At 35.8% G+C, this 72,089-nt stretch overlaps 1 protein-coding gene across 1 annotated transcript; it reads right to left on the reverse strand.

The window, feature by feature from the left end:
- Positions 1–6,762: 6,762 nt before the first annotated feature.
- Positions 6,763–33,884, reverse strand: LOC149220539 (tubby-like F-box protein 8). The gene is made up of 5 exons (XM_089384796.1): positions 33,367–33,884; positions 31,667–32,729; positions 31,219–31,306; positions 7,922–8,054; positions 6,763–7,754 (listed from the first exon to the last, which is right to left on the reverse strand). The coding sequence occupies exons 2-5, from the start codon at positions 32,012–32,014 to the stop codon at positions 7,085–7,087; spliced, it is 1,239 nt and encodes a 412-aa protein (XP_089240922.1). The 5' UTR covers positions 32,015–32,729; positions 33,367–33,884; the 3' UTR covers positions 6,763–7,084.
- Between the last annotated feature and the right edge of the window lie 38,205 nt (positions 33,885–72,089).

Below are 72,089 nucleotides of genomic sequence, written 5' to 3' on the forward strand. Positions count from 1 at the left end.
GAACTTGAGCAACTTATTGAAGATACCTTGAACTATCAGCTGCTAAATTTCTTGAAGTAATTTGTTGGTTGTTTTTTCCCTTTAAGCTACAGGACTTTCTGGTGTAACTTGAAGATATTTAGCAGTTGACATTTTTTTTTTTTGTGTGGGAATTTGGAGATTTTTAAGGTGTAGAAAAATGGCTAAGCTTGAAAGAATATTAGAATTATTGAGAACTCTAATCATGTCCACTGCTCACAGCACAGTCAAAATTAACAAAGCCTCTCTTTCAGACATTCAAACATGTCTGCAATATGCACAAGAAAAGATAGAGTTTTTGCAGCTTGAATCACAACTGCAGCAGGAAGAATTACAGCAGTGGAGTCATCATTCTGAACCTGTTTCTGTTCAGAACAATGAAGCAGACTCCCATAAACAGCAAGTCAATATTGTTCAAGCTCATTCAGATTCAGTACCCAATAAAGCAGCAGTTGTACATGCAGATGCAGAAACTCAGTCTGCACTTCCCAAGCCCATCATCAGACCTTGGGAACAGCTTGTCCACAACAAGCACAGAATTGGTCTTGGATATGACAAGGACTTGTCCTTTCATATTCCAGACTATGCCAAGCCCATTCAGTTTCAGAGTGCTGGATTCATTTATGACAGTTCACCTGCTCCTCATGATAGTTCAGCTTCAGTTGTTCCAGATTCTGCCCCTCTTCCACAGCAACAACAACAACAACAAAAACAACAGATCGTGAAATGCCAACACTGTGACCGAGTTGGCCATCTGAAAGATCACTGTTTTGATCTTCATCCATGTAAGCACTGTCATAAAACCAGTCATTCTTCACACAGATGCTTCAGAAACAAACGTCCTGCAAGAACAAAGATTCATCTTGGATGGATCGCTTCTTGGCAATGGGCATCAACAGCCAAGAAGATATTCCAAACGCATGTCAGAACTTGTTCTAGAGTATTGAACAGTCTTGCAGTTGAGTTTTCTCCATCTTCTCACCTTGTACCTGACAGGGGGGAAATGATGGTCATCTACAAGCTTCAAAGTCACATCAAGCGAGCCTGAGCCACAACCTGCCACACCAGTTTCAGAGTTGTAGCCAGCGACAAAGATGCCTGAACATGCCTTCAGTTGGCAATCTGGGACACTTCCTCTAGCAGAAGACTTCAGCGTCTCGCCAGTTTCGGAAGCATTCCAGGAACAAAATTGAGAACACTTCCTCTAGCAGAAGACTCCAGCTTCTTGCCAGTTTTGGAAGAGTTCCAGGAATTGCATTAAGCATTCCAGAGTTGTTGGTCATCCTTAAACCATCACAGGTTGAGACTTCCCTTTTCAGGTTGAAGTTTTACCTTTTATGCGAGGTGAGGCCTCCCTTTTATGGTTGAAGGTTTCCCTCTTTAAAACAATAGGATCACTTCCTCTAGCAGAAAACTTCAGTTTCTTGCAAGTTTTGGAAGAGTTCCGGGAACTGCACTAAGCGTTCCAGTGTTGGTGGTCATCCTTAAACCACCGCCCTTTTTTACCAACATTTCATAGAGCACATTCAGCCTAGTGCTGCCATGCATTTTTGCACATTTTGTATTACAGCTCTCTTCTTGGACTCATACATAACCCTTCGGATTAAGGGGGGGAATGTTGGACACCTAATCCTAAAGGGTTAGTGTGGAAGCCGAAAAGACTAAGCAGTCCAAGAGACCTTGGGATCTGAAACCCAAGAGTCACAACATTGTATTATAAATGTACATCTCATGTTAATAAAAAAATGTACTCACTGATTTATCTTTCCTAGTCTTTGTTGTCCATGTGTGTTTAACAGGTACTTAGCAGCAAATACACCAAGCATGCAATGTTACAGCTAGCATGCAAGGGACAGCTAGCATGCAACATCAAGCATGCAAAGGACAACAAGCATGCTAGGGACAACAAGCACATAGATCAGTATGGCAACATGGTGTAGCAATGGCACATAATGCAGTACAGTAATGGGTACAGTCATGATTAATGAAGCATGATGACATGCAACATAGTGATGATGGGTGCAACATAGTGCAGCGCAGTGAGGTGCAGCATGATGACGAAATGTAGCACAACGATAGGTGAAGGAGCCACCTTGGAGAATTAGTTGAAGCAACGTGTCTTCAACAAATCTCATGTATCATCTTCTTAGAGATGATCTATGCTCTTATCTAGATAAGTCAAAGTGTTGACTTATGTTGTAACCGTACTATCTCTCTCTCTCCGCTGAACTATTGAAGAACATATAAGAATAATTGATCAAGGGTTTCCCCACATTGGGGTTTGTCCTTGGCTAGCGCCACATCTTGTTTTCTCTTGTCTTGGCTTGTCTTCTGCGATTTATGTTTATTTTCTATATGCAATTTACTTTAATGCCGATGTGATTACTAATCTGGAAAAGATATTGAGCTAAGTATGAAAATTGAAATAAATTGCTCTAAGCATAGAACATACCTAAAATTAACAAATTCCAATAAGAAAACTTACATCACACAAAAACACATCATCATAATGACTAACACAAGAATTCTTGCAACAAGTCACTTCGACCTTCTTCTATTCACTGAAAATCTTTAAAAAATACAAAATACAAGTTGCTTGCTTCACACACAGACCAACTGAACCATTTTGTCATGTTTGATTCTTCTTAAATACATTTAGTTACATGAAAACTAAAGGACCAGATACAATGTATATGTTATCGACTAAAAGATCAAGATAAACTAAATCATGGAAACATCATTGACTTAAAGCTTGATAAACTTTAGCAACATCAAGTTTCAAAAATCAGACTTATCCACATCCCTATGCCTATCCTGATCCCTAACATCATTCTAGAAGTTCCAAAAATAATCAAAACACAAAACATGCCTGAGTGATGAATTGCGCAACAATTGCACAACAATGTGTAGTAGACTTCCAGCTCAGCATGGTTATGAGTTGTACTAGATGAAACAAAGTTGATGGGTACATTGGAGATGATGTCATGTCGGTGTAGTACCCACTGCATGCTCCTTTCCACGCGTTCAAACCCCAGAAAAGACTAGTCACCACTTGTGCAGTAATTGCGCAACAAACTTCAAATTCTAAGTCTAATTGTCATTTCCGACTCCAAAAACAATGCAACGTCCAACAATTCATTACATATATCTTATGACTCCCAGCATGTTTCTAACCTACCAAAATTTGAATTTACAAATCGAATTTCAAAAAAAATCAGAACTCTGTGAACAAAAAATTGTGGAAAATGGGTCTCCAAGTGACACCCATAATTCCCCAACCGTGATACATGTGCACAAACTCAGAGGTTTTTGTTATTTGGCCTATGCTCGACAAAAACCTCTTTTAGTTTTGAAAGATTCACTTCTTTCTGTTAGAAAAACGTGCCGAAAACAATGGCTAAAATAAAAGGAAAATGTAGAATTTGATTTTTTGAAAAATAGGCCTCCAACAGTGTTTCATATCTCCAAAACCATAACAATTGTGCAGAAACAAAAGGAGGCTTTTGTTATTTGGCCCATGCTTGGAAAATTGCTCTTTCAGTTTTTCGAAATTAATTTCCATTGGGTCAGAAACCTCTTTTGAAAATGATGACTAAAATAGTTAGTTTTGCAGCAAATTCATAACAGAGTGTGATAGACCTCCATGGTTGATATGGTTGCAGATGGTTTTGTTCAAGGTTGAGTGCATAGATGTGCTTGATATGACCTAGTGATGACGTAGCACCCTTTGAGTGCTTCCCTCCATGCTTACAGAGCTCCAAAATGGTTGTTCTCAGTTTGCGCAGCGATTGCACAACCACTGTGTGGCTTAGAGTTTTGCGCAGCAGGTGCGCGGCAACCTTCTTCCACATAGATTATGAATTATGATGATGGATTATGAATTTATGGGGGTGTAATGGCGTGATGATGAGGTGTGAACTGAAGGGTGAAATGACGATAAATGGTAAATGGAAGAAGTACATAAAGGTGAATGATAAATTGTAAATGATGGACATGGGAATGGTAACATGAGGGGGATATAATAGACACCACTAACATACCTATAAAACTTACAAATGAAACTTGACTTGTTCTATTTATGGTTATGACTTGTGATACATACCTTTTGAACCCTAAATGACTCTACATGAACAAATGACTTTATGACCTTCTCATAGACTTAGACTCACTCAAATTCAATCTTGACTGTAAGGACCCTCTATGAAAATCTTGTAGTGACCTCAAATAATGATTCTTTAGACTATGGCAACAGTAGTTCATAGGCTAAACAAATATACAAAATCCCAAAATGAATAAAAGAGGCAAAGACATTTGATCCCTATACCCTAAGAGCCCTAACATAAGGGAGACTGAAGACTCCTACAAACTTGGATCTATAAAACCCTTCAAGCCTTGGGGAGCATTAATTTCTTTCTAGCCTTGTTGGTAAAACCCTTAGGAAGTATTTCACTTCCTTCTAGTGCATCTGGTAAATTTGTATGTAACCACACAATGAAAAAACGTGTTGAGACAAATCTATTGTGCACTAACTCTATGATGTGATGATGTTTCATGTTTCTTTTGATGCTTTGAATGTTTAAAATAATAAACTAACCAATTGTGTAAAAGAAGGGAAATATTGATTCACCCCCCTCCCAATGTTTCCAACAACGTTTACATTTTCTATTGTGGTTTTATGTGTTCTCAACCATTGAAAATTGTTGTAATTTATTTCTTTGTTTACTAATTGAATATCCCTATTTTTCCCTTATTTATCATTTGATTTCAAAGATGTTTTCTTATTGTTATAAATGTTTGCATGTTGTAGTTTAGCCTTAGTTAATACAGCAACGTGTAATTTCTAAATTGTGTGTTTGGGAACCTATATGTGCCTCTTTAGGAATTACTTAGCCCGCTAGATTTAATTATAGGGTCCTTTGAACTCACCAACTTGGAATTATACCTTAATTCACTCGAAACTTGTTGAATCTTGGTTGAATCTTGTGGTAATGGCCTTGGGAGGTAAATAGCCTAAAACCATTTGAGTTTCTTAATCCCTAAGATCTATCAAGAAAGTCTCCCTTGTGGGGGTTGTATCTGACCACAAAATAGCAAGGGAATAGATGATAATGTGATGGTGGAAATTAATCATGTGGTTAACCTTAACAAACTTTTTTCTACTCTTAACAAACTCTTTTATATTGTTAAGAGTTGTTATTTATACTTTTGTCTACTATATGTTGTCCACTTCAAGATTAGAGCGAGGTTACGTACTTGAAGGTTATGCACTCACATATTACATAAAGGGATCCTCAATATGTTCATTTGGCCAACATTACTTATGCATACACTATACATTTGATAGTAACTCACCTTATAATGCAATTACTAAACTAATATTTGCATTCATGAACAAATGGCAATGATAAATGGATGCATAAATCTTGTTAATATAAATATGTCCAAATTTCAATTGAGATAACACACAGATTGATAACGACACCTTCTTGCAACTAAGCTAGCAAGGTATTGGTAGCTATGGCTATAGTTCATCCATTGTTGACATGGTGCCATTAAACAATCTTGTTGCTTTAACATGGAGGCCAAAAGGATATCTATTGTTATAATCCATGTTTTCCCAAGTATTAGCATTGAGGCTAACAAAGTCCTTCTATTGTTATAATCCATTTTTCCTAAGCGTTAGCATTGACGCTAACAAGGGCTTTGTGTTGCTTCAGTGATAGAGATTGAGTCATTACCATGCCTACTAGTGGGCGGCAAACATATCCTTCAACAATCACTTTCACAATTGACTCAATTAAAATAAAAACATATCCTTCAACAATCACTTTCACAATTGACTCAATGAATATACAAGTCCCTAATATGATTTAGGGTGGTCTTTTTATTAGAAAGAAAAGAGCTTAATGTTGAAATTAGTGTTTTTGAAATCTTACACAAGTTGGTGGGGATATAGTTGCTTACCTTGTGAATATGCGTGGTCTTTTAAAGACCCACAAAATAAAACTTTGAAGACTCACAAATGCAAGCTGCCAAAGTGAGTTGTGGAAGTGTTTGGTGCCCAAAAATATGTTTTGCAAAAGACAAGATCTACAATCATAGGCTGCAAATGCTTCCTCATAGCCTAAAAGGTAATGGACTTCCTTCAAACTTGACACTACTAGACCGAAGGAGTTGCCATTGCAATTATAGGTTCTATATATGCTCTATGCACTCTTAATACACCACAAGACCGAAGGAGTTGTCATTGCTAATATAGGTTCTATATTTGCTCTATGCACTCTTAATACACCACAATTTATAATGGTTATTTTGTGCTTACATTCAAAGATTTTCAAATTTTGTAAAGTGACACCTAAATTTCACTTATAATAGATCCATATCAGATTTGTAATATTTATGGATTTATGCAATTTCAACTATTATTTTAAAATATGACTTCCTGAGAAATATACCTGTCAAATGTTTTGTTTCTTGCCACACTATATTCAATGCACAATCACTCACCCCTTGAAACAAAACAAAACAAAATGTCATATGGGAACATTTTACAGCCAACATGAGCAAGATGAACCAGTCCATTTTGCCGAGATCAAAACTCTAGCCTCTTCAAACAGTTGTCTCAAAATAGAAAATCATAACTTGGGTATATTTGTGTTGTCCTAACATCCACTTTCTGATGAAAAGGCAATTTTACAGCTACGGATTAGAGATTATATAATATAAACAAATTAAAAGCAGATGTATATCTAATTTCTTTTCCAATTGAGGAGAGTAATTAAATTATTCGAGTTTAGGATTCTGCTAATCCTCCTAATCAGTATAACAAAGAGCATAACAGAATATGAAGCATCAGAAAACTCAGCAGAACACAATTAAGGCTTTGATCATTTCAAAGCTTAGAGCTGAAAGTTTTATCATGCTTAAAACTCCCAATGTCTTATCCAGACATCCTACCCAAGGAATGTGTTGCATTTTAAAACATTCCAGCAACCTGCACCTCAAAAATCCTAAGCAGGGGATGTGTTACAATTTCTTTTACGAAGCACCCAAATTTTACTGTGCATCATTCACAGGCCAATTTTGCATCAAAGCTGCTAAGGCATATGGCGAAAGCTTGAAATACAGAGAGTGGGTAGCAATAATCCATGGTGAAAATATCTTTTCCAATCTTCCCAAACTGAAGTATGACCTTGTCAGGATCACTCTGTGTCACTGGTGGAGATGGTTCTTTATTTGCAACAAGTTGAAAGTTTTTCACAGATGCCACTGTAACACGCCCTTTGAAATTAAGGCACCAACACTGCAATTGTTCATGCCATCTTGGGGATTTATTTCTCAAAATAAGGGGGCCACCTTTATTCTGACTGCCCACAGGAACTTCTCTTAAGCTGGAGCTACTGAACTCCACAATTTTCTCCATAGCATTTGAAAAAGATGAGGAAAAAGAGCGCTCTAATGAACGGGTTAATTCTGAAGGGGTTGGTGCACTTCCCCCATCCTCAATAGCCGAGGCTGGAATGGAGTGAATTGTGCATCGCATTCGTCTTGGTCCCCTTGTACCAAATACGTTAAGTTCATATGCAATGTGAGCTATGTTATAATTACCAGAAGGGACTCTTGGAGAGACTTTTTTAGAGTAAAACCTTCTACTGGTTCGACCAGATGTCGGTGTTGCACCACTGTATGGGGGTTGACTGTCATATATTTCAAACTTGGTACCCAAGAAGTTTGACCTATCAAGTAAAAGAAAAAGTAGCATGAGCCATAAACATAGAAAACTACAATCAATATCCTTGATTAGTTAGATATCTAGAACCTATACAAATCTGCACTTCAGAAACACGATCTTCTCTTTAAAAATTGATCCTAAACATCCAGATAAAGCAATGCAATTTCACACCTTAATTTGCCTACATAGGTACTACTTGTTCGAGAAATTTCATCTGCATCCAGAGAAATTATGTACTCCGTGCCTGTCGTACGTCTGATTTTCTTGGCAGCAAGGAGAAATTTGCCATTTTCAGCAGGCAAGGCTGCAAACACCACATCGTAGGTATTTAATAAGAAAGAATTCCATGGAAATTGTAAACAAAGATCCTTAATTGATTACACAAATAAGATCGTTTAAGTAATTAATCATTTCCACATTTGAAAAATGTAATAAATAGATAGTCATGTTCAGATTTCATTCAACTGCACCAAACTCTAGCAGCATGTATGCATCTAATTATTAAACAAGCACTGAAATGGTACACATAATGGACAGACAGATGATTCAAGTGCACAAAATAAACTCATGTCACTGACGAATGATCAAAGAGGAAGAAATAGAAAAATAGAAATTACATGATTTCCATGTATAGAGAAAATAGATAAATAAATAGATAGTCATGACTATCTATTTAAAATGTAATAAATAGATAGTCATGTTCAGATTTCATTCAACTGCACCAAACTCTAGTAGCGTGTATGCATCTAATTATTAAACAAGCACTGAAATGGTACACATAATGGACAGACAGATGATTCAAGTGCACAAAATAAACTCATGTCACTGACAAATGATCAAAGAGGAAGAAATAGAAGAACAGAAATTACATGATTTCCATGTATAGAGAAAAACTGCAAATATAAAACACTCCAAATTTGCCATTTTCAACAGGCAAGGCTGCAAAACACCATATCGTAGGTATTTAATAAGAAGAATTCCATGGAAATTGTAAAAAAAGATAAACAGCTAGTCATGTTCAGATTTAATAAATAGTTGAAAAATGTAATAAATAGTTGTAAAAAAAGATAAATAGTTGAAAAACATAATAAAATATTAAATAGCTAGTCATGTTCAGATTTCATTCAACTGCACCAAACTCTAGCAGCATGTATGCATCTAATTATTAAACAAGCACTGAAATGGTACACATAATAGACAGTCAGATGATTCAAGTGCACAAAATAAACTCGTGTCACTGACGAATGATCAAAGAGGAAGAAATAGAAGAATCGAAATTAAATGATTTCCATGTATAGAGAAAAACTGCAAAATTGCAAATATAAAACACTCCAAATTTGCCATTTTCAACAGGCAAGGCTGCAAACACCACATCGTAGGTATTTAATAAGAAAGAATTCCATTGAAATTGTAAAAAAAGATCCTTAATTGATTACACAAATAGGATTGTTAAGTAATTAATCATTTCCACATTTGAAAAATGTAATAAATAGCTAGTCACGTTCAGATTTCATTCAACTGCACCAAACTCTAGCAGCATGTATGCATCTAATTATTAGAGAAGCACTGAAATGGTACACATAATGGACAGGCAGATGATTCAAGTGCACAAAATAAACTCGTGTCACTGACGAATGATCAAAGAGGAAGAAATAGAAGAATAGAAATTGAATGATTTCCATGTATAGAGAAAAACTGCAAATATAAAACACTCCAAACTTAAAGTAATTTGATTAAAGTTGTCAAGTTTCTGCTCTCTGTAAAGGAAGGCAGCAAGTGGACAAGAAAATGTACAAATTGTACCACAACAAATCGGGTTTCTGCAGTAAGTGGTCTGAGTGGTCAATTAGGTGTAGCTCTAGTGGCTGGGAGGAAAGTTCAAATCCCGCTTTGTCACATGCTTTGCTCTCTTCGTGAGCCTTCAGCCCTAAAGAATCCGGTTTACCCAGGGTACCATCCTCAGAATAAAGGAAAGCCCCTGGTGGTTTTCACTGAGAAAAGCATTACATGGAAAGAAAAAAATAACTCTGAATGATCATAAGGTTAAACGGCAAGGACTGCAACCCAAGGTGTGGGCTGCATGCAGTGCAACTCAGATGACAAGTTGGGAGGCATAGTAATCCAAGGAAATAGAATGCAAAGTAGAATTGGTAGGCATAGTAATCCAAAGGGGGTTGCAAGTTAAACTGTGCAAACAGTACTTAATTTGATACACCTATTCCACATGTGTCAAGTGCAACTTGACACCAAATCCTAATTTCACAGCATCCAGATTCCACTTAGAAAGTGAATAAGGTATTTATTATTAATTACATACCGGTTCTGATTTGAAATTAAAACTCAAAAAGCTAAATAATTCTTAATATATGTTTTTTCCTGTAGAGGGCCTGGATCAGTGCATAGCATAGCAGTTCAGAGAGTGAATCTCGAATTGAACCCAAGTTGTTGCTGACTAAGAATGTGGAATAGGCTTACAATCACCACAAGATGTAGTTATCTTGCTGACTAAAAGAATGGAATAAGACTCATGCTCACTTCTTCCAATTTGGTCCCTGATCCAGATTAGGTGGGAGCAGTTAATAAGAGAAATAGCCATCCTGTTAAGGATTGCATGGAACATTTGGGACTCATGCTAACCATCTAAATTAGGTCTTATGTAGGAGGGTTCGGTTTATAATTTCATGGGGGAGGCATCCCCAGCATTTCCCAGACCCCCCTGAGGATGGGGGGCAAACGTCCTTTTTTTCTCGAGGATGTCCCGGGGACAACAGGTGATGTGGGCATTCTCCTCCCACACCCTCCCATTAGAGACATTTGGGGGCCATTCCCAGCATGACTAAGCAGTCCCAGGGATGTCTAAAGTTCTAAACATATGTTGAAGCTCCCAACTAATCTGGTGTCCACTGTAGCAACCTGCTCGACAAACAGATATGCCATCCATGTGAACATATCCCAGTATTCTAATAGCATAAACAGATCAGCAGCATGCAGAATATGCACCTTACATCTACCACTGGACTTATTATGTATTCTAATAGCATAAACAGATCAGCAGCATGCAGAATATGCACCTTACTTCTATCACTGGACTTATTATACAGGTACCTTCGGCCTTTTAGATCTACTCTGGTTATCCCATCCTCTGCTTTGACAACTGCTGCCTTTGCAAGGAGCCAGCAAAACATTTTTAACCAGGACGGGTAGTTTTAAACATTTTTGATGGATATTAAGAGTCTGGGAAGGAGGAACTTTAATTCATAGGAACAATACCATGAGAGCTGTGTTACATTGCTGAAGACAGCATCCAATGAAACATGACAAGGTGATATTCTCATAGATGTTGCAATTCAATTGCTCAAAGTACATAACTGTATTGTTCTTAACAACACCAGAATCTGCTTTTTCTGCTCAAACTATTGAGACAGAATCGAAACATAACAGAGATCATTAAGTCCCCAGTCCATGATTTTCTTTCCCAATTTCTGTAGTGTAGGATTCTAGGTTTGTGCCCATTAAATTCTCTGTTAAATTCTTTATTTTCATACTAATATATTAATTTTCTGCTGGTTAGCAGTTCACAACATTTATTTTTATGGTTTGTCCAGCTAGAAATGTATGTATACTAAATTTCTGTAACATCTGTCATTCTTTTAGCCGTTACCAAGTGTGGGAAGAAGGGCCTTTATGATTGCAAGTTGTGCAACAGGCATTGTCAATTGGGACAAGATCAGGTGCTTAAGAGAAGTTTTTATCCTCCCCACCGAGGTTCAAATTTCACTTACGACATGTTTTTCCTTTGTAGGCGATTGGGGCTGGCAAGGTACCAGCAAGGTCACACTCACTAAGTGACTGAGGGTGGGACAAGACGCAACTGAACATTTTGTCAATTGGGTCTAAATAGGTTGGTTAAGAGGAGAAGTTACTATCCTCCCTACCCATGCTCAAATCCCGCTTGTGACATGTTTGCTTGTCATGGGCCAATTGAGGCTGGCAAGATACCAACAATTTTACTCTCACTTAAGTTCTTGAGGGTGGGACCAAATGTCTGGAAACATTAATAAGTCAGTTCAGTCTAGCTTGGGTGGTTAAGAGGAAATTGTTGTCTTCTAGCTTGAGTGGTTAAGAGGAAATTGTTGTCTTCCCCGCCCAATTTCAAATTCCACTTGTGACATATTTGCACCTCATGGGCCAATTGGGGTTGGCAAGGTACCAGCAATCTCACTCACTTAAATGCCGAGATGTCTGTTAACATTTTCTAGCCCAGAGGGCTAGCTCAACTGGCTGTTGCCAATGTTGATGGGCATTTGGCCAGTTCCATGCCAACAAGTGCCCTGTTGGAATCCCCCTAAGTGCGGCCCACTAGTCTACACCAATGGAATAACTAGGGATACCATTCACAGATGTGGGAAAGCATCAATTGGGTTTTCCCGTGAGATTTTCTTTGGAAAATAAAAGTTGTGGAATAAGGGCTAGCTTTGGATATTCTAACATTTCTTAATGCGCAACAATATACTTTGTACGAAACCGAGGAAATATAGATATAGAATAATAAAATATAATTGGGTTTTCTAAAATTTACAACATGTAACACTATTGATAAGGGAATCTACTAACAAAAAAATTACAATACCTGCAACATATAATCTTTTGTACATTTACCTTTCTGAACTAAGTGGAGAAGAAAAAAAAATATTGCTGCAATAATGTTTTGTTCATAATAATTTATTATCATGTTACCATTGCTTCACAAGGGTGACAAATAGACAAAAGAATGGCCAAATATCCACTTTTTAGTAATACATACAAATATTTCTGTGATATTATATAATGAAAGTAGTTGGAGCCATTAGGTCTTATTCTAGCAATTTGACAAGCATTTTATAATATATTTTATTTTCTATTTGTTATTTTAAATTGTTCAATATGATCATTGACTGTGTTTATACTTTATTGTTTGTGCGTTTTAAGATTTCTTTGTTTCTGGCCTTTATATATTTAATTCCCTACTGGACTCCAGAATAACAATTAGGGAGTTTATTTTACATTAATATATTTTCTGTTGTTCATTTCCCCCGTACACTGGGAATTGTGGAGTACCGCCCAACCATCTCCAAACCTTGTCCCGTTCGCCTATCCCCAAAACTGATTGCAACATATTTTGTGGTCAAACCAGAAAAAAGTAAAGCAGGCAAACGCCTTGGGTGCAAATTTTGGGGGCACTCTAGAAATTTGTTATCCATTGGCCTCGCACAATTCTTTAAAGTCTGGTCCACTTGAATAGGACAAAAGCTTGAGACTGCAGTGATTTGAGTGAATTCAAAAAAAAAATATTACTTCTTTAGAGTACATTTGCCCTAAACTCACTGGATGAATGACAGAATATTCAGGAGAGGGCTTCCACTGTATCTCTGAATGTTTATAGACAGGATGTCAGGGTGAATTTATGCTCTATCCCCTTACAAAAATGGATAATCATTTTAATGCAGAGTTCTAACATTAAAAAAAAAATGTTTAACAATGTAACATTTAAAGTTTGATAAAATATCTAACATTAGACACTTTTCTACAACTAATGTAATATGCTAACAACAGAACTGATATAACATGATAGTATACAACAGAAGATGCTAACATTACATATAACATTAATATGCTTTATCATTTCCCCCCTACTTAAGAGGAAGTTGTTCCCAGTCTCTTTTAGACAGGGACATTGATCAAATGTCATCTAAATGCATCATTCAACCTCTGAAGCAGAAGTTCTTTCTGCCAATCAGGTATGTAATTGTCTCGTTCCTTCTAGTTATTCAGATTCTTGTACCCACAGAAACATAAGGATGAAAATCAAGAATTGCCTCTGTTGGATGGATAGAAGTACTCCTTCCTCAATATGCAAGCTATGTCAATCATAACACATCATAGATGCCCAATTGAGCTAGCAAACCAATCCAAAAGCATATGCTAATATTACACATGACATTGATATGCTTCATCAATTCCTCCCTACTTAAAAGGAAATTGACCCCAATCTCTTTTAGATAGGGACACTGATCAAATATCGTCTAGATGCACCATTCAACTTGTGAAGCTGAAATTCTTTCTGCCAGCGAGATACATAATTGTCATGTTTCTTCTAGTTAATCAAGTTCTTGTATAAAAAAGTGTACCCACACAAAGAGAAGGATGAAAATCAAGGATTGCATCTGTCGGGTGAATTAGGAGCGCTTCTTTCTCAAGGTGTTGCGGTTCAAGACAATTTGAGATAGATTGTAACACAACATTGTGGATGCCTAACTGAGCTAGAAAATCGACCCAAAAGCACATTTTCCAACAGCCTGCTTGATGGTATAAGGACAATAATCTGAAGTAGTAAGTTTATGATAATATTGTTACTTGAATCTTTGTTTATCTAAATACAACCAAACTCTATCTCCAACTTGAGATGATGGGAACCCAATGTCTGTCCTGAAGAGCTTTGTATATGGCTTATGTCTACAAAAGTATGCCTTTGATTTTGAAAACTGTGCTAAGTGATCAACAAACACAGTGAATTTACCTTGCTCTTAATGCTTACAAAGAGTCATCAATGTAACTCATAAGGTGCAAGTGGTTCGACACCATAACAGGCCTCAAAGGGTGGGTAGCCAGCAGAGCCTAGACATTCAAGGATACCTGCTGTAATTATGTTCGACCAAATGAAGATATAAATTAATCCAAAATGGTTCAAGTGCTAACTCTGGTTTCAAAAGGGGTAAGAAGGCAGAGTTGGCTAAGTTTACGGATGAACTAGAAAATAACCTACTTTAATAGTTCAAAAATCAAGAATCCAAACAGCAGCATAAATCAGAGTTATTTGTCCAATTGAATCATTAATCAGCATAACTTATTGCCCACAGAGACACTGCATGTCAAGAGCTTTCCAATGAGCTAAACAAATCTGAAAACACAGAATTTTTTTAAGAAGTTATGGCCTCCAGAAGTTATGTATATGTGTGCATGTGTGTAACATAGCAAGTTACACCAATAGGTATATTAAACAGCCTTTTGCAGGTCAGATGTGTAGTGTTCTAGTGTAACAGAACCACTGGCCCCAAGTTGAAGCTCTGTGTGGAGCAGGACCAACATTGCACCAAGTGGAAGCCACATTGGTGTTTAGTGATCAATGTTGACCTTGTCTTGAAGGGTAGCTTAAGGACATTTATATAAAGTTAATTAATGATCATAGGCTAAGTCATTAATAGCATTAACAAACAAGGTGAATGTGTTAACACCTTTGATCATATTTGACCAAGTCTTTGAACAGCTCTATAAAAAAGAGCAGAGAGACCAAACACAAAGGCAATGGACAATCCCAGCATTTCCTAAAGAGTGTTGAAGAAACTTCATCCTCATCACTGTGTCACAATCCAGGCAGAAGAGCAATTACACAGTAAGTTGAATATCCAGGAAGTTATGATAATGGATATGTTAGGCATTTTAAAGCACACAATAATCACTGTGGAGAGTATGTTCCAGAAGTGTGATCTCTTGAGATTTTTTATAGAATGTATTAGCCATGTTTGACCAATTGCCACAACAAATAGAATAAAAGGGAAAATTGTGGAAAAACAAGGTTACATGGGTATTGATACGCCCCAGTAGGTGGTTAGGGGCATTACAAAGTGGTATCAGAACCCACGTTACAACAGTCGGAGTCATATAGGTCCAATTTTGCTTATAGATGAAAATCTCGCCAGGGATGGAGATGGACAAAATTCTCAATTTAGGATGAAATCCACTGGAAATAACAAATATAAAGGTTGAATTTATGGTTACAAGCTCAAAATCCATGACATGATAGGTCAATTATAGTAGCAAAGCTGCCAATATTGTGCAAACGGAAATTCTAGAAACTAAACCTTATTGACAAAAAAAGAATTATAAAATTTCATAAACAAAAATAAAGATTTCCATATTATGACATCAACAATGAGGTGGCAGTGCCAAGTAGCGGTTGAGTTGGCATGCAGAGGACAGGTGGCAGACGAGTGGCACAACCAAATCCCATCAGAAGTCGATGGGTTGTTAAACTCCCTCATCGGATCTAATATCAATATAAGTCGTTGATCAATTCAAACACTAGCTGTTAGATCCATCGAAAAGCAGCTTGAGGTTAAATCATGTGCATATTGGGATACAATATGGATCTAGATTGTTGGATCAAGTGGATCATAGCCATTTGATCCATCAAAGGTGCAACTTACTTTCAAACTTCACGCACGTTGAAACCCGACACAAGACCTAGACCATTGGATGGAGTTGATCACAGTCGGTTGATCCATCAGAGATGCGACTTGCTTTTAACCTCCATGTATGATGAAACCCGATAAGGGATATGGGCCTTTAGATGGAGTCACTCAGTCATCCGATCTATCAAAAGTGCAACTTCCTACTAACTAGCGCACATGTTGAGATCCAGTATGGATCTGGACCATCAGATAACGGTAATCTCGACCATTGGATACTCTGGGAGTGTGGCTCACCATATACTATCATGTAGATTGCAACCCAATATGAATTATAGGTTTTTGATCTACTCAAAGACTAATCGTAGGATCTACAAGTGTGCAAATCACGTGTTCTAGGAGAAAGTGATGAATGGACCCCGAATGCAATTGCAGCCAATAAAAGAATGCAACGTGAACTATGGGGACCGGGGGGGACCAAAAGGCAAGAAAGGGAGTTGCATGTGTGCCAAGTGTCTAAGGGAGGGCATGTAAACTCAGCTTGTGTCCATTGAGAACTCAGATGTGCGTGTGTGCGTATACACATGCATACATGCAAGTACTTGCCAATAAGAGAAGACAGCACAGAGACTATCAATATAATAGTTACAGAGCAGAGTTACAAGCAGTTTTAATTGGTTTAGACTCTAGAGTAATAAAATAACAAAAAATTGGTAAATTTTCATAACTTTTTGCTGAATTTCAATTATTCAACTTGCAGGGCATTTTTGAAGCCCTAAGTGACGGTTTCGAGTAGCAAAAACCCACAACAACTATGCATATTGTTGGTACACATAGTGTTTGTAGCTTATATGAAAGAGCTCGAAGAGAGCTTTTCAATGACATATTAAAACTATGAAATAAAGCCGGTGTGAGGGAGTTATGACTCAACCAATATAGGGGGGAAATAAGATAAAAGTTCGCTTCCAGAAGGTGCAACTCCTGCAACTAGAACTCAAATTGGGCCAATAGGCAGCTCTAGGACAATAGAACAAAGCTATGGATTTGGATTTGAAATTCGGGTACATAGAATTCCAGGAAATTAGCAAAAGATGTTGTCACAGAAATGGGAAAATTGGGTCAACTTGGCTGACACTTTCACAGGCCATACCTTTCAGATGAGAACTCGGATTTGGGCAAACAAGTAGTCGATAGAAAACTATTGAAGAGGAAAATACATTTGTTAGCCCAAAATTTTGATTTGGGGCAAGAAATTTCTCGAAAAACTAAAATAAGGTCATTGGTGGCCAACAAGACTATAATTAACACGAGGACCAGAAGTATGGAAGATGCTCAGGGGTCCTACAGTCATGAAGAGGAGGCCAAAGGTATGAATGTTAGCATCAGTAATGTTGAGACAAAGTCAAAAGGACATGGAAGGGGGAGTTCAAAGAATAGAGACCTGGAGGAGACCATGAGGAGTCTCAAAATGGAGGTGCTCAACTACAAGGATGATAATTAAAGGATGGTGAAGGAACAACAGCAAATTAATACTCAGATCCTACAAGGCTTAAATAATTTACAGAGAAGAATGGACAAGAAATCTGATTCAAGGTAGGTTGATCACCAAGTTCATATTATTGAAGTCAATGGTAAAATAAATAACCATACCATTGCCATTTTAATTAATTATGGAGCTAGTTATAGTTATCTTGATCCTAAGCTTGTTGAAAGATTATTTTAAAGAGAATCGAGCATGGAAAGACTTGATTAGCTCAGTTGGCTACAGGGGCTAAGTGAAGGATAACTAAATTATTGAAGGAATGTCAAATTAACATGAATCGGTTGAGCACAATTGCAGATTTGAACATCCTACCCAGTGGGCTCATATGTTTGCCTAATTGGTATGGATTGGTTGGAAAAACAACATGCAATCCTAGAGTGTACCAGTAAGGCATTTACTTGCCTTGATGAAGACGGGCAGCAAAGACAAGTGCACGGGTTTCCAAGGTCGGTTCTGTCAAGGAGATATCAACCATGCAATTGGTCAAATTTTAGGAAAGGGTACCAAATTTATGCAGCTCACATGGAAGAGGTAGGCAAGGACAAGGCACCAAGCATTGAAGATCATTGGGTATTTAAGAAATTTGAAGATGTATTTGCTGAAATCCCAAGTTTACCACCTAAAAGGATATTGATTTTTCCAGAAATTTGGTACTTGGAGCTGCCCTTGTATCCATGACGCCATACAGAATGAACACACCAGAACTTAAAGAGTTACAAATGCAGTTCAAAGAACTTTTGAAAAAAGGCTACGTATGCCAAAGTGTGTCACGCTGGGGTGCCCCAGTACTCTGTTAAAAAAAGATGATACACTAATGTTATATATTGATTTTAGGCAACAAACAATGTAACAGAACAAGTATCCTTTACCAAGGATAGATGACTTGTTTGATCAACTAAGGGGAGCTAAAGTGTTATCCAAGATTGATCTGAGGTCAGGGTACCATCAAGTAAGAATCATGTTCTTCCATTTCATTCTCAATCTAATCCAAATCATGTATGGAAAAAGCAGTATAAAATAACCAAAGCATCCATATTCAATGGGATAGATGTATGGTTGATACAAAGCACAGAAACTATGCACTACAATATAAATTTCTTCCTATTACTAATAGAAATGGATACCACGGGCTTACAAAAGTTTGTATCAACTCCCAAAGTGCCATTGCTTTGGGCAATTACTTAAAATTGTTTTATACTCATGTATGCAAAAATATATATCCACATGAGCATTATTGTTGTGGAACCACCTCTTCCAACAATTTACTACTACATAATTGTTTCCCATATAGACATAGATTCGTTGCAAAGCCACTAAAACAAGGACATATCAAATCAGGATCCAGAAATTTCTGGATCCACTATGGGTTTAAGGGCCCCTAGGAGAGAATGAAGAAACTAGGCCTACAACAAAGTCCAAATCATGAGTTGATGAATATTTACACTCGTGATATTTTAATTTTCAAGCTCATCATATACCATTTCCACCTTGTAGTGGCACTTCACTTATGCCTTCTAAAAAGCCATTGATCGAAACCATATATTTCTTGTTAGGGTCAAGTAACAACAAGATATATCAGTTGAATTCAAACATAGTCAACCATTCAAACTTCTTTGCTCTTCCTCTACTGAGAACTTAAAAGGTAAGTGATATGGGAACAAGCCTTCTAAAAACCATCTATAATATATTAATATCCTACAAAGATAAGAAATGCTCTCACTTTCGACATGCTCATTGTTCTTAAAGGTTGGGCCAAAGGTATTGTGCTTGCTTCTAGAAACTAAGCCTACAACTAACTCCAAATCATAAGTTAGTGGTTGAACTCATGATATTTTAATTTTCAAGTTCATCATATAACATGTCTACCTTACAGCAACACTCCGCTTATTCCTTTTTAAAAGGCACCAATGCAAACCATATATTTCTTGTTAAGGTCAAGGAACAACAAGATATGAGTTGAATTCAAACACAATCAACCATTCAAACTCCTTTTTTCTTTGTTCTTCCTCTAGTGAGAACTAAAAAGGTGAGTGACTTAAGAAAAAGCCTTCTAAAAACAATATATAATATCCTCCAAGTCTAAGAAATGCTTTCATTTTGGACATGCTCCTTCTTCTTAAGGGATGTGCCAAAAGTACTATGCTTGTTTCTAATAGAAGTAGCATCCACTCAATTTGGTATAGTTGTTTCTAGAATCTACATATGTTGTAGCTCGAGCAACAAATGTTTTGCATCTTCTCTCTCATTTTTTGAATAGATTAGTCTCTCATTGAGAAATAAAAGCTTCAAGTTATCCATGTACTCGCCACTATGAACTTGTAATGTCAATACCTCATTCAAAATGCAATCTTATAATGGTTTTCCTTCTTGTTTGTATTGATGGATGCCTTTATGAAAGTTAATCTTTGAGGACACCTTAACCTTGTTTGTTTGGTTGAAGAGACTGTCTACTATCCCAAGGAAGTGGATAAGGATTCTTGATAGTATCTCCATTGAGTTGTCAATGATCAATGCACAATTGAAGGGTGCTATAATCAATGCACAATCAAAGGATATCATTTTCCTATCTAACAAAAAGTATCAATGATCATCAAACCTTTTGTCAATGAGCTATAATAGTTGTATATTCAACCCTCACATTTATGGTGTGCTTAGCTATAAAAAAACCTTTAAAAGCTGGTGTCACTCACCATGTGATTCATAGAAAATCAACCTTTCTCTTATGTGGAAAAACTGGTAGATCTTGTTAAAATGCATCCAAAAATTCTTGTAATACAAGACAGTCTTCCAACATTAGTCTTTCAATTGGTTCGAAGGCATGTGCTACAAAAATTTTACATTCCTCCTAAAGGCATCTCTCCACTTGTAGTGTCAAATTCTATCCAGGAAAATGGGCCTTGGAAATTGGAATCCTTCACATAGTCCCTCGATTTCCCACATTATCTAGCAAATTGAAACTTTTTTCTCATAACAATTGACCTTAGCCCAAGGCAATGACAATTGTTCCATCCTAATCAATGTGTTATAGGAGCCAAAAGGAAAAACATTAAGATTTCCCTGAGTGAGAAGTCCATTCACATCTAAGATGCAAGTTCATGATACACTTCCTTCACTACCTATCTCATCCACATGGCCATTTGAACTTGCCGAAACTTCTTAATTTTATTGTCCTTAAGCTTACACTTCGCTGCAATAACAAGCAATAACTAATTGGGGCTAGCACATATATCAATCAAAAATGAACTAGGAACATTCAATGTCTTATTTCGTGCTTCAATAGATGTGGATTGATAATCTACCTGTCAATCTTTTATTGCTGCATAAAACCTTGGGGTACAACACCATATATTTTATGGTTTACACTTCCTATGTGTTACATAATTTTGTAATCTAGATATATCTCTTCAAAAGATCTGTATAATAAGGCCTTTATCTAATCACTTCCTATGGGTTTCCAATGTCCTATACTCGGTCAATTGATCTCCATCCCAAGAACATCAATTTGATGGCATTCTAAAGCATTTCTAATGTTGATTGCCCTTTTCTTGACTCAATCCTTCCATTTCTTTCAATCATGGGATGTCCTATCATCCTACAAACTAGTTATCATATATCTTGCCTTCCAAATAGCTCCATTCAATGTATTTAAGTTTGTGAACCAAACCCCCCCACAAAGGATAGCAATCAATCCTAACGAGTTATGATCACCCGTACACCAATTACACTACCTCCTATGCTCATGGCTTGAAGACATTTAGTGTGCTTTAAAATTACATGTGAAAGAATGTCATTGTTCGATGGTAAGGCTCAACGCTTCAACCTCCTTGGTCACTTCCATGATTCACCCTGCGCTGGAAGATCACCTCATCTGGAATGGTTGCAGTCTTGTATTAAGGAAGAGGATCCCAAGCTACTCATGGCATGAAAATGACCAACAATTCTACAAATTATTTTCAACCTCTTCCCATAGAGACTGCTTTGGGTAAGTACCCTTGTGATTCTCTAGTTCTTCCACTTTTTCCATCTTTCATTTTACTCCTTAAGAAAGCTCTATCACCTCCCTAACAAACTCCTTCCTTTGCTATTTCCTACGAACTTACTAGTGTTTCTCTCTTGCTTCCTCTCCTCGCTTCACAGCCTCCATCAATTTTTTATCTCTAACCCTCTACCTTATCCCATTCCTATTCACTCTTAGTCTCTACATAGTAGTTGTGGAGTGTCAGCTCCTATTTGTTTAGATTGTTCGTCCTTTTGTCTCTTTCCTATCCTACTTCCTACATCTTATAATGCCTCACCGAGGACATTCTCACTCTGGCCAAGGTCGCAAATGCATAACATTCCTCCTCGAACTCATGCTTAGACCAATGCAAAGGCCTCTTCCAGCCAACATTGGGAGTTTACCCTTCAGTCTACTCACAAAGAGACAAACATGGGTATACAAGAAGCACAGGTTAAAAATGGATTCTTATCAGAGATTAAGGTGGTGGAGAATGTCAAGCAGTGGGTTCCTAACAAAGGAAACACTTGCTCCAAACATACTCAATACATGCAAATTGTAGATTTAAGTTGGCAGATAAATACCAATACCCTAACGAGAAAAGTATTTGTCAAAAGAAATGAAGCCCAAAAGGAAATTATTTTGTGCATTGATGCCTTACAGCAATAGATCAACAAGATGGGCAGTAGAGTTTTAGTGCTAGACCAGAAAATAGCCAACTTGGACTTCCACAGCAGTGAAGAAGATGATCCATCTCCATCTCGCACCCACATGGCCAATTCTCATGGTTAATTGCGAAGTCTTTATATTACTTATTCTCTTTAGGAGAATTCACAGGCTTGATAGCCTAGTAGACAAATACTACACTAGTTTCTATTCTAGTTATCTAGACAATTATAAACTTAAAGTACTTAGTCAAGCATTTTAAAACTCTTGGTGTGATAGTCATGACCTATTTCTATACTTTCGGTCTAGTTTCCCTAGTGGAAAACCCAAAGATATAGACTTGCAATGCTTCTTTTGGCCCAGTGATCCAAGTTTATCTAACTTACAAAAAAAAAATTGTGAACCAAATCCAATTTACAGAAGCATATTTAAGTCCACCAAGAAACCTATTCTTCTTCAGTGTCTTGCCTTAGATTTGCAAAACATACTTTGAGATGCACCAACCTCTAAAAAATTTCAAATTCAACCACAAATTGTTGCCCTTGCTTAATCCTATGGAGCTCATTCATGTTGGTTTTGAAGCATAATTCTAACATGTACCACTACTTAAAATACTTGAATTTTCTCCTCTTTGTCCACTTCCACTCATTTATCTTCTTTATAGTGATAATGGTGACTTGACCACAAATAAGTGTTTCCTATGAGGGTGTATATAATAACAACTAGGGCCTTCAAACTACTAGAAAAGCGATGAAGATTAAAGTACTTCTTCATTCCCCATATCTAGGCTTCAATTTCTTGGCTTCTCCTCATATCACCATCAAAGGAACTGCCTTGGTCTTTCTAAACTATTGTTCTAGCTCTTCCATCGTCTCATCTTCTTATGCTCATCACTGAAGGAGGAATGTCAACTCTAGAGACAAATCAAATGATGATAAAGAATAAGGTGAATAAGAATCATTGTTTGAGGTGCTACCCCACTCCTATTCTTTCTAGAAACACTTTGTTCCCCACAACCCCTAGTCTACACTTCCTTTCAAACGCCTACCCTTTGAATGCTTGATTTAGCTTTGACACACTTGACTATGGAACGATTGGTCATTATCTTCTTTGTAATTTTGCATTTAATATTGCAGATCTCTCAAAATTGCATCTTCTCTTTCCCTATGAAATCCTCTAGAATCTTCAAGCCTCAAAACCTCTTCAGAGTAATCATATCAAATGAGTCAAACATCTTGCCATGCTCTTGAATTGAACTTCTACTCTGATCTGACTCAATGTATCAACAGATGCTTCCAATAAGCATCTATTGAGACATTGAATTTTCCTTCATAGGTTTGAATTTTCCTTGGAGTTTACCCATGTAAAAAAAATTCAGTTGATTTCCTTTATGGATGGAGGGTTTTAGAAAAGAAATTTGTGAATTCTGAACTACTTTGCATTATTTTAACCCTCCTATTATAAATTTTGATTTTGGTGATTTTGGTCAGACTACTTGGATTGTCAACGAAGTTTGAATTTTGATAGCTGGAAATTTTTGCCTTTATTGAATTCAAGAATTCTTGGTTGAATTCTTGAGGCTTGTCATTTACTTCTTTTTAAAATTGCAGAGTAGTTGATGCCTATTTTCTTCTAGAATTTTTGGAAAAAAACAGTGTTGTGAGTTGCACTTGTTCTTTTCAGAATTGCAGATTTGTTTCATTTTTGTGGATTATTCTTGAAATGATAATTGGAAGCTAGAAATTTCTGGATTGTTAATTTATATTAGAAAAGGGTGTATGTGGATATGTGATAACCCCTCTGGACTTACAGGTCTCAATCCTTCGTCTCATGTATTGTTAACGCCTTTTCTATTGGCGCAATGAGATTTGCCTAAATCACCTTGATAATTTGATTATATCTGCTTTCAAATTTCTGTTCAGAAAAAATTGTGCTAACAGCTGCTTTTTTGGAGTTGGATGTCAACATGCACCTTAACTTCAGACTTTATTAGTTGATATTTGTTTGAAGGTTGTATTTGAAAATGTGTATTGGTACTGCTGGCAACTCATGAACCTTAGGAGACCATCATCACAGGAGTGAGTTCAGATTGAACTCTATGGTTGGGCAGAAAAGACTATGAATCTTTGGTCATCAGCAAGCTGGACTGTGCGGAATATTCAGTGCACTCCTAACCTCACCCTTGTCACTTATGTTATAGATAGTGCGAGTAGTATTTTCCAGTGTTGATAATATTGGCGATATTCGAAAATATCGCGATATTTTCGGCAAAACGATATATCGCCGAGTAAATATCAAGATATTTTCCGAGTCGAAAATATCGGCAAAATATCGCGATATTATGAAAATATCAGCAAAATATCGCCATATTTTGAAAATATCGGCTGCGTTTAAAAAGCTGAAAAAAAAAATGATTTTTTATGCTTGCCGATATTTGCTGATATATTGCCGATATTGCTGATAAGATGTTTTCTGAACCCTCGCCGATATTTTGCCGATACCGATATTATCAATACTGGTATTTTCTATTGTATGGTAATAAAGGGTTTCTAAAAAAACAAAATATAAAGATAAAAGTAAAAACTAAAAGAAGAAGAAGAAGAGAGAAAGAAAGGGATATCCACTTTGCCCATACCCTTGTGTTTGTTATTTGGTTTATATAATTACATTTTGGCAATGAAATCAAGAAAAGAAACACTTGTCGTTATGTGAGTTAAACTGTTTTTTGTGGTGACTGCACTCAATTTAGTAAATAAAATTTATTCTGAAAGTTATATTCTGGATGTGAAAAAAAATTTACCACAAACATTAAAGCTGTTAAAAGTCTTTTTTTACAATTTCTTAGTTGATTTAGAGGTTTAACTTAAACATTATCTATAATTCCATTTCCAGACTCGCAATAGGCAAATTGATTGATTAAGCAGCTATGCAGAAATTCCTCCAAACCCCAGAACCCTTGTTCTTTTCATCTGCCCAGTAACTGTGTATCAGTTGTGGTACACCACAGCTTTGTAGGTGATACCACCTGTCTAGGTAGTAAACAACAGATATCAGTTGTGCTACTGCCAATTCAGGCAGCATACCACAGGTATCAGATGCAGTACCGCTAGGCCATCCCATGATACTCTTAGATAAATTGCACATTAAACTTTGGTGCCCACGAGCTGAGTTTTTTCTTTATCAGAATGCACATGTTAGCCCAAACCAGGCATTAAACCATTAGCAGTCCTGTGGTATGATTTGTTAACTGTTTTTGCAATGGATGTGTGTGAACATAATTTATTGAATGAAAAGCAATCACCTCGAAACCGAAACCCTAATTAAGAAAACGATAGTGGAGAATAGAAACAATTAGTAATCTGATTAAGAGTTGGATTGGGCACATCCACCTTCCCACCACATAAATTCAAAACATAAGGAAGGCGAAACATTAATCTGATTAAGAGTTGGATTAGGCAGATCCACCCTTCAATCACATATATTCAAAGCGTAAGGAAGGCTAAACATTGACAAAACCCTGAGTTATCCACTCAGACAGTCACGTGTATCTTCATGACATGGTTACTTTAGCTGTACAAGTGCCAACTTATTGAGTTTACCTGAAAGCTTACACATAGTATTACTCAATTAATTCAAAAAATGTGTGGTTGAATTTGGATATCAGTAATAGTGACGCCACACTCTTATTGAGGTGTCTATTGGCTTGCTGTAGAAACTTTAATCAGCGCAATGTACCTCACCAGCAAAATTTGCTGGAGGACTAATGCTCACTATAATGCTTATCTTCAATATCGCTCCAGAGGAGAGGAGTAATTACTTTTATGGCCTGGTTATACAGCAAAAGGGTCTAGCTATTGGCTAATAACATAAAATATACATAGAACACACTATATAAGAAAGCCACATAGACATAGAATCCCAAGTCGAATATGAAAACATTATAATTATCCAAAACAATTGGTAACTTCAAACTAAGACGGTGATATGACAAGGCAAACTTGATAAGCGTAGTGCTTACTCTTGTCAGTTTTCTACTCAATCAAACAATCTCAAACACCTTATTGGCAACTATTAGCCCAAGGAGAAATGGTAATATCCACTCAAAATACTAGCCTCAAGCATAAACTTCTGCACAAAAGACTCCTTGCTCGAAACTGCAAACTAAGGGAACATCATGCAAACAAGCTCTACTCAACCTTGCCAACCTACGATAACATAAGATCAGTTACTAGACTTCACAGCACCAGAAAATGGTTGCTCAAGACTTCTGCCAAAAACTTTTGCACTCAAGGTCTTCTTGCTAGCATTTACTAGATCACAGGAATGAACAGCTAAGACCCACCATTGATAGTAGCAACAAGGCCAAGAAGAAAATATGCAAAACCTAGAATTTCATTATTACAGCAAGACTTCCAACATACATCTCTATTAGTGTAGATGATGCAGACCTTCTTGGTCACTAGAGCCTCAGCGAGCATATGCCTGCTCTATTTCAAGAAGTTCTTCATATCACACAAGCAGGGGCTTCTCGATCCAGTAACGTAATTGTAAAATTGGCAACTAGGGCCAAATTCCACCTTAGGACAACTCATATGATGGAGATGATTATTGCATTGGATTTCTCTTTTCGAGAGGTACAATTTTGATAAACAGATCATCTCATTCTGACAAGCAGAAATGGAATTTTGAATTTATTCTTTCTCGTGGACAGATTGTCAAGGTCGGCCTCAGTCAAATGTAGTCTCATGAATCCCAATGGATGTGTCTCCTCACCCTCAACGAATTGTATAAATAGGAGTGACCCTTCTCTCATTTGGACATCACATCATCTTCTCTCTCCTCTCTTGATTGGTTCGTACAACTTGGAGGCTCTCTTCTTCGCACATGTGGAAGGAAGGCAGATTTCTGGACTGGTTTTGGAGGCCGAAAATTTCAGGATTAGGGCATGTGTTGACCAGCGTTGACTTGGAGTATTTGACCAACGTTGACTTATGTTTTGGGAGCAGAATTTTGATTTTTGTCGGCCGCATTTTTGGCACAAATTTCGAGGTGATTGAGGACTGTTTGGCCAAGTTGGCTGCTGTGTTGACTTTCTGGTTTGACCACAGAATTACAGCAGACTTTGACTGGGTTGACCGAGCTAGTTTTGGGTTGACTTTGACTCCCTTGACGTATTCTTCTGCTATTGACCAAGCTGATTGGAGGACGTTTTGGGGCAACTTTGAACACTGTTGACTTTCTAGTTAGGGTTGCATTGACTGTTGATTTGGCAGATTTGTTTTGGGCATGTGTTTCTAATATTTGTACTCTCTCTCTCTCTGCTGAACTATTGAAGAATAATAAGAAGGTATGATCAAAGGGTTTCCCCACATTGGTGTTTGTCCCTGGCATCTGCCACATCTTGTGTCCTCTTGTCTTGGCTTGTCTTCTGCATATGTTTTTATGTTCTATCTGTATTTACTGTCAATGTGTATAAGTTAATGTGATTGCTACGGAAGATAATTGGAAATTGTCATTGGGCTGATAAGAAACATCAAAGTAAATTATGCTAAAACATAGAACATACCATTGTTATCTAAAATTAACAGTAATGCTAGCAAGACTCAATAAGGCATCAACCTATATATAAAAAGTAGCCAATTTATAAACATGGGCTACAATAAAGCAAAAAGGAAGGTATAGGGATTTACAACATGAATCCCAGTAATGCACCAGACAGAGATTGGACTCCATCTGTCAAGTCACAACTTTCCCATTAATTGTCCAAGACAATCTCGAGTTTTCAGTTATTAAAAATTGAGCCCACACAAAATGAAAAGCATTAAAAATTTAAGATGTGCTTGCATCCTGCAACAAATGGTGACTTTGAACTTGAACTCCCACTCTTACAATAATGCGATGTCTCTTCGATTGGGTCCTTCAAAAGCAAGGATCAAAAGATATATTTATTGACACCAGTCGAATATGAAAACGTTATAATTATCCAAAACAATTGGTAACTTCAAGCTAAGATGGTGATATGACAAGGCAAACTTAATAAGTGTAGCTCTTACTCTTGTCAGCTTTCTACTCAATCAAACAATCTCAAATACCTTATTGGCAACTATTAGCCCAAGGAGAAATGGTAATATCCACTCAAAATACGAGCCTCAAGCATAAACTTCTGCACGAAAGACTCTTTGCTCGAAACTGCAAACTAAGGGAACATCATGCAAACAAGCTCTACTCAACCTTGCCAACCTACGATAACATAAGATCAGTTACTAGACTTCACAGCACCAGAAAATGGTTGCTCAAGGCTTCTGCCAAAAACTTTTGCACTCAAGGTCTTCTTGCTAGTATTTACTAGATCACGGGAATGAACAGCTAAGACCCACCATTGCTAGTAGCAACAAGACCAAGGAGAAAATATGCAAAACCTAGAATTTCATTATTACAGCAAGACTTCCAACATACATCTCTATTAGTGTAGATAACGCAGACCTTCTTGGTCACTAGAACCTCAGCAAGAATATGCATGCTCTATTTCAAGAAGTTCTTCATATCACACAAGCAGAGGCTTCTCGATCCAGTAGAATAATGCTAGCAAGACTCAATCAGGCATCAACCTATATATAAAAAGTAGCCAATTTATAAACAGGGGCTACAACAACGGAAAGAGGAAGGCATAGGGATTTACAAAATGAATCCCAGTAATCCACCAGACAGAGATTGGATTCCATCTGTCAAGTCACAAATTTCCCATTAATTTTCCAAGACAATCTCGACTTTTCAGTTACTAAAAATTGAGCTCACACACAATGAAAAGCATTAAAAATTTAAGATGTGCTTGCATCCTGCAACAAATGGCGACTTTGAACTTGAACTCCCACTCTTACAATAATGCAATGTCTCTTTGATTGGGTCTTTCAAAAGCAAGGATCAAAAGATATATTTATTGACACCAGCCTAGATCCATCTAATTCCCAGATCTATCAAAGTTCAGGAGGGAACAAATCCCTTGAGGTGCAAATAATTTTCTCCCCCCTCTCTGCACTTGATAAATCTGGGGTTAAGTAACAAACTCACTATTATTAAAGTATTTTTTTTTTAAGTGAAAAGTTGACATGACATCAACATTACACTCATGACAAACTACATGAAGGGGATCAAGACTAATAACGGGCTATAATTTTGCCCGATGAAATTGGACTGACTGACTAGGGCTGAAAAATAGATCAGTTAGGCTGCCATAATAAGACGCTTCTACATATAGTCAAAATTTAGTATCTAACAATCTAAGCTTTAAGTTCTCTCCCAATTTTACAGGCAAGTGGTGGAAGAAGGTATTCAAATTGGTCCACGCCATTCAGAAGATTCTCACCTTCTGCACAAATGAAATAAGAAAGTAATTTCCAACTCTAAATTTGTAACCTAGTTAATCAGACTAAAGAAGATTAGGAAAGCGACTGAAGAAGATTAGGAAAGCCCCTGCCTAACCTAAGAAAACCTTCTTTGTTTGGTATCTTATTTAAAGGTTTAGCCATCAAGGCATCATTAACCAAAATTCATGTTGCACCCAGTTATTTGTCCCTTCTCTAATGATGAGGAAAATTTTATCCATCTTTTTAGGTCCTTTCTGAATGCCCAAGTGCTACGGCACTAGGTAGCAAATGAGTGTCCTAAACGTATTTCCCTAGTTAGTCCAAGACCATCTTAGGAGATGAGCATGGCAATTGTTAAGAATTGGCATTTAATGTAATTGGTTGAGTGAATTGAATCATAATATACGTGAACATTCTCAATTTGAAAGCCTATCTTTTGCTAGTCATTTCATTATTGTGTCCAATTGTGCATGCATATATGCAAAACTGCACCAACAAAGTGGCAATGTAATGTAAACTATTTAGTTTTATGCTTTTAGGTTTAAGCTTTTCACTTTTAGTTTTATACCTTTAGCTTTATTCTAACAAATTCAAAATGAATTGTCAGGCATGTACAGCATGCTCATCTTCTTACTATTTTGTACTTGTACTTTATTATATTGGCATCTAATGAAGAGTGAACAACAGATGTACAGTTGAAGCTACTTGGTGTTCCCCCTTATGCACACTGTATTTCCATGTGAGTGAACAAATTGATCGGTGATTCAGGATTAGAACCTTGTTCTGGGCTCTCTCATTGCTTCTTTTGAGTCTTGACTCGAGAGTGTAACTCAGACTCATAAGTCAAAATGACACGTGAGTTTCACTTGCAATTAAGACTCAATTGTCTGGCTATAATAGACAGAATAAAACGCTCATTCTACCTGTTTTGCTGACCCAATTTCACATCTAACAACCATTGGCTCTGTCGACCGTCCAAAATTTGGAGCATTTTGTAATATGTACTTGTAGTATAATGTGTGTACTTTGAAACATGTTACTATTAAAAAATTTCGTTGTATGAATATTGTAAATTTTAATATTTACAGAAATTTTCAGTCCAAATCAAATCTTATTCTTCAGCCTCAGCTGGCCATTCTCCAAGTCAAACCTGATAACTTTGATTATGAGTCATGACATATCAAATAACTAATAATAGTCTGCAAAAGGACACAGTTAACAACCATATAAAATAAAGCATAACATAGATGATATGAACCCAAAAGTATGTTCTCTAGACTTGCACAATTGCATGCCCGACAATTTTTTTCATAATCAGCTTAGAAAAAATTCGCAACTTAGTATTGAGCTAAAATAGAATATATGACAAAAATCAGAGACAGCAGAAAGAAAAGGCAGATAATTGAAATGAATCTGCCAAAACGGGAATTGTAGCATTTGCAATCAAAGAACAAAGCTCCTGATTTTAGAAGAAAAAACGCCTATTCAAAATGTATGGAGAACAAAGATTAGATCATAAATGGTTCATTAGATTGGGCGGTTCAATTAATTAAAAATTTTGATTGCGCAAGGGCATGCAAGTGAACACTCTCAAATCTTGAAGACAGCTTTTGCATTTCCATATAATCATTATCAATGTAAGAGCAAACATAAGTAAAAAGAACAATACTTACCAGGGGTTAAACCCATGTACAAATGGTATGTAGATTTTGCTCTATCCCGTTTAATAAAGCATTGTATGGGTACTTCTCGTGGCCCAGGCTGTCAAAGAGTGAATAAAAGCAAATAATGAAATCAGAAGTGTAAAACTAACTTTTCTGAGGCCAAACGAACAAATACTAGCAAAAGAGAGGACACCCAGATTTAACAAATAGAAGCGTAAGCTGGCATCTTGGTACCACTTGTGTAAAGATTGCTTATGCAAAAGAAGATCACCTTTATAAATTTCCCATCAAAACATAACAAATTCATCAAACCAGAGAAAAAACGATAGATCCATTACGTGAAGTGGATTCTAAAGGAATTGACAGGTCAACGCTGTTGTTAGTTAGATCTTATCTTCTTTTAAAATGTCATATCCGAAAATCTTCACGATGCAATCTAGAAGGAAGCTCATCTCACCTGTTTCAGTGATATTGGAAATGTGAGTTTTCCACACTTCTCTGGAGTTTGGACAATCTCTTTACTTATATCCCTCCAAGACCTGCAAACGGCAGCACAAGCAACAACATGTTTGCGAGCTGGCCAAGTTTCTTCACTAGCCTCTAACCTTTGAATCACATCGTGCAATAGTTCTGGAGGAAGGTTGGCCCAGCAACTCTGCTGAACAGGAGAAGCATGAATCTGCTCTTCATAAACTGCACTTTGGGATTTTGTCCTGTGAATATGTGACAAATTCACTTCAAAACTTCTCCTAGAAATGCTACCAATCCCATTTCTCATGTCACGGACAATGCTTTTGAAAGACATCTCATCTAGAAATTAAAGTGCAAAGTCGTATTCCAAGTATCAAATGAAAGCCCACCCTAACCAGGTAAAAATATCCCTTAACAAACTTGCAGTGCAAAAGCAAAGCAAGGCTCTGTCTCGCAGAAAAGAGTATGATAAATTGTACCCACAAACACCAGCTTTCAATGAAGCTATTACTAGATTCACTTGGAAACAATATTTATGGTCTGCAAATCAACTTCTGTCTATCAAAGAACACTGCTTGCCAGAAACATATTCCGTTATGAATTTGTTCCTTTTCAAAATTGCTATATAGAAGGTTGGCTGCAGCTTTCAAGAAGTCCTTTATCATCAACTTTATCTTTTAGAGAATGCTCCCAGCCGGAGATAAATCACCTTGTGACTTCTTCCTCTTCGAAGTCTCCACGCTGACCTAGAGGTGGTTGTGAGCCAGCTTATGTACAAGCTCAATGTCTAACTTGGGCTCCCTTCAATCTGCCATTTGATCTCGTCCTCGCGCAAAATAGTACCCAAGGACCTAGAGGCCAACCAATATCGAGTAACAGGAAGATTACTAATATTTGCCCTGCAGACCACCAACTCTTCCAAGTTCCTGGTAAGGGTGCGACGTCAATGACATCCTCTATCTATGAATTACTTGTATGTTAATGAATGACTTCTCCTTGTCCCTCATGACAGGTATCGCTCTAGCTTCTTTTAAATCTTAATAGCTCAGCTGCAAAATTCCCACGGGACAACCAGACAAGTGATTAAAATTTAAAAGGAACATCAACGTATTAAAATAAAAAAAACGAGAGCACACCCATGCTGGGATTCACTACATACATAAATGGTTTCACATTTTAAAATGATCACAGCTCTCTAAAACGCCCTCCTAAATATGCTTGGAAGTAGATCAAACTTTCTATATATATATCCCTGATCTCAAAATAAGGAGATCCAGAGGAAAAATGCACGCAAGATGTATCATGATTGCAGCAATATTAGACTGAAACGTGCTTCAAACTCCTACATACACTCTTTGATTGCATCCAAAAACATGGCTTACCAACAAACAAATCACACAGGGAAAACCCAGTTAAAAATTGCCCTTCAAAAATTTACTCCCACAATACCAATTGCCCTTAAACCGTTACACCCATATTCCAATTGCCCTACATCCATTATATGGAATGTCCTTAAAAAAGGACAACCGTTATGCCAATTACCCTACACCCATTGCATCAATTGCCCTCAAAAGATCATACCTATGTGCAAAATCCCCTTCAGAAAGTCCCCACCTCATCCCAATCCAAAAGTAATGCAAAGGCAAACACCCACATAAACACACAGCCATATCTATAAAAACTGACCTGTAAAAACCTCTGCAATTTCAGCTCAATAAGCCTGCCAGGTCCTCTACCTTTCCCTTGCAATGTTTCACATCCTTCAGAAATGCGAGATCCGAAATTCCTCCGACCCGCAGTTTATCCCACAGACATTTACTTTATTCACAAATCCAAATCAAATAATAAAACCCTTCTCCCCTCGTGGAATTTCCTGTACTCTGACCGCATTAAAGGGCAGATGAACGTTCATAAATTTTCATACATTGCTGATATATAAATTTACGAATATCAATGCAGACAATTTCGTCATTTATTTACAGCTCTTTTGCGTAAGCTGCTGCCAGTCAAGGGTATTTTAGTTAGGATTGTAGCAAACCCTGAAATAAAATATTGCATGGGCAGTGGGGTTCTAATTAAATTAATGCAATGCAAGCAGATCCTCACAACGACAGGCACCCAAGACGCGTAGTTCGGTCCAAACTTCAAGAGCAAGTTGCAATGAGGAAGGTGGAAGGCTCTTTCACTCACTTAAATCCTGATTTTGATTTTTTAACAAGATTGGTTTGCTTGACTTGGAAAGTTTCAAAGATTCTTTGCCCACTTGGACATGGGTGGCCACTAAGCAAAGGATCCGCAGAAAAAATTACTAAACCATTGCCCTTAATTAATTTTGATCTTGTTGATCTCTTTGTTCACCATGACCTATAAAAAAAAATTAGAAAATTCAAGGGGGCTAATAGATATAATGTGGGAATACATTTGACATTTGACTTTGTGTTTGGAGGTATTAGGTTATTAGGTGAGGGAGGTGGCTTTAGGTAAGAGTATCATGATGTGGCCTTTCACTATGCCAAAAAGTGAGGTCATGATAGCATGCTTTTGCTGCCCTGACAAGGATCATGTATGACTTAGGACCCACTTGGATCTTATTGAAAACAAATCAATAGACCTTTCCCTCTACTTTACCATATGTAATAATGTGAAACTGGAATTGTCCAGGGTAGAAAAGATGGAGGTGCCCATGATGACAATGATGTTTACTTTTGTCTTCTTACCTTTTGTGATTTCAATGTGTCCTTATCTCAAAAGCAAAAATTTTAAAATAATATTCTATAACATTTATAGAGAAATATATATATATATAAATAAAGGCATTTACAAGAATTATGGAAAAAATATTGATGAATTTTTCAAAATAATATCTAAAGGCACTTAAAGAGAACTATGTCACTCATCCTAAAGCAGATTGAGAATTGTGATAAAACAAAGATTGCAGGCTTTAAAGTATATTAAGAATTGGGATAAAATAAAAGATTTCAGATAACTATATATGTATATATATCTTTTCTTTTATGTTAAGGTATGGGCAAAAAGTCAAATATCATCAATATAGTCATGAGCACCATGTGACTAGATCTGTTCTGGGATTTTTTTAAAGATTTTGACCATAAATGACAAGTAAAGAATAATACATGGGACCACCTTTAATTCATTTAATTCATTTTAAGAGAGGCACATGAACAAACATGAAGGAGAGGAGAAATCATTATGTAATTGGTTATTGATAGAGTGGAAGGTAGCACCACGTAAGCATAGTAAAAATTGTTAATGATATAGTAAGTTTTTTTTATTGGTTGATGATTTAGTAAGCTTTTTTATTGTATAATGTTTGGGTAGGTTAAATTGGAATTTTTTAATGAAATTCTATATAAGTATATTTATATAGCGAAATTATAAATTTAAAAAATTGAAATTATTATATTAGAAGATGTTTTATATGGAGAAGATAGTTATAATTTTAAAAATTAAATTTAAAGAAAATAAATTGTATTAGAATTGGTTTATTTTAGAGAGTATATAGTAATGGTATTATAATTGTTTTAAAATATAGTATATAGTGATTGTATTATGAGTAATTTTTTAGTGTGATTTTTCGAAAATAGAAGGTTAAATTGGAATTTTTTAATGAAATTATAGTAAGTCTATTTATATAGTGAAATTATAAATTTTAAAAATTGAAATTATTATATTAGAAGATGTTTTATATGGAGAAGATAGTTTTTTTTTAAGTGGAAGGGGCTAGTTTCCTTTAGAAGCATTATGGGCCCTCTTTTTGTACATATATATTTTTTGGTACATATGTGTGTCAGAACAGGCTAACTGCCGTCACATCGAAACTTAATTTTAATGGCCATCACTGGAATGGAACAGTATACACTGCAGCATCCGTGCAGCTCCGCAGGATTCGAACATAGCCCGGGGCGTGCAAACCAACCGCCCGGACCGCTACATCATGCAATTAAAATTAAAGAAAATAAATTGCATTACAATTGGTTTATTTTAGAGAGTATATAGTAATGGTATTATAATTGTTTTAAAATATAGTATGTAGTTTTTTAGTGTGATTTTTCGAAGAAAAAAAAATTATCTAATTTGTGTAGAGAGATTTATTGAAATTATAAGTTTGAGGGTGAATTTTTCACAATCTAAGTGCTTTGGAGTTTTTTAGGGTGTTGAATCCATATATTTTGTGAAAAAACTAGTTGAAACAACACAAATCAAAATTTGACCACAAAATTTTTCACTATAAACTCCAATCAATCATACTTAAAAATTACTCCAATAATTTTAATTTAAAATTAAAATCAAAATCAAAAAAATATTATTTATTTATTAAATCAAATAAGAAACAGCTCTATTATTAGCTAATTTTAAAACCACTCTAACAAAAAGATTTACAATGATTTATAAAAATGCAATTGTGCCAAAACTTTTAGCACAAGGTAATAAAAATAAAAAAATAACAAATACACATTTATAATGATGTCAATACATTGGACTGTTTAAAAAATATTATATAATTATGTTGTAATAGAAATTAAAGACAAAGGATCTTGAAACTGTATTTAATTTATTAAGTGTGGGTGATATTAGCCGAAAAAACATTCAATAAACAATGTGTTTGGTTTGAGCGAGGATAAAAAATAGTTTTTTTTGCATAATATAATTATGTTGCTTGTTGGTTTAACATTCTCTTTTTTCAATTTAAAGTAAGTTGTATAAATTTGTGTCTCTAAAGCAATAGTTTAATAGGTTTATTTTGTAATTATTTAATAGGTTTATCTTGTAATGTTTTGAAATGTTTTTTATAATTGTAGAACATTTTTTTGGCATAATATAATTATGTTGCTTGTTGGTTTAACATTCCTTTTTTTTATTTAAAGTTAGTTGTATAAATTTGTGTCTTTAAAGCAATAGTTTAATAGGCTTATTTTGTAATTATTTAATAGGTTTATCTTGTAATGTTTTGAGATATCTTTTATAATTATTAAACATTTTTTTCCTTGTTATAAGATTTTTTTTAATTAAAAAGTTTTGTCATACGTATTGATGTATGATAAATAGTGCTAATGTATGGATAATACAGTGTTAGAAATTTATTGTTTTTTATCATAAATTTAGTGGATATTTAATATATTATTAAATTATGTTGATTTTAATTTTAGATATTAAGTGTGGAGAAAGAACTAGTCCTTTTAAATACATTTTTTATAATATAAAAATTAAAAAAAAATGTTATTGATATTTGATAAATTTGGAATTATTAAAATCGAGAATAATTATTATAAACATCTTTTTCATAATGAGTTTAAAATCCATATCAAAACAATAAAACTATATAAATTTTATATATATAATATATATATATATATATATATATATAAATAAAATAGTGGCAGATATTTTAATCTAGATATTAAGTGTGGAGAGGGAACTAGTCTTCTTAAATACATTTTTTATGATATAAAAATATGAAGAAAAAATTGTGGTTGATATTTGATAAATTTGGAATTATTAAAATCCAGAATAATTATTATAAACATCTCCTTCATTATGAGTTTAAAATCTACATCAAAACAATAAAACTGCATGAATTCTAGAGATATATATATATATATATATATATATATATATATATATATATATATATATATATATAGTGGTGGTAGATAATACTTCATTTTTACTTATAATTCATTTCCTTCATGAGTTGTAAAATTCACATCAAAACAATAAAATTATGTGAATTCTAGAGATAATATATATATATATATATATAATGGTGGTAGATGATACTTCATTTGACTAAATTATGAGATTCCATAATCAAATTGAAAAATCTTCCAATTAGTTATTTTTTTCTCTCTAATATATTGTATCATTTTAGTTATCTAAGTTCTTATTTTACTTGAAAACTTAATAAATAAAAGAGGTTGTGCAACTATAAGAGCTAGATGTTTGCTCAAATGTATATAGTTGTTATTATAATACAATGGTATACAATAATTGAACATTGCACTTATAAAGTTGTGAAGTAACTTCATGTAGATGGTCATGCCAATAAACAGTGAACAAGAGAAGAAAATGTTTCAGAGGTGTTATGATGTGTTTTGTGAATGACCAATGACACAATATTTATACATGAACAAAGATGATAATACTTGTCCAAGGCATTTTTGGGGTAACCTTAGGCACGATGCACTATTATAATTGTTGTTTTCGTACACAAAGTTAGGTTGGGTGGCGCATATGCTAACTCATTCAAGGTTGATTATCAATTTACATGTTGGTTTACTAATGACTTTGTCCACCTTTATCACACAAAGTGTTTTCTATTTTTCCCCTCTCAATTGTGACATAGCATTAACGTGGCGCTCTAAATTATTATCAAGGTTGCATAGCTTGTTAGCTACAATTGGTGTAGATGTGAGGCTCAACATGGTCCTAATGTTAACGTTGTTGGCACAAAGGTGGTCTTATCCAACTAACACAGTTGAATTAGTATTGGTATAAAAGTTGGTTCAACGTTGTGGTATAATGCTACATAGAACTACTTTGAGACAATCTCTAGGTGTTGTGTGTAAATCTTGTGTCCTCACACAATAAGCAATGATCTCTTTTGCATTAAAGGTAATCCTAAAGGACACTTTGGTTATAGTGATCGAAGTGTGTGGTACTTAGAGCAATATTTGTGTGTTGTTGTTTATTGTTGCATTAATGCAAAATTTATCATCCATTTGGATACAATGTATGCGGTTGATGATCTTGTAGCCTTTGGAAAAAGTAATAATTGTAGGTTTGGGAGGAAATTTGGGGATTTAGTAATATGTTGTCCCCATATGGTGAAGGTACCATTCCATATTCACTACTAATGGTGTCATGCCACTCCTAGGAATGGATGACTAAGAAGCATGCCACAATTGTCTAATGGTGCTACTTTGTAAAGCATCTCATCCTACAATGGTTTCATTAAACACTATCAAATCTACAATGTATGGTGTGTAACACACAAGTTCTTTATTTAACTTAGCCAAGCAATGGTGTGTGGTTGTGGATGTGTCAAAATGGTCAAGAAAAGTTGTTTAACGATCTATCTTGTAATAATATTCCTTTGGATACTATCATCATTAATGAAGTGAAGAGGTTCACCTTTGACCCCCAACTATAAATGGAAGAGGCACATTATGTAATAAGGATTACAATAATAGAGGTTTTAAACTCAGATTCAATGAATAACAACTTTAACCATGACATATTGGGTGATTCTAGAATTTGTATCATGAGGTCATTATAACCATAACAATATTCATCCAAGTGTGTAAAGGTATTCTAGAAGTTGTGCCACTTTCCAATTTGCTAATGTTTGTTCTATTTTTGTTGTGATCCTCGAGGTTGATAAGATAATTGTTGAGTTTGTCCCCAAGGGCAAAACTATGGTTTGTGAGAGGTTGGACCAATTGACAATTCATCATTAGGATTCATAAGTTTCATGTGTGGGTGTTTTTTGCTAATTTTTCTTCAATATTTGTGGTAAAGCAACAAGTATCACAAAGGTTGTTAATGCTCATGAATTCCAATCCTTTTGAACACACAATTCAATCTACTATAGTACTTGATAGTGTAGTGTTCAATTTCCTATATATTGAGGCACATCATTAGGTAATTGAACTTATAGATATAATCATAAATTGTTTGATATGAACATTGGTGTATCAGCTCCACAAAACATTGATAAATTGTCCATATCCTCCCCCTTGCCTTTGCATTTGTGGTTATGCGATTCTCACTAATTGAGGTGATTAGTGCAAGCTATGAGAAGATGATTTTGTCTTCATCACTTAAATGATTGATTATTAATTATCTATGTAATTGACATAGCCACTCATTTAATGCTTTTTGTATTGATTTTTCCTTCAAATCAAGGGATATTCATGTTTAGTTATGCGTAGAAAGGATTATGACCTCCAACGAGTTTATTTCTGATGTGTGTAGATGTAGTAGGTGTTATCAAGAGTTAAACTATACAAATGGCCTTAGTAAACTTTCGATACATCTTCTCATGTTGTTTTAAATTGCATCTTCAATTATGGATATGATAGAGTCCATATGTTTAGTGGCCACATCAAGATTGGTGCTACTCATAGTTGGAAGTTGTAGGGAGTGAGGAGGAAGGTTGGACAAAGGAGTAAGGTCAACCCTACACTTCATATATCTAGATCTCGTCCACATGGACATCCAATGCAATGAGACTAACTTTTTGTTGTTTAATTCAATAGGGTTACTCATATAAAACTTTAAGACCACTAATACAATATAGGGTGGGATTAAAAACCTTAAGTAAAGAACTAAGAAACTAACATAAATCCATTGTGTTTCTATATGTGTTATGTACATTAGTGTGAAAGATGCTTGATATAATTTAACATAAAAAAATAATAAATGAACATAATTACAATATTAGAATAACAACAACAATAATCTAATTTTATAGTCATAACTTATTTAAACACCAAATTGATATATGCGACCCTCTCGTTCATGGGATAAAGGACTCCCTTTGTGCAAGGATTTAACTTCTTAGATTATAGAGGTGTACATACCTGACTCCTTTTACATTTCAATTTATAAATTTCAAGAAAACAAAGATTCTTAATTATTAAATCTATTTCAAATTGTGTATATATATATATATAATGGAGGGAGTTGCCACCTCAACTTCTAGAGATGGAGGATAGGGTTACACCTGACACTCCATAAACAGGGACATTCTTATCCATTTCGACATTGGAAACAATTTCAACAACTCTAGAAAATTTCCCCCCCTTTTCTTCAATTGTTCATTATGATACAAATAATACTCTAACAACAGGGTTAGAAGGGTTGTCACTAGGGTTTCAGGCCCAAATCTTGCAAGAAAACATTCCTCGGTCCCATGGATGTCCATTGGAAGAGTCACTTGTGGTTTCATCTCATTTTTCTCCTAGCTTCGCAATTCAAGGCAATCGAGTAAATTGTGGGCTTTCAGAGGCGTATCATTCGAAGACTGAAGGTTTAGGGTTTTCAAATTTTTGTGGTGCAAGTGGATCTCTTGGAGTAGGTTTCTTACATGTTTTGGGTAGGAGAGGGTTTTATCGTATTGGAATAGATCCTGGTAGTGTTGGGGTTTTTTGTGGGAGCACAACGGTCGGAAGCTTTAGCTTCGGTGGTATACACAATAGTGCAAAGTTATTTAATGGTGACCTCCATGGAGGGCAGACAGGGTTTAGCATGGGATATTTACCACCCTATGGAAATGAGGCAAGGATTTTGCTAAGGAGTTTCAAGGTGAACATTCAGTAAGTGGGAGCCTCTTATGAGCTTATGGGGGTTGGGGTTGTCTTGAGGACCAAGAAAAAAGGTAAGAAAGTAAAGTGTACCAAGGCTAGAGAATATTTAGATAATTTGGTTCTTGGAGAAGGAGTGTTGTTTGAGAAAGTAATGGAGATGATTAAGCGATGTTAATGGGTCGAATCTATGGAAGGAATTACTCAGCTACAAAGTTGTGATGATGGTTAAAATCATTTGGTAGAAGGACTTGTCAAATATTTCAGTGATTCAAACACTTACACAAGGTTGGTTTGCTCTTAGGTTTAAAATGGAGGCAAATGCAAGTTGGGCTCTAAGCAGGGTTTGGTGTATAGAAACGACTTTGATTATGCTTAAGAGGTGCACTTTCCTTTTCGACGCTAACAGAGAGTAATTGAGGGTCGGACTGGTACAAGTAAGACTCTCAAGGTTACCCATGCAATTATGGTATTATGACACATTTCACTTCATAGGAGATAAGTTAGGCACCTTCCTGGAAGCTAACAGATTGTTCAAAGAAACTGGTAGTATGGCTTTTGCTCGAATTATGGTTAATTTGGACACTCGAGAGGGTTTAGTTGTTGCTTTGAATATCTCTTATCGTGGGATTTCTCACAAACAAATTTTGGATTACGAAGGTGTTCTATTCTAATTTCATAGATGTCATGAAGTGGGTCATGTGTTGAAGGATTTCCCATTGCCTTTTGTTGGTAAAAAGGGGAGGAAGTCTCAAGTTGGGGTTTTTCAAAGGGGTAAAAGGCGAACTCCACTACTAACTCGAAATTGGGGAAGTCACCGAAGAACGTTAAATCGAAATAAATTGATGTCAGCCTGATGGAGGAAGACATGAGGAAACTTAGCGTTGGGATCCATGAACCCATTCCAGCATCTCTAGTAGTGGATGTAACCTCATTAGAAGCGTTGGTGACAGATACTTGTTCATCATATCTCCCTATTTCAAGTCCCATTAATTATTTTTGTTCATTAGTTATGGATTTGATTCCCTTTTAGTCATCTTGTCCATGCTCATCTGTAGGTCATGTTCCCTTAGGTATCATCCTTGACTCGATCTCCTATTCCTTTGCAAATGTGTCTGTATGTTGTCCTCCTCCTCTCCCATCCCTTTCCTTCTCTGGTGATTCATTGATTATCTCAGATTTGAGATCTCGATATAATCTTCACTCAAAAGCAAAGTTATTGATGCCCTTGGAGGCCTGGGTGCTCCTTCTCCCTCTAAATTCCTAAGGAACCCTAAAGGTAAACAACCCCATATTGCTAAGGCTAAGATGCAAGCGAGCCAGGATATAGCAGCAAGTAAACAAAAATCTCTTAAAGGGGTTCTTAGAGTAATGCATACCTATGCTCCATGTACCTAATGATGCTTTTATCATTCAACTATTGAGGGTTGGATAACCCTTCCAAATGTCCAGCCTTTAAATGTTTGATGCAAACAAAAAATGTTTCTATCATTTATCTTTGAGAAACCATGTGGAGAAGGGATTCTAAAATCTTTGGAATATTTGATCCTAGGTTGGTCCTTTATGAGGGTGGATGCTAGAGGGAGGTTTGGTGGTCTAACCATGGGTTTCAAGAAAAAAATCTATAAAAAATTTAAGTTCGTGGGGTTTTAAAGGATCTATAGGAGTTGATATTTTTGTGGTCGAACTAGGTATTGATATCAAGTTGGTGAATATTTATGGACCATGTCAAGATAGAATGGCTTTATGGGAAAACAAGATGGATCAATCTTTTATGCATGCCAAGAACTTGATTTCTAGAGGTGATCTAAATTTATCCATGGGGTTCTATGAAATTTTGGGTGAGCATGCTCACCCTGGTCCTTTATCATATTTGTTTTCTCATTGGTTGGATTCACATAATCTGGTTGATGGAGATATGATCAAATCGAAACCTACATGGCATAATAGCTACAATATTGATCGGTTCCTAGTGATCGAATCCTTGATGGAAACAATTTCCCTCTTTCGCCAGTGGGTGGGGGTGGGGGCTACTCTGATCATCACCCCATTTTCCTCAAACTAAAAGGAGGTACTAAGAAGCTAAAATCTCCCTTTAAATTCAACTTTCTATAGATGAAGGACGAATCTTATTATAACCTTGTGAGGGAGCATTAGACTCCTTGTGATCCTCATACAGAAGATTTATCTCAAAACAATTCTTGAATAACCTTAAAATATTGAAAAGGGCTACTATTGAATGGTCAAAGGAAAAGTTTCAAAGGATGAGGAGGTTTTGAAGAAGATTGAACAAGAATTGGAGTAGTTAGAAGATCCAATAAGGGGTTTATCTATCGATGGAGTCAAAGTAGCATATTATTCAATTGGGAGTTGCTAAATGGAGAATTATGGAGCAAAGGGAGGAATCTTGGAAGTTAAAAAGTAGGGCATTGTGGCTGAAGAGTGGGGATGAGAATTCAAAGTTCTTTCAACAATTTCCAAGGGTCGTTGAGCTATTAATACTATTTTGGCATTAGAAGATCCAAATGTTGGTTAGGCTTCAACCTTCGGTGACCTTGTCAAGATGGGAATAAATCACTTCAGAACTCCTTTCAGGGCTCCGCGAGAAGCATCGCTTGCAGAAGTGATTGATATGGCTTATTATTTTCCCAGGTATTGTAGGTTTTAACCCCATACAAAAATTACCTGCATACGAATTCTTAAAACACAGAAAATAAACAATGCGAGAGCATAACACATAAAACACATATACATAAAGATTTTCCCATGGATCCCAAAACCGGGACCACTAGCTTAATTTTTCATTATGTTCCTTTCAATGTTACAATACATATATATGCATGTCGAAGCATCCAATACCATGGACCGAAAACCATCGCGTCCAAAACCATGTGCGAAAACCATGCACAAAACCATAGGTAGGTCCGCTCAACCTAATACAGGGTCCAAAAGAAAATTCCCTGTGATGTTGCCCTAGACCCCATAGAGGGGGGCTACCCACCCCCCTCAAACCCCCTGGACAAGGGGGCTGCTGCTACCCCCCGCTATGCAATCGACGCAACGAAGGGGGGGCTCTGCCCCCCCTCTAACCCCCCGATTAACTAGGGGAGCTAGTCGTGGAAAGAATATAACACAACCCAACAGGTATGTTGATGATGATGTGAATCGGTCTCTTATGGAGCACGTTTCTGAAGAGGAATTGGGAAAGGTCTTGCATGGTTTTCAAAGGGGCAAAATCCCAGGGCCTAATGGGTAGCCAGTTGAATTTTTTCAAAATTTTATGATTTATTAGGTGGCAACATTCTGAAAGTGGTAAAGGATTACAGAAGATCTGGAAGAATGTATGATGCATTCAATTCCACTTTCGTTTCTCTTATTCCAAAGACTAATTCCCTGTACTCTTTTGATGAATTTAAGCCTATCAATCTGTGCAATAGCACCTTCAAGATCATTGCAAAAATTATAGCAAACAGATTGAAACTTGTGTTGTCTCGGAATATTTCTATGGAGAAATTTTCTTTTTTGGAAGGTAGACAAATCCATGAGGCAATTGGGGTAGCACAGGAGGGGCTACACAATTTAAAAATTAAGAAGTTAAAAGATATGGTGCTTAAAATTGACCTATCCAAGGCATATAATAGGATTAGCTAGATCTCTATCAAGGTTGTTAACGCATATAGGTTTTGAAGTAAGATTCATAAAGTGGATTATGTGTTGTATTACTTCAATTTCTTTTGTTGTTTTAATAAATGGACCAACATTTGAATTCTTTCATGTTGAAAGAGGTCTTTTCCATGGTTTCCTGATGTCTCCTCTGTTATTTCTACTTGTGGCTGAAGGATTCAGTAGACTACTTACAAAGGCTAAAAGAAGAGGAGACCTCAAAGGTGCCATTGTGGCTAGATATTTGACAAATACTCACCTCCTTTTCGTTGATGATATTCTTTTGTTCAGTGATGGGTCCAAGAGGGATCTAATTTCAATCAAAGTTGCTTTGTCACTTTTTGAAAAAGAAGCAAGTATGATGATCAATATTCAGAAATCATCTTTTTCAGAAGTGGGGCTATCTAGAGAGGAGGTCATAAATGCTAAAAATAACTTTTCCTTTTAGCCATTGAGTTTTGATGAGAGGTTGAAATATTTGGCCTTTCATTTAAAGCCCAATGACTACAAAACGGCACATTAAATTTGGTTTTTATATAAGATTGAGAAAAGACTCAAGGGTTGGATCTTTCGATGTATTTCTCATGCATGTCATCAAGTTATATTCATTAAATCACTTCTAGAAACCATATCAGTTTTTTGGATGTCTTTGTCATGGATTCGTAAGGGGATCCTAAAATTTGTGCACAAAAGTTGTTGTAAATTTCTCTGCCTTGGCTCAAAGGATGGTTGTATTTTCCCATGGGTGAAATGGGATAAAGTATCTCTCCCTAAGAAATGGGGAGGATGGGGCCTAAAGAATCTAGTTAACTTCTTTAAGGCATTGGCAACTAAGGTTGGATGGAGGTTATTTCTACTGAAAGTGTATGGACAAAAGTGGTTCATAGGAAATATATTTATCCAAATTTTGTGGAGCACTAGGTCAAGACTCTAAATAAGCATAAAGGAAATGTCTTTGTGCTCTAGAAAGTAATAATTGATTCATTCAGTGTCTTATAAAAGGGATTAATGTGGAAAGTAGGATCTGAGGATCGAGTGAGAATCGATAAGGATCCATGGATTGGATGTGGAGATAATCACTTATTACCTCAGGAATTGGTGGAGTTCCTAAATGCAAGCTAGAGAAGAAGCTTGAATCAAGTGGTTGATCAGCATAATACATCAATTTGGGCTCAGGGTTGGCTAGGTGCTCAACAATTAAATTTACCAGAAGCCTAGTATAATCTGTGGCAGAACTACACCACACCTCTAAATATTTCTCACGTTCGGTTGCAGGACAGGGAGAATGCGTTGCAGTGGGTTCATTCTCCTTTTGGGGAATGCACCCCACAAATAGGTTGCATGTTTATCATAGTTGATAAAGAACCTAGTTATCCTACTTGGTGGTGGAAAATGGTATGGAAACTAAAATGCCCAGTGAAAACCACATCAGTTCAGTGGTGCATTCTAGAAAATAATCTCCCTGTGTGTGATAATTAAAAACATAGGAGCTTTGTTGGTCTAAGTTGGTGTCCCCTATGAAAAGCAGCAAAGGAATTTGTTGATCTCCTTTTCCTGTCATGCTCATATGCTAGCCATATTTGGAACTCAATTCGTAATGCCTTATCTGTTGGCTTGTTTGGCAAGGTTTATCTTGCTAGGAAGCATAAAAATGTTTGTGGGACTCAGCAAATCCAAAAAAACTAAGGAATCTCCCTCCTATTATCAGTTGGTGGATTTGGCTAGCCCAAAATAAAGTTATATTCCAAGAGAAATAATTGATCCCTAACAACATAGTTGCTTAGGTGATTTTTATCTATGAGCTCATCCGAGATGACGATTCTAGTCACAAGCCTAGAATAATCACTAATGAACATGTGGACAGGTCATGCCCCTAGGTGTATTTCGATGGTGCCTCTCAAGCTAGGGGTGAATGTGGGGGAGGAGCAACATTATTCTTAACTAAAAATCATTATTTCGAGCTTCAAAGCGGTTTGGGTCAAGGCACTAACAATTATGCAGAACTCTTAATCCTTAAGTTGTTGCTTCTTTTTTCTATTGAAAAAGGATGCATATAGTTACATATATTTGGTGATTCTCTCATTGTTTTCAATTAGTTTAATGAGAGCTCTAGATGTCACAGCACACAGTCAAGCCTATTATGGAGGAAGTGATTTGCTTACAAATAATTTTTTTATCATATTACATGTTGTCATATCTACAAGGAGAAAAATGTCATTGTTGATGAATTATCTAAGTCAAGTGTGCAACAAGCTATGGGTACATGGAAGATTTTAGACCAGATTGGCAATGAATACTATGAGTTCTACCACAAGCCATTCATAGATGGTTGGTAGGTGGGAAATGCACAAGCTTGAAGATATCCTTTTACACACAATTTTCTCTTAAACATGCTTGATGGTGTTTTCTTTTGGATATATAGTGACAACCCTCTATCATGGACAATGGTTATGTCTTTTGTTAAACTTTGGTCATGTTCTAAAATGGCTTATTAGGCCAATCTCGATTTTTGTAACTTATATGCTAAAAAGTTGTTATGTATCTACAACCTTCAATCTCATGTTGAGCTAATAGTTTTGTTTATGGATCGACCTCTACATCACTGCTTTTTTTAGTTTCTCCTCGCAATATGGTTGTCTTACAACAACCCTTTTTTGAATGCTCACAAGGGTATCTACAATATGTAATTTTCACTTTCTATCAATGGAAATTACAATTTTTCCTTGGGGAAAAAATCTGAGCCCAAGCTAGAAAACCACCAATGGTAAATTGACTATTTTTTCTCAATTTTATTTAATTGTTAGTTTTACTTTAATTAATAATTTTATTTTTATTTTTATGTAATTTGACCGAATCAAAATGCTTACATAACAGGATAGGACAAGACATTACAACATCTCTTGCATACTATGTTGGAGAGTGTCGCTCAGGACAAATATTTCAAAATATACAATTATGTTAAAAATATATATATTGTATGATTTATAAAATATTAAATATAGATTAATGTGATAAATAATTATAATGTCATTAAAATAAAAAAATGAAAATTGTTCGCAATTAACTAAATACAAACAATATTAAAGAAGTAACCTCTTGAAGATTAATCACACTTGATGGTTTAAAATGTCAGCACTAAAACTACTTAAGTGATGAATTCGAAAGAAGAAGCTCATCTTATATTCTATATATATATATATTATTTTTATTTTTTTAAATTATTGTGCCCAGAAGATGCTCTACAATGCAGAATGAGGGAGATGTTGCCACATGATGTTACATTTAAAAATAATAAATAATACTTACATTAACAAATTTAAAAATTTAATAATAAAAGAAAAAAAGTCAATGTTCGTCATAAATTAAATACTTTAATTTTACATCAAACTTTATATAGCGAGATAAAGTAATTGAAATAAAATAATAATAATAATTTAATTTTTGGTATGAAGGAGATATATAATTCCTTCACGAAGATGACAAATGATATGTAAAAATAATATTATTGGTACTACATGATGTGTAATTATGTTGACATATAGCATTTAAAATAAAAATATATTAAGAACAAATAAATATTTTATTATCAATTATAAATAACATAATTTTATATCAAGCCTCAAGGGTTAGCTCAATTAGTTGAGTCTTCATTGTTAAAGCACCTTTGTTATTAAGAGGTCATAGGTTTAATTCTCTTGACACTCTTGAGGCTAGGATTTGTGATTGAGCTAACAAGAAGTGATCCCTTCAGGTGGATCTACTTGGTACAAATATTTTGTGGGCGTAGCAATCACTATTCTCCAAGGTACTTGAACCACATAAATAATAATATTTATATCAATTTTATATAGAGAAAAATAAAGCAAGTAAAAAAAAATCCTTATTATGGAGGTATTTTTCGAGACCATTGGCACAATATCATGATCCTCTATGTTGCAGATTGTGGTTACACTAGTAATAATAAAGCAGAATTCACTGCTCTGGAAAAAGGCATAATTATCATTGCGAGAGAAGGATATAGGAAATTGGTAATAGAAGGGGATTCTCATCTTGTGATTGAGGCCCTTAGGAAACTCAATCAAGGTTCTAGCAGTAAAAAGATAAGTCACAACTGGAGAACTCGTAGACTACTCCAAAACATCAACAATCTCATCACTAAATTTGATTACATAATCCTCCCATGTTAAAAGAGAAAGTAACAAGGCAACAAATTTTTTGGCATATTGGGGATGCCAAAATGTCGGAAGGACGTTGGATCAACCTTGGCACACACTGGAAAATGGAGAAGATTTGGATCAATTAAAATAAGCCTTGATAAAAGATGCTAGTGATAGCATTCCTCAACACCAAGATTTGAATCTAAGATCCCCGATCGGGATGCAAGCTGGCAGAGTGGTCTCAGTGGGATCTGAGCCAAGGACAGTCATTATGAGGGAAAAAGCAAGGTGGTCGGATGACGACCCTCATTTAATTCTCTGCATGCGAAAGGTGGCGATGAGCATTGTTAAGAGTTTTGGGAGGTGTCGGTTTCGATTACCTAAGTTTGGCTTTGAGATCCTATTTTAGAACTGTTGTGTGGTCATCTGCGTCAAGCAAGCGGTTCTTCCAGGCTTCAAGCATGGTTGTGGACGGGTGGCTCTGGCGCTTCCTCACCTCACAGTCAACAACAGATTAGGGCGGGTATGCTCTCTTAGTTAATTCTAATTTCCTCCTCTCAGGTCTGGTTCTTTGTCATTGCTTAAACATAATGATGGTTGTTTCTAATTTAAGAAGTGTGGGAAGTATTGGGGGTTCCTGGGTTGTTATTGAAGAAAGAATTGTTATATGTGTTCTCTACCAATATTTACGTCCTCTTTAGAATTTTGCTTTCTATGATGGCTTTGTACTTTGCAATTATTTTTGGGGTCTCATACAATGGTTGAGGTTTATGAGCTTTTGAGAAATTAGTTTTATTAATGATAAACCACTTGCATCAAGTGGCTTAGGTTAATTGTATGAATATTTACCTTGCTCAACCACGACCTATGTTTTCAAAGGGATTTTGGGTTCGGAAGGAAATCAAATTGGGCCCTTTGGGTTGCGACTGGGTCAATGCCAAGGAGGATTCTAATTTTGCTATCTCAGTTGCTCACTATTGTTTTTGTATCATGTCTTCTCACATTTTCAAGGTTATTTCTCTTCTGGTTTGGTAAAGTTCTCATGCCTTCCAGCCTCTTTGCGGGTAGAGCTTCTAGAAGGTTAGGTTTTGTTTTTTTTGGTTTCGGTAGTTTTCAAGCCATTCCTATAACACGACCCTTCTCCCATAAAAGGAACAATGGTCAGGGAGACCACGCTCAGAGTCGCAACAAAGGTCGAGGGTGCGGATGTTAGGTCCTTATAATACTAGTGATTCCCCCATTACTATTGTCACTGTAGCCCTTATTGTTATTTTTGTGCCCCTATTGTCCCCATATTGTTATTATTGTGCCCTTATATTATTATTGTTATGTCGACTTTGATTATATTGTGACCCCCTAAACTCCTATATATAGAAAGGATGTTTTTTTCATTTGTATCATCCAAGAACTGTTCATTTGTGTAATGTAAAGGAGGTTTCCCCCTCGAAAAGACTGGTTTCTAAGTCGTTGATCTATCTTTTCTATCTTTTTGTGATATGGTTTCATAACATTTGGTATCGGAGGTTTGGATTCTAGGGTTTCGCTGTTCCAAAACAGGTCATCGTGGAATTTTCCCTATAACTTTTTTTTGCGACGTTTCAGAAGCTTTAAAAAAAACCCATTTCAGTCGAAATCTCAATGATCCTCGGGTCCGAATTTCAGATATTGTCTTGCTATATTTTCAGAGATATGATCCAAGAAAGTTAAGGTTTTTGTAGGCTCCCAAATTACATCCCAAACAGGTGACCTTGGGAAAATCGTCATAATTTTCTCTCTGAGTATTAGATTGAAATTTCGTAAGAAGTTACAGAAAGAGGACAGAATGTAGTTTTTTGTGAATCATTTTCAGGTCTAAAGGTTGAAACAGTGACATGTGGCACTTCGTACAAGTTCTCTCTACTGAAAAAAGTGTATAATCAGGCCATCTTGGGAGATTGGGCATAACGCTTTCTTGGAAAATCCAATTTCGATCAGACTTGTGGCATTAGAAAGAGGACTTAGAGGGCTATCATAGTTCGCAATTTCATACCTTGGAGATCTGAAATTTGAGATACGTCAGATACAATATCAAGCTCCTACAAAGTGCAAAAATGTGTGTAGTTTTTTTTTTAATTTTGCATAACTTTGGTTTGAAAAATCAGTTTGAAGAAATTAAAAGGGCATAGTGAAGCATAATTATCATTAATTGATGCCCCGAAGAAAGAAAATGGAAACACCTAGTAAGCAACCTGAAAGTTGTAGCATGACTCATGAAGAAGAGGAAGAAATGCAACATGATATATCAAAATTATGAGACCAAGTGCAACAAAATTCATCTTACAAAAAGTAAAAAAAGCTAAGATGGATGGTTTAAAAAAAGACGTGGAAGCTAAGATGGATGGTTTAAAAAAATGCGTGGAAGCTAAGATGGATGGTTTAAAGAAAGGCGTAGAGGCTAAGATGAATGACGTGGAAGCTAAGATGGATAGCATGGAAGCTAAGATGGATGGTTTAAAGAAAGGTGTGGAAGCTAAGATGGATGGTTTAGAAGAAAAAATTAAAGGCAACATGGAATAATTGAAGACAGATTTGACAAATTTTCTACAAAAAATGCTTACTGATGGCGAAAGGGTAGTAAAGGAAACTCATGATGAGAACAAAATAAATGTTAATCATGATCTCATAGACTCTAACGTTGAATTGAAGACCCACCATGTTCCAAAGATCGATATGAGGAAGTTTGATGGCAAGGATCCTGTAACATGGATACTACAAAGGGAGCAATATTTCTATCTCCATAATGTGCAAAACACACAAAAGGTACGTATTGCAACTTTATATTTGGAACCAAATCAATTTTTATGGTATCAATGGCTTTGCTCTCGTAAACAAATTGTCACTTGGAAAATTTTTACAGATGAAATGATAGCACATTATGTGGGTACAAAAAGCAACACTTTTTTTAACCAATTAATAAATCTCAAACAAAAGGGTTCAATGATGGAGCATATTGAGGACTTCCAAAAATTGAATATAAGGGTAAAATATATTACAGAGGAGCATAATATTGATGTGTTCATAGGGACTTTAAAGGATAACATCCAACATGAGGTTTGTCTTTGGGAACCTGATCCATTGGAGAAGGGATTCAGGTTCACAAGAAAAATGGAAAGAAAAATAATGGCAACAAGGAAGCCTACCACTCACGATTATAAAGATGGAAGTGTTGTTGCCCCTAACCTTCCACAACCTACAAGGTTGACACCACAACAATTGGAAGAAAAAAGAGAAAAATGGATTTGTTACAGTTGTGATAGAAAATACACTAAAGGTCATAAGTGTGTTGAGAAGAAATTATTTTACATAGATTGTGAAGAGGAGGAAGAAAAGGAATAAGAAACATCAAAAGAAGATAATATACACCAGGAACAAACCCTAGAGAAAGAAGAAATGAATCCGACCATATCTTGTAATGCATTGGACGAAATTAACACTCCTCAAACTATCAAGATAGAAGGACATATCAAAAATAAAAAGGTAATAGTGTTGATTGATTCAGGCAATACCCATAATTTTATTCATTGTTAGATAACCAAGGAATTGAATTGCTTCCTATATCCAGCACTAGAGCGTTAAGTAATGGTTGCAAGTGGAGGAACCATAAATTTCTCTAGAAAGTGCCATAATATCAAGCTATCCATGGGAGAATATGTATTGAATAGCCCAATGCTTTCCATTCCAATGGGTGGTGTTGATGTTGTACTAGGTGTCCAATGGCTACAATCCTTGGGTACAATAGCTTTTAATTTTCAAGAACTTTTCATGAAATTTTCTTCAGAAGGAAATGAAGTCGAATTAAGGGGTGTCGCAGGGAAACCAAGAAAGATAATCAACTCTAACGGAATGACAAAGCTTATAAAGAAAGAACAACGAAAAGTAATTGCACAATTATGTTCACTAGAGGTTCCCACATCGAAATCATCTATTTCTCCAGATCTCCAAAATGTCTAGGGCAACATTCCAAGGTATTTGAGACTCCCAAAGGCCTCCCACAAATTCGTGATCATGATCATGCTCTTCATTTGATTCCAGGAAGTGTTCCTCCAAACATCAGGCCTTACAGATATCCTTATGCCCAAAAGAGTGAAATTGAACGCATGGTTGCAGAAATGCTAGAGTTTGTTATAATTCAACCTAGTCAAAGTTCTTTTTCTGCTCCAGTAGTGTTGGTTCACAAGAAGGATGGATCATGGCACATGTGTCTGGATTATAGGGAGCTCAACAAGCTCACTATTAAAGATAAATTTCCCATTCTTGTCATTGATTAATTATTGGATGAATTGCATGGATTAGTTTACTTCACCAAGTTGGATCTTCATTCAGGATATCATCAGATCAAAATGAAGACTGAAGACGTTTCGAAAAAAACATTTAGAACTCATGAGGGTCATTATGAATTTTTGGGCATGCCTTTTGGCCTTACCAATGCACCTTCTACATTTCAAGGTTTGATGAATTCCATTTTCAAACCCTTCCTTAGAAAAATTGTGTGAGTATTTTTTGATGATGTACTAATATACAACAAGTATTGGAAGGATCATGTTCAACATGTTGATAGGGTGCTCAAACTATTGGAGGAGAAACAATTATATGAAAAAAGATCCAAATGTTTCTTTGAGGTACAAGAGGTGTAATATCTGGGTCATATTATATCTCATGAAGGTGTTAAGGTAGACCCTAGCAAAATTAAAACCATCAAGGAATGGAAAATACCCACATCCATAAAGCATATGCGAGGATTTCTTAGGTTGATTGGGTATTATCGCAAGTTTGTTAATAATTATGGGAGAATAACAACACCTCTAACAACATTATTGAAGAAAGATGCATTTTCATGGACTCCAGAAGTAACAAAGGCCTTTGAACATCTTGAAGAGGCAATGTACCAAGCACCGGTCTTGGCTACGTCAGACTTCACAAAAACATTTATTGTGGAATGTGATGCCTTAGGAAATGGAATTGGTGTTGTTTTAATGGAAGAAGAAATACCCATTGCCTTCGAAAGTCGTCCAATCAAAGGAAAGTATTTACACAAAGCTATTTATGAGAAGGAAATGTTGGCAATACTACATGCACTTAAGAAATGATGACCCTACCTAATGGGAAGACACTTCAAGGTAAAAAAGGATCATGATAGTATTAAATACTTTTTAGAACAAAGATTATCTCTAGAAGAACAATAAAAATGGGTCACAAAGATGTTGGGTTATGACTTTGAAATCATCTACAAAAAAAGGAAGCAAAATGTTGTGGGAGATGCACTCTCAAGAAAGGATGAGGATGTGGAAGCATTTCTTTGCGCCATTTCTATTACCCAACTAGATTGGATAAACGAAGGAAGGGATGAATGGAAGAATGACGAAGAAGTGTGGGAACTCATTCAAAAGTTACAACAAGATCCCAATACATCTAATACATTTAGTTGGAAAATTGATTCGTTATGGTACAAAGATCTCTTACACCTCTGTAAGAATTCCCAAATCAAACAAAAGATTCTTATGGAATTGCACACCTCTCCCTTAGGAGGGCACTCAGGATTTCTACAAACTTACCACGGGGTTAAGAAGGAATTTTTTTAGGATGGCCTTAAATCAGATATTCAAAAGTTTGTGGTGGAATTTTTGGTTTTCCAACAAAATAAAGTTGAAATAATTAATACCCCAGGTCTATTACAATCTTTATCCATTCCAAGCGAACGTTGGGAGGGGGTTTCAATGGATTTTATCATAGGTTTACCCAAGTCTGAAGGAAAGAGTGTTATCATGGTGGTAGTTGATAGACTTACCAAGTATGCACACTTTTGTGCATTCTCTCATCCATTTAAAGTGAGTACAATTTCTACTGCGTTTATGGAAACAATTCAAAAGCTACATGGAAACCCAAAGATTATTGTAAGCGATAGAGATCCCATTTTCACTGGAAATTTTTAGACTGAATTATTTTCTTATCTTTGTAGTCAGTTAGGTCATAGCTCATTTTATCATCCTCAATTTGATGGGCAAATTGAGATAGTAAACAAATGTTTGGAAGGATATCTTTGTTGCTTTGTATCTAATAAACAGACACAATGGGTCAAATGGTTGCCTCTGGATGAATGGTGGTATAACACTTCCTTCCATACTGTAGCAAAAATGACCCCATTTATGGCACTTTATGGATATCATCCACCGTTTATCACATCATATTTAAGAGAAAATTCTAAGGTTCAAGCAGTGGAAGATCACATAAAGCATCAACAACAAGTTCTCCAACTCTTAAAGGATAACCTCACTTTGGCGCAGAATAGAATGAAACAACAGGCATACCAACATCGCAGCGAAAAAAGTTTTGATGTAGGTGAATGGTTATTCCTACGACTACAACCATATAAATAAATGTCCCTCAAGCAAGCTAAGAAGGATAATAAATTATCACCAAAGTATTATGATACATACAATGTGTTGCAAAAGATAGGTACTATGGCATACAAATTGGAGCTTCATACAGCTTCCCGAGTGCACCCAGTTTTCCATGTTTCATGCTTAAAGAAGGTTATAGGTGACAAGCTCCTAGTTCAAACAATATTGTCAGAACTTGATGGGGAAGGAAAAATCATATTGGAACCTAAAGCAGTTACAAAAATAAGAACTCGACAGCTACGAAATCGATCAATTTCAGAGTATCTCATCAAGTGGAAGAACTTACCCGCTGAAGATTCCACATGGGAGGATGATAATTTTACACAGAATCATCCAAAACTACTCAAGCGTTGAGGACAACACTTTTTTGAAGGAGAGGGGTATGTTAGGTCCCTATAATACTAGTGATTCCCCCATTACTATTGTCATTGTAGCCCTTATTGTTATTGTTGTGCCCCTATTGTCCCCATATTATTATTATTGTGCCCCATAGAAGCCCACTATTGTTGTTTTTGTGCCTTATATTATTATTGTTATGTCAACTTTGATTATATTGTGACCCCTTAGACTCCTATATATAGAAAGGTGGTTTTGTCATTTGTATCATCCAAGAATTGTTCATTTTTGTAATGTAAAGGAGGTTGCCCCCTTGAAGATGCTGATTTCTAAGTCGTTTATCTATCTTTTCTATCTTTTTGTGAGCTGGTTTCATAACAGTGGAGGCGGGCAAGCCCAGCCTCCGCCAGCAAGGGGTAGAGGGTGTTGAGGTAATGTGGGGAAGTCCCTGAAAGCTTCTCAGGTATATTATATTAATATCCCTCCTCCTTGTTAACAACATTTTGTCACTGTCCCTGTACTCCCCGTTCCTTGATCCTGGAGGAGCTCTACAGTGAACCCCACATGCTTTCCCTTCATGAAGAAACCCCCATTGTGTCCCTCTTCATGAGCAGATCAATTCCCTTTTGCACCATTTCCCCCGAAACTTCTATTTTGTCTAGTTTACAAGACCAACGCTAATGGCCCTTGTCTTCCTCACGCTGATACACACAGATTAGCACCGACCGGAGCGACTGAGCTTTGTTCCAGTCGTGCCATTCCTGTTATGGAAATTTTTTAAATTAAGAGCCGAAGCTTCCAGATATAGAAGCTTCGTAACAGAAGTCTGGTAAATGGTTTGGTCGAATGGGGTTGAGGATGTCAGTTTGGGCTCATTTCCCCTATAATGATGGAACTACCTCAAGGGATAAGACCTTCTCCCATGAGAAGAGGATCCATCTCCCATCCATTCATCCTATATAAACCTCCCTTTTTCCCAAGCACAAGCTAGTGTTAATGTTGGTGTGCTAGTGCTATTTTGGTTTGGAGTAAACAAAAAGTTATTCATAGTTGTAGCTCTCTAGTTGTGTGAGGGAGAAGTGTGATTTGGTTTGGAGTGAAGCCTAAAGGGAAGAGCCTTAAAATTATTGTTGTTGAGGCCATCATGGAATGCTAGCAGAAGTGTGTGGGAACCTGGTCTTGTCAGAGGAGAATGGCAATGTCAAGACAATGGTTGTAATATCTTCTTGATTCAATATATATGCAACTATCGATTGATTTCCTACATGATTTTTCATCTTACATATTCATGGCTTAATGTTTCTTGACTTGTTAAGTAGGTTGAATTACAATTTGTCTATTATCATGGTTGTTGTTTGCTGTTGTTTACTTGTTTTAGGTGTTTGAAGAAGGAAGCGAGAGATAGTTGGAGCGAGCAAACAAGGACATCATCAAACGGGATAAGCGCACTAAGAGGTAGGCCCTCTTAATTGGTTATAACCTAAGGAAATCTTCCATATAATGTATCTGTTGTGGCTAGACCCATTATCGGGCTAGAGGAATTTGTTTGTGTCCGCTCTTATAATTTTACTTCACCACACTCCTATATGCCAATTGATATCTAGTTGGGAAACAGAGCTAAAACAACAAGATGAGAACTCTGATTTAGACATGGAGGAATGTAAGTCTTTAGTCCAGGACCCTGGTCACTCTCGTGGAAGATACGCTCAACTTCAATAGACAGTTTATCTATACTGGCTTATGAAGAACATCGAGGTAAAAGCTATATGGTCCAGTTTTGTAGGGCCACCTAAACCAAATTCTACTCTTCGGGAAATTCATAGAGAATTTCAATTGATCTAGCGCCAGATCCAAATCCAAAATGTTCGCCTCAGCTAGATTGAGAAGCACATCTCTTACCTTCCTCAAATAGAGTTGTTGGGTTCCAGCACCAAAGATCCAGTGCCTATTGATTCCTCTGATGAGTAACAAGATGATTAACATGGTCAAATTTTCTAAAATTTTTGTGTAGTTCATATAATAGATTTACAATCTTTCTATATCTATATGTTTTAGCTATATAGATATTAGGAGTAATAAGGATGTTCATACTTATATTGATTTACTAGACAGTTTGAGAACCTTTAAATTTTGGTTGGCTTACTATGTAGTTAAGTGGCCAACAGACTCGGTTTCCCAGTGGGCAAGTTGAGGCCATCTAACATTGTTAGATGTGCATGTAAACTTTGTGTTTTTTTTTAAAGGAATAGAAAGGATCTGCCAAGCTTACAAAAAAAATTCCTTATATTTTCACTTCTTGTTGTGACAAAGATGTGTAATTTATTCATTTTTCATATGAAGTTCAAATATAGTATTTCAAAAATATTACTAACCAAAAAAAAAGGTTTAATGTGAGCTATAAATTAAATATTTCAATATGCATGTTGAGTAAAAGATTTTAGTATCTTGCATGTGTGTGTGTGCGCGCGAAGTTATTTATAATTCACAAGATGATAGATATTTGCAATTCTTTTGATGTTTAATAAAGAGTTCACATGTAACATTTTAAAAGGTATTAATAACAACAATAATTCAATGTATAATGTTTGTGTGTAGAGAGAGAGATAGACATGTAACATTTTCTTTTCAAAGAAATGATTATGAGGATTTTATTAAAAAAGAGGGTTGGGATTCGATCCAAAACCATTACATTTCTTAAAAATTACTAGTAAACCATGCTGGATTGAGCCTCCATGCTCAATCCAGTCGCTCAAACAAAATTTCATCCCCATTCCATCAAAAAACTTTCCAGAAAACTCCCAAGGTCAAAATGCATTTACATTCCATTTTCATTATTTGATATCTACCCGAGGGGTTTAACTTGCATTAACTGGAATATGCCATCAATTTGGGATTGAATTCCCAATTTTTTATTTAATTATGGTTTTACTTCTCTAATTTCCTTCTTAGAGTATATCCCATGTCCTCTTTTGGAATTTATCGTTCTTGACTGCTTTTTTTGTCTCCCCAATTCACCACTTTCTTTTTTGCCTACCTAGTCAAACTTTCCCAATGCTTGCCTTTGATTCCTTTGGAATTGTGGGTATGCTTCCCATTTTTTGCCCCTCGCTTCTTTTCATGGATTCTCCTAGTCCTACCTCTGATACTTGATTGTCCATGATCATGTTTTTCATCCCCTGCTCCTGATTTTCAAATTCTAGTGGGTCCTGAATGTTTTGTTGAATAGGGTTGTTTCTTGTTTGTTGGATTTGCATCTCTTGTGGGGCCTACATCTTGGATTTCCTTCTCTTCTTCCTTGACCTTTTCTTCTTCATTACTTGAAGCTTCTTCCCCTTTCCTTTGGTCTTATTTCTCCATTTATTTTTAAGTTTGTAGGACCTCAAAGGGATTAGCTAAAGATGATGCAACATTTCTATTTTGCCCTGTAGGGTTTCAATTTGAGACTCCTTTTCCTCTGTTTTATCCCCTTCCTTGATTATGTCATTGCTCGTCCTAGGTTGTGGTTGCTTCATCCCCACTACCAGATTGATATTTCTTGCAAGCCATTGCAAAATGTATGTACTCATGACATATTTTGCACTTGAAAAGCAGTTGCTCATAATTAAGAACTTGGTGATGACTCCATTCCCCTTGTGTCAAGTTGATCTCCAAGGGTAATCCTTTTTCTAAGTCAACCTCTACACATATTTTTTCATCAGCGAATTGTTGACCTTTTGGTTGAGCACGATCCAAATAACGACCTAGCCCATTTCTAATTTCCTTCAAACAATCATTGCTTCAACATGTGAGCAGTAGTATCAGAAGTTTAACCCACACAGGAACTGCATTTGGAATGTCTTCATCTGGGTCAAAATATAATGACCATGCATTCAAGTACATTCCTCTAGATCTGAAAAATATGGTCCATTTCTAAAAATGACATCTTTGTCCTCTTTCTATTCAAAGAGGAATGCAGAAAAACCATTACCCAAAACATAAATACTAAGGTTTCTTTTCATCTTTGTTTTCCAAACATTTTCATACCATTTCTCTATGGCCTTCGGAGATAACTACATTCCCATAAATTTACTCTCAAGGGATATATCAGAGAATGATAATGAAGTCTTGTGAAACCCTACAGGGAGAGTGACAAAGGGGATATTTTCTAGCCTCTTAACAAAATAGGATTGTGGGTTAGTACATAGTCTTTTTCTTAAAGAGGCCACCAATGCATGGAAGGCCTCTCCTTCATCGCAAGGAGGATGGGGGGAGGCCCCTCCCAGGCTGGTTGTCATGAGAACTTAGTAGAAATCGTTGATGACAGTTACAAAGTAACTCCCAAAACCCTAGACATGTAACATTTAAAAAATTAGTAATAACAAAAATAATTCTATATAATATACAAAACAAGTGATTTTTTTAATAGTTAAAACATTTTGTTAGTGTGTTATTGAAAACTAGCATAGATCCAACTTAACTCTAGATCTGTCAAGAGCCAAGAGGAATCAAATCTCTCGAAAAAATTGTCAAAACAATATTATCTCGTGTGAGGTCAGGGGAATTATCATTATAGGAAATGTCTGAAGAATTTCAAAAGTAAGTTTGTTGAATTATTTTTATTTATTTCTATATTATAATTTTCTTTTAAATAAAACATGTTGTTCTTGGTAGTATTTGTTATACATATCATTATATTAACTTTTTGTTACTTTATCTATGCAGTCACAAAGTTTACATGAAAATTCAAGAACAAATGGTTAGATTATTGAATGAAGATAGTTGGGATGATGTTGTACACAACTATCCAGATTCAAGTTCTACATCAACATTAAAAGTTTTTTATCTTACATTTAAAAAGGTATCTCGATTTATACATTCATTTTTATTTATCTGTGTACTATTTTTAATTTAGAACTTATACATATATTTGTTTATTTTATAAAAGATGAAGAAAGATGATAATGGAGCACCAGATAGTTTCAAAACCTTTATTGAAAAAATAAAGATCGAAAGGCTAGGAAGCAATGTATTAAGAATGTTGAACTTGATCCAACTCTTACTCATTTCATTTGGAATGGGCTAGACACTATTCAATATCAAGTAATACAAGGCGACTGTGAAGACATTGCTAAACTCATGCCTAAAAGGGATTATGCCCTAGTTATTGCAGATATTCCCCATGGTTTCAATATTCCAAACATTGACTATGATAGTGACCCTTATACTTATCAAGATCTTAGTAAAGTGGTTGCGGGATTTGTAGAATCACGTCATCACCATTATGGAGATTTGTGACATTTCATTCGGACACACAATTGGCAATGATATTGTCAAGCTTCAAGAGGAAAACAAATTCAAGGATGCAGCTTACATGGTAAGACATTTAAAATGTATATTTGATTAATGTTGAAAAAATCATTTATGTACAAGGTAATTGAACTTTTACTATTTCATGTTACAGGAAAAAGTCAAATCTTCTTAACCGTTAAGATCAACAATTTATAAATGATTGTGAGTTCATTCATATTGATAGTTGGGCAAAAGATGATAGCTATATGTCTATGATTTTTAATTAGGTAGACAGAAAGAGTCATAGCCAAATACTGACTTATGATGCTGTTGTGAGAAAACTAACATATGAAGACAAAGAAGCAAAAGGAGGGATAATTAACATTTATCAAAAACCACAATTATTGTTTAACTATCGTATAGACATATGTTCAAATGAAAGAGATTGGGTTTTAGATTTATTTTATGGCTTAGGTAAGTTTTATTATATAGAATAGAATTTCAATATGTTATTTTTTTTATTAATATGTCATTGTACTAATTTACTTCATTATTTCTTTTGTGCTTGATAATTAGGTACAACATTAGCATGTTGTCTTCAAAAAAGAGGAAATTGCATTGCAATTGAAAAAGATCCAATACAGTGCAACTTCATTCAGCAAATAATTAATGCTCTTCAATTTCTTCCAGATACAATGCAAGAAATTGGGTTGAAGAAAGAGGACTTTAGTGAATCACGTGTGGAAAAAAAGGCAAAGGAACCCCAACCACCATTACATGGAATGTTTGGAAAGACATACATTGGGAGATTCGCAGACATCAAAGATCCATTAGAAGAGGAAAATGAGCAAAAGGAAGTAGAAAATATTGTGGAAGAAGACAATGATGAAACTCTAGAGGACGAATAGTTTGGATTACGTGACATTATTGATTAAATTTAAGTTATGCTTGGAAATCAAGTTCATTTTTTGTAACTATTAAGTAGTTATACTTGTAATGTTTCGACTTTGACATTTTATGAGAAGAATAAACACTCAATTAAGGTTGTTATGCATTCAATATTTGTAATATGTGATTTTTGATTAATTTTTAAGTTAATCATTATTTTTTGAAAAAAAAAGTGATTATTATTTTTTTTTGACATGAAATTCATAAAAAAAAAAACTATTATTTAACCATTTTTAGTTAAAATTTTTGTATACAAATTGTGATTTTGACATGTCAATTCTAGCAAAAAATTATCAAAACGTGTAGTTTTTTAGTTATATTTATGTTAAAAATGGTTATTTTTATGTCCATTGTTAAAAAATATTGTTTTTTAGAAACAATTATTTCATGTGGATTGAAAAAGTAATTAAGGATGTATAAATATGTAGAATATCGAAAATTCAAAATATCGACCTTCTAATTAAAAAATGCAAAACAATAAAAACCTCACTACAAAAAAATTAAAATTAAAATAAAAACAAGAAAATATGAAGAAAACTACCACTTCAAAAATTGTTAAATTTACAAAATAATTATTTACATTTCATACATCAGAAAATAAAAATAAAAATAAATAAAAAAAGCCTTTTAAAAAAAGGGCCTGATGTAGAATTACCACTTTTTAAAATTAGCATAAAAACACTACCATTCTAAAACACAATGTACATAAAAATTTTATAGTGCCAAAAACTGTGCTCTAAAAAACACGTGTGTTCTGCATCACCACTTTTCAAAATCGGGTCACTTTTTTGCTATCTCTACAAAACGGGTAACAGTATGAGTTCCTGTTTCAAAGTTTACATTGTTAATGGTCTTCGTTTTTGTTTTTATATGATTTTGGAGGCGAAAAACAAGGTGTAGACATTAACCCTAGGGTTAAAGGAACTCCATCAGCAGAAACCAACAAGTCTGTAATGTCCAGGGCAAAAAGGTATGTTAAGTTGAAACCTAGGAAGCAGGTGAAAGAGAAAGTAAGCAAAACACTAGTAGTCATTCTTGAAACTCCTAAATCTACAAATGAAAAGATATCTGAGGTTAAAGGAATGACACAAGAACAGTCAGCCAACAAACCAATTCAAAAGAGATTGACTAGAAGTCAAATTGCAAAGGAGAAAGGTAAAACAGTGATCTCGGGAGAAGGTTCAAGCTTGAAGGGTGATTTAAATGATATTTTAAAAGCCATTGATATTGCAGAATCCCCTTTGGTGCAGGCAGATGTGATAAAATTTGATCAAGGAAAGTCGAAGAAAATGAAACCCTCCAAGAAATTGGAATTTGAGGATGATGTTATAGCATTTGTTTTCAAACCCAGAAAACCCTTAACCAGGCAATCCAAGAAGATGCAAGAGTCCAATATTGAGCTGGGAAGAACAAAAGAAGCATTTGTTATTCAAGAAGAGTTGATAGACTTTCTGTCTCCAAGACCTGAAGGTGACAAAAACACAGTTCTTGCCACTCAAACAGAAAAAGTCAGTTACGAGGTTATGGAAGAAAGGTTAAAAGCTGCTAACAATGAAATTGCTAGACTAAGAGTGAGAGCAAGAGGGCATGCTGCTGAAAGGACAAATTTCAAAAGGATGAAGGCTCTCTGGGAAGCTGAAAAGGTGTCCAAACCAGAAATAGTAAACAGTGAAACTTAGTACTTTACTTGGACTGTTCTTGAAATAAAAGAAGCGAGATTTGTAAGGAGGATTAATGCTCAGCTGAGAGCTACAAACAGGGGTTTGAAGAGACAAATTGAAGACCTAGAAATACAATTAACCAAATCTGGAAAAGGGTCTACAACAATAATGAAACAGGGTGATGAAAAAGAGCAGTGAAGGATATATATTAAAACAATTTTGGCACATAAAAAGAGTTTTGGCATATAAAAGGAAGAACAACTGTGAAGAAGAACATCTTATAAGGGTAAGTGGTTTGATTTTTGGTTGATCATATCAGTTTTCATGGAATTTTGAAAAACTCCCAAACTACATATTTTTGAAGGCCGTGTTGAAAAAGAGTACACACAGCAGTTTCGTAGCGCGCTACGAAACTGCTGAAGATGATCATTTAGCACTTATGGATGCTTTCCGAAGGTAAGGTTTGATTAGTTCCAAATTTTGAAGTTGCTGGTAGACATGGGATCATATGTGAAGTGTCAGATGGCAGTGGTGTAGAAAACAAACTTCCAAGAATTATTTCGTAAGTGATGTAAACGCTGTGCTACGAAAACAAAGTATTTTTGCAGCACAGTTATGTTTCATCCATTCCTCCATATTTTCGAGTTTCCTTTTTTGCACAGGTGGAAAATGAAGTTTTTATGGATTATTAATGCATGCCACATGTACACCAGCAAAATTGTTTGAAGATAAGCATTAAGGGTTAAGGGCCTTAAAAGGAGGAACTTTGTCTCCTAGTTTTCAGGACAGTTAGGTCATGACTCAACAGGTTTTGCAACAACATTGTGGACATCATCAAGTTCGAAGACATGGTTTGGCGGTTGATTAAAGAATGTATTGAAGTCATAGATTAGGTTGTTGGAAGCATGTTTTTTTAAAACTCTATATAAAGCTTGAGAATCGAATTCCTCAGGGTTGGTAATTTCATTAGCAAAAGAAAGTTGTGTTATTGTAAGAAACTATGGTTTTCATACTTAATACAGGGATCAGCTTAACTACTCAAGATTCACAAGGAGTTTATGTGTTTGATGTTCTTATGGCCTTGTTCAATTACTTATTTGCAGCAGTATGAGCTTGTGATACTTAGAATTCATTGGAAAATGCTCTAACTTCCTTCACATGCTTGTAAACTGTGTTAATTCATTGTGTTACTATTTTATTTATAAACCCTAACTCTAAGTGCCTTGACTTCCATGTTTTGTTGATCATGTTGTTTTGTTGAAGACTGTCTTGAATCCATAGCCCAATAGATGTTTGCTAATATTTGATTCAACCAGTCAACCAGTTATACATTTGTCCATTTTATTCTTAGAGTTAGCCATCTAATCATTAATAAAAAAATCTTAAACCTATTGAGAGAGCCCTCTCAGGTTGAGGAGGCTAATCCTCAACCAAAAGATTGGTTTGAAAGAGTTACTTAGGGTCTACTTGATCAACAGCCTATCAAGGTCAGATTTTGTGATAACATTTTGGTGCGTCTGCTGGGGGACTGAAGATTACTCATTCCCGAAATCAAGAAGCTGAACTTCTGAAGGTAGCATGAGCTCAGTAAGTTTCTCGAGGCTGCAATTTACCTTGGTGACTCCATATATTTTCAAAGATTTAAAGGTGGCTTCGAGAAGGAGATACACATGGAGCAATCCTGATCCCAATCCACCTACCATTGGAGACAATCCAAACACTGCTTCAAGAGTCAGTCAAAGATTTTCAGAAATATCAGGTACTCCATCTTATTCAAAATCTTTGCTCTCTAAATTCTCAAGAAGTCCTGAAGACAAAAAAGTTGATGATAAAATTCATGAAGTGTTGTTTAGATCAGAAAATGAAGAGGAACTCATTGGTATTATCTTAGACTTGCAAAAGAGAGGAATTGACACCTCAGCCCTAGTATCACAAGAAGACAAAGAAGAGTTTTGGGAAGTTGTTACCTCTGAGCTATTGTTAGAAAAAGAGGCTTTAGATAAATTGAAAGAACTTGACCCTTTCGAAGTCCTGCTGAAATCTAAAGTTGGTTTACCTCTTCCAAATTGGAGTTCATTTGTTAGTGGTTTACAGAAGCCAAGTAGTCCTCCTCATATCAGTTCTTCATCTTCTATTTCTGCTATTCCTAGTGGTTTACAGAAACCAAGCAGTCCTCCTCATATCAGTTCTTCATCTTTTGTTCCTGTTATTCCTACAACTATTGTTCCTCCTTTAATCATGGCTGCACCTGCTAGGTATGCCCCACTCGTGCTCCCTGCTATTTTGCATGACCTTCCTAGTAAATATGCTGCTAGGATCCCTACTTGGGGTGGTGATGAAGAAATTACAACAGAAGAACATGTAGACATATTTAATGATTTTGCTGACAGAGAAGAAGTCGATGATGAGGATGTGAAGCTAAGACTATTTGCACAGACCTTTATTGGTGAAGTTAGAAAATGGATTAAATCTCTTACACCAGGAAGCATTCGAAACTGGGTTGAATTTGAAGACAATTTTCTAAGAAAATGGGGAAACAGAACTAATCCAGTTCAAGCACTTACTGAATATAACAACCTTAGAAGGGAACCTGATGAAACTGTTCAAAATTTTTCAAAAAGATTCAATAAAGTGTTTAATTCAATTCCAGCTCAGTTGAAACCTCCAGAGGCCCTTGCACAAATGAGATATGCTGAAGCATTTGATTCTGACTTTTCTCTTTTGTTAAGAGAAAGAGAATCACCTGCACTTGCTGAAATGCAGTAAAGGTAGAGGTAAACATGATAGCTGCTAAAAAGTCAAAAATGGGAAAAGCTAAATTGAAAGAAGAAGAGAAACCTTCCTCTTCAACTCCTGAAGATAAATTAGACTCAATGATGAAAACCATGGAGAAGTTGATGGATAGGTTAGCTCTTGGAAACACTTCTGCTCCTCCTGTACAACATGAACCTCAATTTAGAAACCCTCAATTCAGGAGACCTCAAAACCAACAAAGACCAAGAGAAAATAGAAATCAGCAACCTGACCCTCCAGTGAGACCTCCTTTTCAGCAGAATTTGGTTGATGAAGAAGATGATCCTGAAATTCCTAAAGAATCTATCCATTGTCTTGATGAAGAAATGTCAGGAATTTTCTTGACTAAAGAAGAGCATGATGAGTCAGATTTGGTCAATCAAGGAGAAGAACCTTCAGATTATCTAAAAGGGTATCAACATGTTATCTTTGAAATGCAAAAACAATACAATCTTAGAAACATAAATGTGCCGATTATTGCAAACATAACGTAGCCTAAGAAAGATGCTTCAAAGGTTGCTGAAGCCAAAAATGATACCCCAAAGGTTGCTAAAGGTAAGAAAGACTCTCCACTTGGTAGAAAAGACACTCAACTTCCTCCTCCTCTCAAAGAAGCTGAAAAGTTTGTTTCTGTTTTCAACCTTGAGAATGAAATTTCAAAGATTAAAATATCAGTCCCTTTTAGTGAGATCCTCAAGGTAAATCAATATAGAAGAAAGATTGTTGAGATGTTGAATTCACAACCAGGAGCTACTGATATTTTAAATATCCAAGAAGATAATCCTACTATATATTTGGGTCCAAGGTTAGAAGATGATCAAAATGAAGAGTTTCCTCTTTTCTATGTAAGCATTAGTATTCATGATATGACTTTACATAATGCTATGTTGGATTCAGGGGCTTCTCATAATCTCATGCCCAAAGTAATTATGGAAAGGTTAGGGTTACAGGTAACAAGACCATATAAGGATTTGTTTTCTTTTGACTCAAAAAGAGTTCAATGTATTGGTTTAATCAAAGATGTTGTTGTTGGTCTAACACAAATCCTAGCAAAGACAATTGTTATGGACATTGTTGTGGCTGATATTCTGCCAAAGTTTGGGATGTTGCTATCAAGATCATGGGCAACAAAAATTAAAGGCAAAATGCAGATGGACCTTACTTATGCCACAATTCCTGTTTTTGGTGAAAAAATGAGATTGTATCGGGAGATTGTTGCTTATATGGTAAGCAACAAAGATAAACCTCAGAATTTTCCTATTTATTCATTTGATACTGAACTTGGATCTGCCATTATTTTCAATGAGTCAGTTGATAGTGGTCTGGAAGAAATGAAAGCAGAAAATCAGCACTTAGAAAATCAGCAAGCAAATGACAAAGGAATGGAGGGATGGTGGTCATTATACTTTGATGGATTAGCAGGAAAAGAAGGGGCAGGAGCAGGAATTTGGATTACAAGTCCAAGTGATGAAAGTAAGTTTTACTCTTACAAACTGAATTTTGATTGCACAAATAACATGGCTGAATATGAATCTTTGATTTTGGGTCTAGATGTTTTGATAAGAATGAAGGCTCCGAATATTTATGTTTTTGGAGATTCTAAATTGGTTATTAGACAAGTTGAAGGTGTCTATCAAACAAAGGATGTAAGAATGAGAGCATATAGAAATCTAGTTTTAGACATGTTGGAGAATTTTCAAGCCTATTCTTTCATTGTCAAAACTAGAGACCAAAATTCCATTGTTGATTCTCTTGCTGTTTCAGCAAGTCTTTTTGTCATTCCTATTCATTCTTCTGAGAAATATGAGATTGAAGTTCATCATAGACCAACTATACCAGATAATATCACCAATTGGCAAGTTTTTGAAGATGATCAACTGGTAAAAAAATTTATTGAGTTGAAAGTACTCAAGTAGATTAAAAAAACATGCTTGTTGAGTCTAAAGAAAATTCTGAAGTCTTGCAATTAAAGAATAATTCAATACCAAAGGGTCTTATTCCTCTTGAGAAGCTTTTTTATCAGAATGATGTGTTCAAATCGCCAAAGATACAAGCTGATGAAGAGGAAGTAGAAAGTTGTAATCTGGGTACATCAGCTTTGCCTAAAATGATCAAAATTTCAAAGTTTCTTTCAGTTGATATGAAATTCAAATATATTGAGATGATGAAGAGGTTTGTTGATGTTTTTGCTTGGAGTTATGCTGACTTAAAATAGTATGATCCTTCCATTATTCAGCATACTATTCCTATTAAAGAAAATGAGAAACCATTCAAATAGAAGTTGAGAAGAATTAATCCCCTTCTCATGCCATTGATTGAAAAGGAGATTAAGAAGATTTTTGATGCTAAAATCATTATCCCAATCAGATTCTCAAATTGGCTTGCAAATTTGGTTCCAGTTAGAAAGAAGAGTGGAGAAATAAGAATTTGTATTGATTTCAGGAATTTGAATAAGGCTTCATTAAAGGACAACTATCCTCTTCCCAAGATGGATTCAATTCTGCAAAATATTGTTGGTTCACAAAGAATGTCTATGCTTGATGGCTTCTTAGGTTACAATCAGATTCTTGTGCATCTGGATGATCAGGAGAAAACAACCTTCACAACACCATGGGGCACATTCATGTACGCCAAGATGCCTTTTGGTCTCATGAATGCGGGAGCTACTTTTCAAAGAGCAATGGACATTGTTTTTTCTGAAGAAAATGATAAGATGGTGGTTGTTTATCTTGATGATATGATAGTCTTTTCAAAGAAAGAGGAAGATTTTTTGAAACACCTAGAAAAGATTCTGCTGAAATGTAGAAGGTTTGGTATCTCTCTTAATCCTACTAAAAGCATCTTTGCTTTAACTACAGACAAATTACTTGGTCATATTATTTCTGAAGATGGAATTAGGATTGATCCTAACAGAGTTAATGCAATTCAAAAAGTAGATTTACCAAGAAGTAGGAAAGAGATTCAATCATTTCTTGGGAAAGTGAATTTTGTTAGGTGCTTCATTCCTAATTTTGTTGAGATTGTCAAAGATATAACAAGGATGTTAAAGAAAGGAGTTGATATTAAATGGAAAGTTGAGGCAAAGAATTCTTTTGAGCAAATTAAGAAGGCAATCACGCAAGCATCGGTACTCATCAGTCCATATTTCTCAAAAGAATTTTTGGTTTTTACATTTGCTTCCGAAAATACAATTGCTGGAGTTTTGCTTCAAAAGGGAAAGAAAGGTACTGAACAATCTATCTCTTTCTTTAGTAGAACATTAGCTAATGCTGAGCTGAATTATAATATTCTAGAAAACAGGTTTATGCTTTGGTGAAAGCTATTAAAGACTTCAGAATTTACTTTCTACATTCTCACATTGTGGCATATGTTTCAAGTACTGTGGTGAAAGACATTCTAACTCAGGCAGATCCTAATGGCAAAAGGGGAAAATGGATCACAAAATTGCTGGAATATGATATAGACATCAAACCAACCAAATTGGTGAAGGGACAAGGGTTGGCAAAGTTAATGACTCAGTCAAACTTGGATTGTCTTGACATAAATCTGAATGCAGAAATATCAGAAATTTCTGATGATGAGGAAGAATTGGTTCCAATTGATGAGAAATATCTTGTTTCAGATTGGTACAAAGATGTGGTATTTGTTTTACAACATCACAAAGCTCCCACTGATCTAACAAAATCCAAAGCAAGGTTTGTTAAGTTGAAATATTTGAGATATTTTATATTTGACAGAAATCTGTTTTGGAAAGATATAGGAGGAATTTTGCTGAATTGTTTACTTGAAGAAGAGGCTGAAAAGGTCATTGAAGAATTCCATAAAGGTGATTGCGGAGGACACCATTATTGGAAGGCTACAACAAATAAGATTCTAAGAGCAGGATATTTTTGGCCAACAATGTTTAAAGACATTTACAAAAGAGTTGTTGCATGTCATGAATGCCAAATTTTTGAAGGAAGAAGAAAACTTGTACCTCTACCTTTGGTTCCTATCTATGTGGAAGCACCCTTCCAGCAGTGGGGGTTAGAATTTATTGGAGAAATACATCCATCATCATCAGGATAGCATCACTGGATTCTCACAGCAACGGACTACTTCACCAAATGGATAGAGGTGATCCCAAAAAAGAAAGCTAATGATTCTGTAATTATTTCTTTTCTAGAGAATAATATATTGTCTCGATTTGGCTGCCCCATGAAGATTATAACAGATAATGCTCAAGTTTTCAAGTATAAAAAAATGATTAATTTCTGTCATCAATATCGCATCACTCTTGGACACTCTACAACGTACTATCCGCAAGGAAATGGTCTTGTTGAATCATCAAATAAGAGTATTGTAAGAATCATCAGAAAAGTATTGCAGGAGAACAAGAAAGCTTGGCACTTAAAACTGAAGTACGTCTTATGGGTTGATAGGATATGTACAAAGAGATCAATTGGGACTTCACCGTATGAATTAGTTTATGGTGCTGAAGCTGTTTTTCCGACATCATTGGGGGTACCGGTCATGAAACTAATTCAAGGACTTGAAGAAGAACTAGATGCCATACAGAGGAGGATAAACCAGCTGATAGCTTTGTAGGAAAAGAGGAATGAAGTCTATGACAACCAACAACATGCTCAAAATAGAATTAAAAATACATTTCACAGGAAGATTAAAGAAGACAGTTTCCAAATACAAGACAAAGTGCTGAAATGGGAGGCCAAAGTTGAGGAAAAGGGCAAGCATGGTAAGTTTGAGAATTTATGGAAGGGTCCTTTTAAGATTGTTGGTTTTCATGGGAACAACACTTATATATTGCAGGAAATTGATGGAGGATCATATGCTGGAGGGCCTGTCAATGGCAGGTTCCTAAAGCATTATACTTGTTGAAGTTTTATCAATCACTCATGACATTGTATATATTCCATCTTTGTCAGTTTTATTGCTAATAATGAAAAGCTAAAATAGAGAGCTTAAAGCTCGAGATGGAAGGCCCAACAGTTTGAAGAAGATGCTTGTCAAATCAAATAAGAATATTTCTGTTTTACCAAAAAATGGATAGCACTGGAGCTACGAGTTCTTAGTGTGCCACAGGGGTACACTATCCCAAGTGGAGCCACTGTTATCACCAAAATAGGGGTTTACATTGTTCCTAGTCATGGTCTTATATAAGTGTCAAGTCACCCTATGTTTTAATGGGTAGGTGATAGGGTTTTTTTTTTTTTCTCAGTAAAATTAAACTATTTCTATTGAGTAAAATATAGTACAATCATGAGAGACAAGAAACCGGCAGACCGGAAATGATGAAACTATCAACCTCGGTCCCGGAGAAGGAGTGAACCAATCACGGAGCTACAACAAATAACTTGAGAACAAAAACTGACTTTTACCCCACAGGGGCAGAAACCTCAACACGGTGTTTTTTCCCTTTCTTTTTATTGACTTTTATCCAGCCATCCTGGGGAATATGAGCTAAAACAACTTGAAGACTGGAATTCTCCATCAGGGGGATCTCCTTATCTGATTCAGAAGAGGAGGTCTCATGAACGCGTTTCTGGGAGATTGTTGTGACAGTGGTGTGCGCAGGAGTATCTGTGGATGGATCCATCGTCTGAGGCGCCTGGTCCGGTTCTGAATCGCTCTCCTCATCTTCCGAGCTTGAGGAATCAGAGCTCACTGCTGGCGGCAGAGAACAAGGGGTCCAACGCTTGGGTTTGGTCTTTGCAAAGTTGCCCTTTTTCGATTTTGCAGTCAGCGATGGGCAGGAATTCTGCAGGTGCCCTGTTAGGTGACAGTGGCGGCAGCGGAAGGCAGTGTTTTCGTAATCCAGGT

Source organism: Pinus tabuliformis, chromosome Q (genome assembly GCF_031772625.1).
Source record: "Pinus tabuliformis cultivar Carrire ecotype Pingquan chromosome Q, CPIR1, whole genome shotgun sequence".
Classification (NCBI taxonomy): domain Eukaryota; kingdom Viridiplantae; phylum Streptophyta; class Pinopsida; order Pinales; family Pinaceae; genus Pinus; species Pinus tabuliformis.

Bases quoted from the DNA above. Each gene is read 5' to 3' on its own strand.
- LOC149220539 (XM_089384796.1), bottom strand. From the start codon at position 32,014: ATGTCTTTCAAAAGCATTGTCCGTGACATGAGAAATGGGATTGGTAGC. The intron at 31,307-31,666 runs GTGAGATGAGCT...ACTCTTTGACAG, and splicing joins TTCCAATATCACTGAAACAG to CCTGGGCCACGAGAAGTACC. The intron at 8,055-31,218 runs GTAAGTATTGTT...TGGTGTTTGCAG, and splicing joins GTACATGGGTTTAACCCCTG to CCTTGCCTGCTGAAAATGGC.